Source organism: Schistocerca nitens, chromosome 3 (genome assembly GCF_023898315.1).
Source record: "Schistocerca nitens isolate TAMUIC-IGC-003100 chromosome 3, iqSchNite1.1, whole genome shotgun sequence".
Lineage (NCBI taxonomy): Eukaryota > Metazoa > Arthropoda > Insecta > Orthoptera > Acrididae > Schistocerca > Schistocerca nitens.
The window spans coordinates 703,535,520-703,607,608 of record NC_064616.1 but is presented as its reverse complement, the minus strand read 5'-3'; positions in this window follow the sequence as shown (position 1 = coordinate 703,607,608).

Below are 72,089 nucleotides of genomic sequence, written 5' to 3'. Positions count from 1 at the left end.
CAACTCCGTAAGTCCTCGCAACAACATGCCGCAGGGCTGCGTATGGTCACGTGATGCCCCACCACGCACGAAATTCCACCCAGAAAAGCGGCGAAAAGCGTATGAGCAGAGCAAGCACCAAGCACTGCCTACGTCATCGTAGCTGCGCATGCGCAGTTGAGCCTGTTTTCTGGCACTGTCAGACAACTGCTCAAACGAACTTATTGAGGAGAGCTGAATTTGCTTGCTTGACTGTGTGCGGGGCTAGAATGTCAAACGGCCGTCCAAGGCGAGATCAGGTGCAGAGACAAGGAGTGTGTTGCCAAGTCGGGTAAATCCCAGAGCTAGGAATTTGGAAGGCTGATGTTCGCATTGCCTTTGTGCAGAATATGCTGCAGGAAATGGCGGACTTTCAAACGGTCCTAAAGATGGCCAAGTTGCTCTTTGAGGTGCGACTATAATTCACATAAAATATTAATACAAATCTGAATACATTTGCGATCTAAGATAAATGAGACACATCCAGTGACACAACAACATCCCAGTATCCTTAAAAGTACAGAAGTTAATATCTCACAGCGAATAAATGTTTTCACAATGGTCCACCGAATAAACAACTTTTAATCTCTTCATGCGATTTGAACAAACGATATCTCAGATGATAACGCTGCACCACGACTATCATCCCTGAAAAAGTACTTAAACGTTTCTATTTTGTTTATTGATTTACGACGTCTTTTATATATATTTTTCATTAGGCAAATGTTTTTCAGAACATAGTATACTGCTCAATTACAAAGCAAATTAATACAGCATACTTGTGTTTTTATTTAATGAACAGATTGCCTTTTTGCCAGTAACGTTATTTAAATGTTGACTGCAAGTGCTATTTTTTTAAAAAAAAACTGTGCTAATTCAAATGTGGTAAGCCGCATATGTTTGCACCACAACTGAAAAGAGAACCAAAAGACGCTTCTGTCAAGAAGGCAGAAGTAATTGTTGAAATTACATTTAATGACTATTCGTTGTCATTTAATGTGATAGCACTTTCGGATGAATAGTAGCTTATTTATTTAGGAACAATCCTCCATTGGTATTACTGTGCACATTCTGACTGTGAAAAAATATTTATTACCTTTCTTTTATTTAAATATTGTTGTAATATATAAGTTTAGTGTGGGAGAGGATGAAGACGAATCGAATTATGTCTGTAGCATGTAAGAACGATCTGTTTTTGGTGAGGATATCTTTGAGCCAATGGAAAATCAAACTGTAACGAACACTAGTGGAGTCAACTGGAGATTGGGACGTTAGTGAAGAGCTCAAGGGAGCGATACTGGACATTTTTACGTGAGTTCTGGAAGAAGGCGACCTGTATGGAGTAACTTTCGCGATTCCATCATCATTCTGGGTGGTGAACGGCCGCTACCATGTCTTATCTTCTGTAGGGACTTTATAATTCGAGAGGCCTGAGTGTGCTATGTAATACGACGCTAACAGTTTCCGCTTGATTTATGCAACTGAGAATATACAGAGTAAGCGTTGCTACTCATTGCATTGTGTGTGTTAATTTTTGAATCATCATGATGAACTTCTGAACTGTTTTGAGATGGTAAATATTTAGTGTACAGTGATTACGAAATCGACTTAGTTTTCGCGTATCTTTGGTGAGTATTTCGTTTGGGAATTTTATTACCATTCTCGTAACGCTCTGATCATAACTTCACTGCATTTGATGAGGGTGTTTGCTGTCTGTGTTTTAAGGGGCTCCGGAACGCCCTATACTTGCAATGTTAAAATAACGCTTATAAATTACATCTTTCCTCACAAAGTATTTGAGGTAGGAAGTTGAAATTTTTACAGATTATTTATTGGAATATGGGCTACAACCTAACACAGGGATTTTACAAAATTTTAGTTCAGTTATTAAAGATGATTTTTTTTCAATTGTAATGAAAATTCACAACATTTTTTTGCAATTTCTTAGTTATATATTCAAAAATATACAGTTTTTTGGAAAAAGGCTGTGTTAAATTATGCAGAAGGTACTGTGTAACATTTACTGCAAGTTTGAAACAAATATGTTTTGAAGATCCTTAGAAAACATGTAATTAGTATGAGAAAATAAAAGTTTTGGGAATCGAGCGACAAAGATTGGATTAACTCTTTAGTGCATTCCAGGTCCATAGGATGGATTATCTTCATCCTCTGCAAACTCCTCCTCCAGCTTCCTCTTGTTCCTCCTCCTGTTTACTCTTGCTTGTATTTCTAGACTCTTTACAGCCCTGTCTGCAGCCCGAAGGCGTTCCTTGTCTAAAGCAAGCATCGCTCGTACCATGTTAGAACCTATCTTCATTCCCATATTTCTAAATACCTTGCACCTTACAATGTTGCCATCATTGAAAGTCGCAACAGCATCATACACACCAAAGTGAAGTGTTTCTATTCCAACAAATACAGTCTTGGGGATTCTCGACCATATAACACTATTTACACTTTCATTGGGGTGTTGAGTTTTTCCGTGAATACACTTTTTCAACAGTTCAGGTGCTGCTAAGTCTCTGAAAATAGGTTTTATCACCTCCATTATTGCATGAGGCAGTCTATGCTTATGAGTGTACACTTCACCAGTTAGCAATCCTTTGTTATATTTACACCAACTGTCTTCTTCTTTGGGACACAAGCTATGTTGGTGATTTTCATCGTCTTTATTGTTTACAGTAATAACACATACCTTTGGCTTTCCAACATTTCTCCTTTTCTTAAAAGCCTTCAGAGGATTTCTAATAACTTTACTTTTACTCATTATTATACTTCAACAAAACAGAGACTCAAGAAACAGAATTAATTACGAATATTTTCGAGATAACGACAGAGTAAGTAAACATGAAACAATCGACAATCACACCAGCGATATATATTGAACCATCACAGGTTAGCCACAACACATACTTTATCTCACATCACTAAAATGTACCTGATGAACACGAACGTTAATAATAACACCATTTGACAGCAGTTTAACAGCGCCACAGTGTGTCACGCCCATGTAGAACACATTTAAAAAAAAATTTAAAAATAGTTGTAGTCTTCAGAATTGAATAAATTATACATCTATTAAAAGGTAATAGTTTGCAGATTCAGAAAACGCAAAAAAGTAAAAATTGAACTTTTCATGATTTTGAGCCTTTCCGGAGCCCCTTAACTGAGTATTGAAGGACCACTTCCTGTTTATTTGAGATGTCATTTCTTGAATAAATAATATTCAACATATTTCTGTGTCATCTGCATCAATTACAGACGTTAGAATAAAACTCTCGTTATTAAATTATTTCTTTAACTTTTATTTTTTATTTCTGTGTATTTTACTAACTCGCAATTGTAGCTAGTGCATAGACTATTTAACTGCAGGATTACAGCTACAGATTATTACTTGGAGTGAGTTAGCTGCAGGGCATGAACGCAGACGTGTGTGGCTCGACCCAGTGACTACATAGTCTATTCTTTTAAACAGAGCTTTGCATAGCCCAAGTACCTAAAGCACGAGTACTACAGGTAAAGACGCAGCTGGTTTGTTTGTATCGTCTGCTGTTTAGAGAACAAACTATTCAGCAGTAACAGGCTCAAATCCTTGTTCGGAAATTCATATTTAGGGTTTTCGGAGGTTTCCCGCTTTACATTAAGATGACTATCGAAACGATTTCGTTAAATCTTCCGCAGACTGTTTCTTTTCAAAATCTGTCTAGACCGCTCTTGTTCTCCATGTTGATGTTGAAGAAAAATTCTTCTTCCTTCCCAGAATATTCACGATTTTCGAGAAAATGTCGTCCATGGAATTCTCCCCTTCAGACGTTGTTGAATCAGGAATGGTCACAAAAATTTCCAGATCGATAATAAACTAAGGTGTATCAGAAGTGTACCCTACACTGATCGGCTTAACATTAGTAAGATGAAAAGATTCGGCTCCTGAGCGGACAAAGTTTCGTCCACTTACGATTTTAAATCATCGTATTGAATTTTTCGATTGTAATGTATTTATCAGCCACTATACGCCATATGTCGAATTAGAGAGTTGAAATGCGAGATGTTTACATAGCAACCTCTAGTTTTCGGTACACGATAACCTTTTTTATTTATTTTTTCGAGCTCTGGTGTGCATGAATATAGCACGCTGTCTCATTTGACATTGTGCTGGCAGTTTAAATTACGACCGTAAAGAAAAACGAAGATATATCGTCTCTTAGAAGATTTCAAACAATGATTATCTGAAAATCTGCTGTTAATCCGTAAGAAGGCCAACCCATATCTTCTGGACACAACAACATGCTCTAAAGAAGTGTGCACATTCCTTAACATAACCAGTTAAAATAAGCTGATGCAGTGGACAGAGCGGTTGCCAGCTTGATTTACACTCAAAAGCGAAAAAGTTGGCCCACTGCAAAAAAAAAAAAAAGGCAGAAAAATCAGACCATTTGCCAGTAACAGCAAAAAACCGGACCAGGGCGTGACGTCAGACAGACGGAGCGGAACATCAATTCAGGAAATGTGAGATATCCGACGCTGACTCTATATTCATCTATGCCCCACGTGATAAGGTTTGCTTACTTTACGAAACAGGCTATGGACTTCAGCGAACGTCCGACAAATCCTGGATACCGAAAAACATGAGGCACAGAGGCTATAGAACTTTTGCGAAAGCCTTTATAAATGTTCACTATCTACCATTCTGTCTTAGATAAGAATAGAAGGACGAATTTTAACAGCAAGTTTTTGTTTTCTAAAAAGGCTTATGCTCGTCTTTTGCAAGTTGAAAAGGTAACTTCTCACGTTTTAGAATGAAGATTAAAGCCATAAAGCTACCTTCCACGAGCGTATGGACTCATCTGTTCAAGGAGACTATTATTACGAATTATACTCGTAGCGTAATGGTTAGAAGAGTGGAGAGACAATCTGAAGAAATCGAAGCTAAGTGTTTCCGTTTCTTTTATCGATTATACGAATTCACTACCAAGAAAAAGACATCGAAATTTCTGATAATGTTCACCCAAAGTATGAAACTAAGCGTGAGAGTAATGACGCTAGCCTTACTGCGTACCGGCCTCGCTGTGATTCATATATTTTTCTAAAGTCACGAAAGACATGGTCGCTTATGTCAGATGAAATATTCAACCAAAAACGTATTTTTGGAGAGCTATTCTTAAGAGATAGAACCGAAAGTGAAAACATTGCCAGTTCAGGGTAAGAAACGTTACAAATTCGTACAACTACACCTAATAGTTATAGTGTTGAGAAACAGTGACTTCTAGGAGTAAATTATCCCCACAACTGGAAGCCTTACAGCGGACTCTGAGCTCAGAAGTTCACATTTAGAGTAATGAGGTAAGTGAAATTAATTGGTTTTTAATTCGGTGTAGTTCGTTACATACAAAACAAACATAACAGTAAAAGGATGAAAACAGTAAAATCTTGATTCGCTGTCTGTTATGTAGCAGATAAAGTTAAGCAAAATTTTGCATCACAATACTTTATTATAAGCCGGAAATCTCGTCCATCAAATGTGCTAACTATTAATCCACTTTTCATTCTCATAACCAATGTGCGTGCTTTGTCGGGTGCAATGCTGACGGTGTAAAATGCAGTTTCACAAATCCACCTATGGTAAAAATGTTTCGAATATTTTCATGGGTTTTGTAATATTATTCAGGTTTCGTCACATCGTTTATGTCTTGTACACGAATTCTGAACATAGTAAATGTAATGTGGCTCCACCTGTGATTATTTACAAACAAACTGACGATAGACTAAGCGTCCCTAAAAGGAAAACGAGAAGGGGAAACGAGGAAGAAGACGGAGAGGTGAGCTGTAATCACGTGGGGAACCATCATGGCAACAGTCATGTGGGACACGGAGCAGTTGAATAAATCGTGAGAAGCCGTTGAACAGTAGTGGGACACTAACTACTAGTAACCAACATAACAAATAAACATAGTCAAACAAACGAACACACCACTTGGTTAAACGTGAGTTGTTGACCTCCAGTTAACTGTAATTTTCTCACGTAGATGGCTCTGAGCACTATGGGACTTAATATCTGTGGTCATCAGTCCCCTAGAACTTAGAACTACTTAAACCTAAATAACCTAAGGACATCACAAACATCCATGCCCGAGGCAGGATTCGAACCTGCGACCGTAGCAGTCGCGCGGTTCCGGACTGAGCGCCTAGAACCGCTAGACCACCGCGGCCGGCCCACGTAGATGGATGACTGCAACTGAGACAGTGTCACAAAGGTTTATGATTTGTGTCAGACATAGCATATTGGTATGATTTTGATTTATCTTAGTTGCCATGCTGATGATTCGAACGTATTCAAAGTAATTTTCTTCTACCACACGCCCTGTCCTCCAATGCAAACCTTGCAGCAACTGCATAGGAGTCTTCAGACACATGGATTAAGCAGATAAAATGACTTGCTATACACACATGTCACATATGTGGCACGTTTATGAGTTTATCCCGCATCCTTACGACCGCGATTAGGTGGCTGTAATATTTATTGTAAAAGATTATAAACGTTCATTGAAGGATGACTACACTAGTGGAAGTTGTCTGTGTATTGGGATCTGTGGATTAAATACCACGTCTTGTGATGATTGAAACATCGGAATGTTCAAGTGTCAGGACAGACCAACAATAGCCTGACAGAGCTCACACATATGTTTGGTATAGTTATTTCCAGTTCAGATGATCCTTTATCCTTGAATTTAAGAATTCCACGCTAGACACTTATCTCTTACAGCTATTTACATCCACGAAATTAGCATTCGACGATCAGGGCGAACATCCACTCGCTGTGTTTTATCGCTATCTTTATTACTCAATAATCACACAAAGAGACAACATGAAGGTGTCTTTGACCACAGTCGAATCCACTACCTTTGTCTTACAGCCTTAATTCCATCTGCAGCAAGAGGTTTGCCAAACAGACATTTTCTCTTTATTTACATATACAAGTTTCAAAGATACTGGCCTGCTTTTGATGCCAACCACTGAAATTTAGTGTCTTTAGAGTACAGCTATCAGTTATTTTTTCAAATTCAGATATGTATCTTAGGAATTAGGGCACAAATGTTTATTCAGGGACGCATATAGACACGCATAGATGACCAACAACTCAAGACAATATCGTTCATTCCATACCGACGTCCTCGAGAAAAGCCTCTTAGTGACTTGGCTCACGGTGGCTCCCCATTCCAGAGTCACATAGGCTCACGGGCAGAATTACAGCGGCAAGAAGTTATGAATACATCTTCCTTTAGGCCATAATCATTGTCACACCCTTCAATAGATATACTTTTACTTCTTCCCCAGGCATCAGTATAAAAACAGGAAGCAGAAATCAAATCGCGAGAAGTCAGTTGCAATGGCTCACTGGGAGCATTCAGTTCGAGACAAAATCGTCAGTATGACTGAAGAAGACATGTTTTCAATTAGATATACTGGCAAGAGATATGGCGTGCCACCTATTACTGCAAAGAGGTGGTGGAGGGATGATGGTGAAAGAGGCACTACCAACAGAGTTCCTGGCTCAGACAAGAAGAGACAGAGCTCACACCAGTAGTGAAAAGAGCTTTTGCGTAAGCCCGTGTGGGCTTTCCCACAATGTGAAATGAATGAAATGAAATGAGGTGATGTGGTGGCCCTCAACTACGTACCCTCCGACTCAGATGCAATATTAAAAGTTTTGGCTGGTTTCGTTGCCTAGGGTCTGGGATACGTAGTTGCCGCATTACAGGCCAAATACTGCTGAGTCTACAGTATACGATAAGAATACATACATGAATCGAATGGTCGAAGGTTTCTATCTCTCAACAATTGCGAATTATGAAAGTAACATATAAATTTATAGATGAAAGATTGCAATTAAATAAAATCTGCAGGTACTATCTTAACGACTTTAAATGATGAGTGCGGTAGTAGAAGTACTTTTGAGAATACGGTATATTTCTGCAAAACACTTATTGGTGTCGATGGTCCAGTAATTAAATAAAATATAAGTTGAATAACAGGGAAACAATAGATTCCTACAGCACGTAATTAATTATGAACAACAACACAGTTCGCGAGATATTCACTTCTAAACCCACACCACGTCTTCACTGTAGAAGCCACGGAAATCTCACAAGTGCGTAAGTCAGCAATCCAAAGTATTTCTATCTGCCGCGACCACGCGTAAGCCGCTCCACACTCTCCAAGTCTCTCCGCCGACTCGCGTCGCGCCTTCACGCCCAGCACTTTCCGTGTCCGGTCTCGTACATGTTCCTAACTACCTCGTGACCACTCCGAAGTCGATCACTGTGATTGGCTAGAGAGCTCCCGCCCAGTCTTCAAGCCAACGCCCACTCACAGACATAATGAAACACACAAAATACTGGAGTTACATTTAAATAACTTGAAATTAAATAAATATTCCTACGGCCGGGCCATAAACACGCTCTAACACACATTATTAGATACATAAACAAATTAAATAAACATATATCAAAGGAATAGAACAGAAGGTAGGCCAGTAGCCTGATGTCTCTGTGCTTTGTAAAACACAGTAAATATTTGACCAATTGCTTCATGAATAGTATATAGCGGACAGAACCAAAGACATACATGATTAAGTGTATTTATAAGCATGCTGCTACCGTTTTGTCGTGTAACTGTGGAGTACTTATGGCCTGACGTGATCGATAGTAATCGGCCACTTTGACCTCGAATAACTTATCTACTATTCAAGTTACATGCCTGTAATTTATACCAATTTAGGCTTACAGTAATAGCTTTCTAAAGATACGTCGACCGACGAAATCGAATGAAGCGTTTACATTTTGGAAATTCGTAGCTGGGTGTTACAGACAGATACTAAACTTTAATAAAGATACTGAAAATCTGATTACACCATCAGAATGGTCGTGCAAATGATGGGAATGTACACTTTTTTTTTGTTTTGTTTTTTTGAGGTATCATGATTCCTCTGGCTACTATTAATTTCCATATGAACTGTGAAATGTCTGCCATTAAGGTTTCACAATGTCCGCCATCTTTGGAACTCCCGGCATAGGAATCTACTTCATGGACACAAAGCACCGTCCTCGTTACAGTGTCAACATGGAATTCCCAGCCACGCGGCCGCTGGACCCCCGTTGCCAACGTCCGGCACCACGTGTTCGGCCTGCCGATCGGCCCGCGCTCGCTGTGCGTCCTGTGCGGCCGCTCCAACTCCAAACATATAATATTTCCAGGGTGCCACAACTTGCCCGTTACCTCACACCCGACAGCTTCCATTCCTAAAAGCGAGCCGGCCGGCGTGGCCAAGCGGTTCTAGGCGCTGCAGTCTGGAACCACGCGACCACTACGGTCGCAGGTTCAAATCCTGCCCCGGGCATGGATGTGTGTGATGTCCTTACGTTAGTTAGGTTTAAGTAGTTCTAAGTCTATGGGACCTCAGATGTTAAGTCCCACAGTGCTCAGAGCCATTTTTTGAACCGAAAAGCAAAGCAGTTTCGACGCGAGACCTACTTCCTCAGTAACAGAGACACACTTCATTGAAAGCCGATGGAAGCTGGACTGCACGCAAAAGGATTCATTGTAAACCAACAACTCAGTGAGAAAAATGTTTTATACCGCCTGGCAATCGCGGAGCTCCATCTGAACACTGCAAGGGAAACCGTAATTTTCGCCTATATGAAGTGATTTCCATGTGTAGAGAGTGCCCAAAGCGCTCACAGACTGCGAGGGACAAGACATCGTCAAGAGTATGTAGTGACGGCAAGAAGAAGTGGAGGACAATCTGTTTCCTGCTGGCGCTGGACTACTGCGAGAGAAGCAGGAGTACTTCACAGAACTGAGCGATCATTTGATAGCTGGCAGTATGCCTACACGGTGAAGAACATGACGCTGCCTTCGTTGCGAGTGCTGTACTGTGAAGGAGAATTCACGTTACAGAAAGATCTTTATCTTGTGTCTTAGTCCACATTCGTTCAGCAGAATCTTTCCAACATCGTCATTAACGTCACGGACTGACCTCCGGAGGCTACTGGTATGAATCCAATGGAGAACAGGGGGGGGGGGGGGGGTGAGATAGCAAAAAATCGCTTTAGATATCTGGCCACGATACCAAACGGCTGCAGCTGATGCTTTTTGGAGGTGTCCTGAAATTCGTACCCAGTGACATTCGCACCCAGTGAAATTCGCACCCAGAAAAGGTCGAGGAAAATACCTCTAACATCTCCGTCCGATCTTCGCCCGGCAGGTAGAATTACCGCTCGGCAGGTAGGAGAGCCGAAGGCCTTATTTCCTTATTTTACGGCAATGTGTGGTCACAATAATGTTACCAGCAACATTCTGCAACGCGTCACTGCCCAGCCCATATCCGTCTCAGTTCTTATCTGTATGTGTTTGCCTTTCACTCTCAGCTTCAATTCTTCTTCCTCAGCTGACAGTGCTGATGTGTCACGTCACGTGAAACAGCATTATTTATTTCTTGAAGATTAGGTTCGTCTAATAAATTACACGAACCACTGCTCCAAGAATACAGATGCAGCTACAAGTATGTATAATTGGGCAAACGAGACAACCAACGAGAAATCCATGAATTTGAGAAATACATCTACAACTAGAGCGAAAGAAACAGAAAGTAACGTATACAAAGAGCGAATTCTGAAAAAGGACGTTCTCACTGCTATCATTTTAGAAGACCTGCAGTACTGAACAGAAATTTTATTCTACGTCGGTTATTAAGACGCCTGAACAGCAAACATAAACATAGCCAAAGCCTTGCAGACAAACAAAAATTACACGAAGCGAAATGTAGTGTTAGGAGGGCTATGCGAGAGGCGTTCAATGAATTCGAAAGTAAAGTTCTGTGTACTGATTTGGCAGAAAATCCTAAGAAATTTTGGTCTTATGTCAAACCGGTAGGTGGATCAAAACAAAATGTCCAGACACTCTGTGACCAAAATGGTACTGAAACAGAGGATGACAAACTAAAGGCCGAAATACTAAATGTCTTTTTCCAAAGCTGTTTCACAGAGGAAGACTGCACTGTAGTTCCTTCTCTAGATTGTACTGAAACAGAGGATGACAAACTAAAGGCCGAAATACTAAATGTCTTTTTCAAAGCTGATTCACATAGGAAGACTGCACTGTAGTTCTTTCTCTAGATTGTCGTACAGATGACAAAATGGTAGATATCGAAATAGACGACAGAGGGATAGAGAAACAATTAAAATCGCTCAAAAGAGGAAAGGCCGCTGGACCTGATGGGATACCAGTTCGATTTTACACAGAGCACGCGAAGGAACTTGCCCCCCTTCTTGCAGCGGCGTACCGTAGGTCTCTAGAAGAGCGTAGCGTTCCAAAGGATTGGAAAAGGGCACAGGTCATCCCCGTTTTCAAGAAGGGACGTCGAACAGATGTGCAGACCTATAGACCTATATCTCTAACGTCGATCAGTTGTAGAATTTTGGAACACGTATTATGTTCGAGTATAATGACTTTTCTGGAGACTAGAAATCTACTCCGTAGGAATCAGCATGGGTTTCGAAAAAGACGGTCGTGTGAAACCCAGCTCGCGCTATTCGTCCACGAGACTCAGAGGGCCATAGACACGGGTTCCCAGGTAGATGCCGTGTTTCTTGACTTCCGCAAGGCGTACGATACAGTTCCCCGCAGTCGTTTAATGAACAAAGTAAGAGCATATGGACTATCAGACCAATTGTGTGATTGGATTGAAGAGTTCCTAGATAACAGAACGCAGCATGCTATTCTCAATGGAGAGAAGTCTTCCGAAGTAAGAGTGATTTCAGGTGTGTCGCAGGGGAGTGTCATAGGACCGTTGCTATTCACAATGGATGACATCGGAAGTTCACTGAGGCTTTTTGCAGATGATGCTGTGGTGTATCGAGAGGTTGTAACAATGGAAAATTGTACTGAAATGCAGGAGGATCTGCAGCGAATTGACGCATGGTGCAGGGAATGGCAATTGAATCTCAATGAAGACAAGTGTAATGTGCTGCGAATACATAGAAAGGTAGATCCCTTATCATTTAGCTACAAAATAGCAGGTCAGCACCTGGAAGCAGTTAATTCCATAAATTATCTGGGAGTACGCATTAGGAGTGATTTAAAATGGAATGATCATATAAAGTTGATCGTCGGTAAAGCAGATGCCACACTGACATTCATTGGAAGAATCCTAAGGAAATGCAATCCGAAAACAAAGGAAGTAGGTTACAGTACGCTTGTTCGCCCTCTGCTTGAATACTGCTCAGCAGTGTGGGATCCGTACCAGATAGGGTTGATGGAAGAGATAGAGAAGATCCAACGGAGAGCAGCGCGCTTCGTTATTTGATCACTTAGTAATCGCGAAAGCGTTACGGTGATGATAGATAAACCCAAGTGGAAGACTCTGCAGGAGAGACGCTCAGTAGCTCGGTATGGGCTTTTGTTAAAGTTTCGAGAACATACCTTCACCGAAGAGTCAAGCAGTATATTGCTCCCTCCTACGTATATCTCGCGAAGAGACCGTGAGGATAAAATCAGAGAGATTAGAGCCCACACAGAAGCATACCGACAATCCTTCTTTCCACGAACAATACTAGACTGGAATAGAAGGGAGAACCGATAGAGGTACTCAGGGTACCGTCCGCCACACACCGTCAGGTGGCTTGCGGAGTATGGATGTAGATGTAGATGTAGAACGTTTTTGAAGCTTCATCAGGCGTTTTAAATGGGTATCAATTTGCCAGCTGTTATTATCTTATTGCGATGGTTGTATACATTACTTTGCACGCTCTATAACTCTTAGCAACTGTCGTCTACTACTTTAATAAATTCTTTGAGACCTTCCACCAAAGCATTGCAAATGCCTTGTACCAAGAAGACTTTGGATGAGAAATGAACTGTAAAGATACAAAATTTTTCAGTGCGTCGCGTCTGGTAGCTCAAACTTAAGGAAGAAAAGACTTATGAAATATTTACAACAAAGCTGCTAATTAATTATTTAGTGTTGGTTGACTAGTTTCGGACTTCACCCATTTTCACAAGCCACTTTTTTCACTGAATAAAATGTGTTACGAGTGGACGCCTTGATTGTAGATAATAAAGGTATCATAAATAATATGGTTCATACGGTAACTATTTACATATTTTGTATTTAGGATGTTTTTGGTATGGACAGTTCTATTTATGTCACCACGAACGTATCTCACTTCTGCATTCTAAGAAGTCACAATTGTGTTTAAACCTTACTGTACCGTATTATGTTAATATATATATATATATATATATATATATATATATATATATATATATATAATTGTCCTACCTTCATTACCCAGCATGATGTGACGCACGTGACAACGATATTTTATATATAATAGAGAATTTGTTCTAATTGGATTACACTGGCTTATTTCTTGCAGGCACTATCGCAATTTTGACAGAAACACACTTGACATCAACAAAATTTATAAAGTAGCCAAAACATGACGATATAACTATTCTGGCAGTTAAAAAAACGAATGCAACGGATGTAATAAAACCTACGTTGGACAGACGGACGTTTAAGGGGACGTGAAATGACAAATTTTCGAAAACATATTTTTGTCATCATCTGAAAGACAAATTTCTCTCGTTTCAAAAAATGTATTTTGTATCTACTTTTCATTTGTTGTTTTGATCTTAAATAAGCCAGCGTGTTGCACAGTGTAGTTCATCATGTAACTTCTCCATTGTACATAAAATATCATTGTGCCGTGAATTACAAGATTCTGGCTAATGAAAGCATAACAATCAAGCAAAATATACGTATGTTATGCAGATATGTTAACATAATACAGTAAGGTGTAACTACAATTGTGACATATTTTAACAAAGATCTGAGATACATGTGTTATGAAATAAATAGAACTGTCCACACGAAACACATCCTAAATACAAAATATGTAAGTAGTTACCATATGAACCATACTATTACTGATAGGCTACATTTATTATCCACATTCGACGCATCGACTCGTTAAAAATTTTACTCTCTACCACACGTGGCATCTGAAAATAGGCAAAGCGCGAAACTTGTGAGCCAACACTAAGTAACTAGCAGCTCTGCTGTAAACTTTTGAAAATGTTATTTTTTCAGCTCTTGAAAGAGGAATATCAGACCTCTGTATCAACCCCCACTAGCTGAAAACTGAACGGTTGTAGCTCATATACACACACATCAAAAAAAGGTATGCACTACCCTGGTTACCAGAACTCCTGAATATAGACGTTGACTGTCGATGTTGTATCACAGACACAGCCCCTTTGACTGTTCAGAGATGTAAACAACCACGCATGAACAGCGCCTATTAGACGGAGGGAGTCTGACAGCCCATTAGTTCCAGTCATTCCACCAGGAAGGAGGTACACGGCTCGTGTTGTCTATAGTTCAACCATACCTAGACGGTCAATACTGCAGTTCGATCGCGTCCGCATTGTTTCTTTGTGCCAGAAAGGGCTATCAGCAAGAGAAGTGCCCAGGCGGCTCGGAGTGAACCAAAGCGATGTTGTTCGGACATGGAGGAGGTACAGAGAGACGGGAACTGTCGACATGCCTTGCTCAGGCCGCCCAAGGGCTACTACTGCAGTGGATGACCGCTACCTACGGATTATGGCTCGGAGGAACCCTGATAGCAACGCCACCATGTTGAATAATGCTTTACGTGCAGCCACACGTCGTCGTGTTACGATTCAAACTGTGCGCAGTAGACTGCATGATCCGCAGTTTCACTCCCGACGTCCATGGCGAGGTCCTTCTTTGCAACCACGACACCATGCAGCGCGGTACAGATGGGCCCAACAACATGCCTAATAGACCGCTCAGGATTGGTATCATGTACTCTTCACTGATGAGTGTCACATATGCCTTCAACCAGACATTCATCGGAGACGTGTTCGGAGGCCACCCGGTCAGGCTGAACGCCTTAGACACACTGTCCAGCGAGTGCATCAAGATGTAGGTTCCCTACTATTTTGGGGCGGCATTATGTGGGGCCGAGGTACGCCGCTGGTGGTAATGGAAGGCGCCATAACGCCTGTACGATACGTGAATGCCGTCCTCTGACCGATAGTGCAAACATATCTGCAGTATATTGGCGAGGCATTCGTCTTCATGGACGACAATTCGCGCCCCCATCGTGCACATCTTGTGAATGACTTCCTTCAGGACAACGACATCGCTCGACTAGTGTTGCTAGCAAGTTTTTCAGACATGAACCCTATCGAACATACCTGGGATAGATTGAAAAGGGCTGTATATGGACCACGTGACCTACCAACCACTCTGAGGGATCTACGCCGAATAGCCGTTGAGGAGTGGGACAATCTGGACCAACAGTGCCTTGATGAACTTGTGGATGGCATGTCACAACGAATACAGGCATGCATCAGTGCAAGAGGACGTGCTACTGGGTATTAGAGGTACCAGTGTGTACTGCAATCTGGACTGCCACCTCTGAAGGTCTCACTGTATGGTGGTACAACATGTAATGTGTGGTTTTCATGAGCAACAAAAAGGGCGGAAATGATGTTTATGTTGATTTCTATTCCAATTTTCTGTATAGGTTCCGGAACTCTCGGAATCGAGGTGATGCAAAATTTTTTTGATGTGTGTAGTAGATAATAGTAGTATTGGGTTTTTACAATTCTGGAAAAGGTGTGTTACCAGTATCAGTTAACAAGCTAAAATTTCGGAAGCAGTCTACCTGCTTTAAAGAAGAACGCATCCATGATGCCCTATTTCTTTTGTTCTTGGTAAGTTGTTTCATTGTAGAATGCAAATGTAGGAGAGCTCCACTCACGTCCACTATCTTGTTTTTGTTCATTACGCGGCCATAGCGTGGATCATGTCAATACATTTGGCCCGGAAATGTTTTGCCGCAAACATTGCCGGGCAGCAGTGGCCGGCAATGTTGCCGTACATTTAGCTGTAATTCGTGTGGCTGTGATATGGCCAGACAACACTGCCGGCCTATATTGTCAGCAACAGTCAATTTTTAAAGTCCGTGTAAACGTACTTTTACGTGATGTATAGGTGAAGGGGACTAGAGATGATCGAATAAGATTCGTAACGCCAAATTACTTAATATGAGACGTGATCATTTTTTGTTATATAATTTTTAGTTAGTATTATATCTTCAGAGACTACAATAGAAAACAGAAAAACCAATTTAAAAACACAGAATTTAAAGATATAGCCACTTCTACTTCACAAAGAATAGTTTAAAATAAATACAAAGTAAAATATTGTCCACAGCCGTGGATCAGCATATGGTACATGTAATGTATCTAAGACGCATTTTCGTACTAACTAAAAGTCCAGGGTTAGGCAAGAATATAGGTGAAATTTGCTGTACACGACTTCTCACGTCACACCTAGCGCTACATACGCGCAGCCCTTCATATTCGCACATTACGCGAGAACGCATATTATGTACTTTACATAACATATACATGATATACCATCCGTAGTTATGAGTCATACTTTATTTTATGTTTATTTTAAAGTGTGTTTTTGACAAACAGAAAAGATACGATTTTAAAATTATATGTTTGTAATTTTATATATGTGTTTTACATTGTTTCTGGAGATGAACGACGTTGGCCGATACAGGCCATATGTGAAAATTTTGTGATTGCGTCAGAGAGAAAATAAAAAAAAAATATTTATCAAACAGTCAATCATGGTACTCAATATATGAAACGTCGTTTCTTACAGGAAGTGATAACGTTGTGTCTATTGGATTTTTCGTAATAAACAGGCTCCCATCATATTTATCCGCGCTTTGGACTGGCTAAATGGCAAACTGCCGTTTAGGCGTGTTTAAAGTCAGTTATTTTGTATTTTTTATATTTTTTGTATTTAATTTTTAAATTCTATATTTTGTTTTTAAATTTATAAGTTATTGTATTTACATTTTGTTCATTCTTTTCATATATATCGTCCAACATTAACAAATGGCTTCATTCAGATTTTTGAACATAAGAAACTGCTTTCCAACAAGCCCTGATGTCATCTTGCTCTTCATACTTTTCTATTTTTTCCAGCCTTTCATCAAGTTTCGTGTAAGTTGTTTTCTTTCGTTTACCTTCCATACATAATTCGGACTTGGTGCTTGTGTATGTATCACGAGCCAGCCATCGCAGACATCTTCTGGTCGAAGGAACGCCAGAGCAGCACACATGCGAATTTGCAGTCTTACTTCTTCATTTTCTCTGTATTCGCAAGTAAGTCCTAAGTCTTGCACTTTCCTCCAGAGAGATTTCTCCTTATGAAAATGGAAGCCATGCACTTGAACCGACGGGATCACAAGTTTTAGTACAGAAATTGAAGCTGATTCGAAATCAACGGTGACATTATTGGGTTTCAATTCTGGTACATTATCCACAACATTGCGGAAAACGCGGATATATTTTTCTTTTCTTTTGTTTGGTAAGAATGCAAAAGTCACCAGATGTATGTTTGTTTCGTACTTTGAACTTCCGAACTCTGCATGAATAGCATGTGCTGCTCAAAACTGCGGACAACTTTCGCAGACAATTGACTTTATGCATTGAAGCAAATGGTGATAATTTTGAACAATTTCTTCGTGGCTAATTTAATTAATTAAGCACCCCAAATTGTGAGAGGCTAGGGGACTCACACTAATGAAGCACCCGAACATGTGAGAGGCAAGGGGACTCACAGTAATGAAGCACCCCACGGGAACATCTACATCTACATCTACGTCTACATCTACATCTACATCTACATTTATACTCCGCAAGCCACCCAACGGTGTGTGGCGGGGGCACTTTTCGTGCCACTGTCATTACCTCCCTTTCCTGTGCCAGTCGCGTATGGTTTGCGGGAAGAACGACTGCCGGAAAGCCTCCGTGTGCGCTCGAATCTCTCTACATCTACATTTATACCCCGCAAATAGGTGGGTCCTTTCAAATCAAATCTTTATTATCACAGAACACACATAACAATCAAAGAATGTGACATAAGTGACTTTTTAATTCTAAAACTACATGCAGTAGGTCAGGACTGGGTACCACATGAAACATGATAAGCAATATCAGTTTGGGCTGACCACTCTATAGAGTGGAGGAAAAAACCTGCCTAAATGTCAGAAAATTCACTTGACAACTCTTAGGAGAAATACCAAATAGTCATTCCATGATGGTACTTCAACACATTCAATCTACTATCTATTCTGAATAGTTGTCTGTTCTAAAACAAATTTAATATGAAGCTTACATTCTTTTTGTGGAAATAAAGGAAGTGAAATGATAAAATATTTTGGTGAAAAGCTATCCTGCTCGCAATTAATTCTTTGTCTGAATATTAACTGAATTCTGTCTACAGATTCCACATCCTAAGAAGTAAAAACAAATATCCATTGCAAATCCACACACAATAAATAATTCAAGGCTGTGATAAAGATATTCATCATAAAGAGTACTAACTACTCCCCTCTACACAATGATGGGGAAATTTGCTTATGGCTTCCAGGTCTGTGTGGGTCATCTTCTGCCCCCAGTTACTAGTACTGGAAATATCCCATCATAGGCAAACTGTGATTTTTCTGTAAATATCATTCTAATAAAACGTGCTGCTGATCATTCTACAATGTCCATTTCGTTGTTCCTGGGTAACGCTAAAAGTAGGATACAGTACATTTTGTACAAAAAAATCTTCATTTGGTGTAACGAAAGAATTGGTGCACATTTTTTATCGATTTGATGCGTCTTTTTCGGATAATTCTAAATAAATCAGAGTTCTCTCCCAATTTTACTTTTCTCTCGATTTCAGCGCCACCTGTCAATGGTTTAAAAATGTTTCAGACAAAACTTGACTACTTTTTTTATGGAGAATCCGAATCTGGAATAAAAAATGTGGGTTTCCATTTAAGATGTAAAAGTTGACCCCCGCCCCACCCAAGGGGGCGGGGGCTGGGGGTCACGTGTTGTATCATTTGATGTCCCCCTTTGAGCTTACGAACTTGTCTTACCCACTATTTTTACCCGATGTATAGTTTTCGAGATAATCTCATCCGAAACTTCAGATGGACTACCCTGTATTTGTGAAAATTGCATGCTACATCATTTGAAGGTCCCTTCCAGAGAAAAGTCTTGTTTAGTCTTTAGAGCCTACCTTCCTGCTTTTCCGCTAAAAACTATGATCCTATCTCCAAAGCTGTCGTCACTTACGAGAAAACTGCTGCCGTCATTCATGGTTAGTAACTCTGCTTGAAGATAAACTTCTTGTCGTGTTTCTAGCTCTTTCTGGTTGCTGTGTGATTTGGCCTGGTGCATGTATAATATCCTCTTCCTTGCTTGCTGTCCTGTCATTTCGGTAACAAAATAATACCCCCGATTGTGTAAGTCACCTAACTCTTCGGTATATATTTTAGAAATCGAAGTCTCTTCCTCTCGTGATCCCTTCTTCGCCTGATTCAACGTCTTTTTTACTTCTAAGCGAGCGTCATCCGGTGCCCCACATTGATGCTCGTTTGAACTAAGCACGATACAGTGTTTGGTCTTAAGCATTCCTCGGCAATATGTTGTTCTATGTTTCTAACAGCGTCATATCACAATCCCATTTGCTTTGGTTCTCTTTACGATGGACGAGTAACCATCATAGTGGGTACATGGTTTATCATGGGTGGTTGTTGACAGTTCCATATCGAACGTATAAGCACACAGAGACACAAGGATAACGAGCTGAGCCGGCCGAGGTGGCCGAGCGGTTCTAGGCGCTTCAGTCTGGAACCGTGCGACGGCTACGGTCGCAGGTTCGAATCCTGCCTAGAGCATGGATGTGTGTGATGTCCTTAGAACTACTTAAACCTAATTAACCTAAGTTCTAGGGGACTGATGACCTCAGATATTAACATGGCAACTCCCGGGGGCGCAGGTAGGCTGTGTCCTTGAGCAGGGAGCTTCCAGCAAAACTGGGTGCAAATTTCGCAGATTTCTTGCTGGGTGCGATTTTCACTGGGTGTGATTTTGAGATATTCCTTTTAGGGACTGAGTCCTTGATGCCTGGAACAAAGTTGGCTTTTCTGGCTACTACGTCCGACGCCCCATTCCATGGCGAATTGTATATAATGGTTGAATCTGGACAAGATGTCTGTCAGTAAGAACCAGTCTAAGATCACATGGCCACAGAAAAGTATCAAAACCGAGATAATAGAATCTGAGTTAGTTTTCCTTTCAGTTTCTTTTAAACGTGTTTTTTAAACATTACATTTCTCTTTTATTTGCTCTCTGCCTACATACTCCAAAAGTAATGCATCAAGAGCGAATTTTTTAAAGCTACATTTTTTATTTCCACTTCATCTCTGTGCTCTCCTGTGTTGCTACATCTGGCATCCTCCCAAAATTATGTAACAGATCATTTCTAATATTTTTTCACCTTCTATTTCCCCTCTCACTTCTCTGTCTCTCTCTTTCTATTACACTATCACTTGCCTATCACTCTATCCTCCCAAAGTTAATAGACAAATCAAGCAATTAGCACTGAAATTATACTTTTTCTTGTAATGTCTCCTTCTGTCTCAACACTTTTTTACTTTCCTCCACGATCATTCCTTCCAAAATCCCTGTTTCATTACCTGTTCGTCCTGATAACATCCTTGTCTTACTCCTTTTCCCTCTCCCATGAGATGCAAGGAGCTGTTACATACTTTTATATAACGTGTACTTTACTTGCTTTTCAATCTTTAGTTTTGGACTCCTACCCTCCTTCCGGCTCCATGTTCCCTCTGTCCTCCCTCCCTCCCGCCCTCCCGCGTTCACTTCACTTCACTTCTCCGTCTTCCTCTCTCTTTTCTCTTTCTTTTGTACACACACAGAGTTCGACTACGGAAAAACTGAAAGAACTTAAAGTTATGTTCCTGTGACTGGGTGTGGACGTTCATCAGCAGTTTTCGAATTCTGAAGTCGTGTTGCGATTAAGTGCAGAGGCGCGAGAGCTTATTTCGGTGGCTCCCATTAGTAATGGCTGCCGAACCAAATGTGGCTACAGCACTGATTAGCTAATTTTAAAATACCTGGTGGTCAAAAAGTCAGTATAAATTTGAAAACTTAATAAACCACGGAATAATGTAGATAGAGAGGTAAAAATTGACACACATGCTTGGAATGACATGGGGTTTTATTAGAACCAAAGAAAAAACAAAGTCCACAAATTGTCCGACAGATGCGCGTCGTTTGGTGATGATCGTGTGCTCAGCCTCCACTTTCGTCATGCTTGGCCTCCCAGGTCCACAGACCTCAGTCCGTGCGATTATTGCCTTTGGGGTTACCTGAAGTCGCAAGTGTATCGTGATCGACCGACATCTCTAGGGATGCTGAAAGACAACATCCGACGCCAATGCCTCACCATAACTCCGGACATGCTTTACAGTGCTGTTCACAACATTATTCCCCGACTACAGCTATTGTCGAGGAATGATGGTGGACATATTGAGCATTTCCTGTAAAGAACATCATCTTTGCTTTGTCTTACTTTTTTATGCTAATTATTGCTATTCTTATCAGGTGAAGCGCCATCTGTCGAACATTTTGAGAACTTTTGTATTTTTTTGGTTATAATAAAACCCCATGTCATTCCAAGCATGTGTGTCAATTTGTACCTCTCTATCTACATTATTCCGTGATTTATTCAGTTTTCAAATTTATAATGACTTTTTGATCACCCGGTATTTTAGGGCTCACTGGGAAATCGTGGAATCGATGAGTCGGTACCGTACTTACTTTTGGCAATTAATACCGGAAGGAGAAAGCAGGTTTTCGATTAAAGATAATTCACATTAGTATAAATTTATTTCCAGTAGTACGATAAATACATCGTAAGAGAGTTTGGAAGTATTTTTTGGTACTATTATCGAGTGTTACGTTTACGAAGTTTTCTCCATAGCAACGGCTTTATTGGTACTCTTATTGCTTTACGTTCACCAGTAAGAGTAAGATAATTATAAAAGAGTGGATATCGATTTAATCCGAAGGTCTGCAATAGTGCTGGGAGGAATCTTGCCACTTCAGATAACATCTCTATTACGTGTTGTGGTTATCTGTATTAATTCAGTGTTTATCCTTACCTGTGTACTTCTGCTAAATTAGAGACGTCTCTGTTGCGTTTCAGCCCGCATCTCGTGGTCGTGCGGTAGCGTTCTCGCTTCCCACGCCCGGGTTCCCGGGTTCGATTCCCGGCGGGGTCAGGGATTTTCTCTGCCTCGTGATGGCTAGGTGTTGTGTGCTGTCCTTAGGTTAGTTAGGTTTAAGTAGTTCTAAGTTCTAGGGGACTTATGACCACAGCAGTTGAGTCCCATAGTGCTCAGAGCCATTTGAAGCCATTTTGTTGCGTTTCTCCACTAGGATTTAACAACATTAGTTTTGTATTTTTTATTTAATTTTTTTCTCTATTACCTCTTGTGGTGGGGCGTGGCTGTGTCTAAGTGTCTTAAACAGGGCAAATTACGTGGACATTAGCAGGTAGCAATTTCGCAATTTCGACACAGAGCAGGGCGGAAAGAGTGGAGGCCCTGAATTCTAGGATAAGTTGAAATGCAAGGATATCCTGAACGATAACTTCTGATTCACTGACGGAGACAAGTTAGAGATTCAACCGAAGTGGTGAACTTCTTTCCAGCTCATTTGCAAGTAAGATTATATGCAGTGAATACTGAAAAAGTGTAAAATCTTATTCATTAGGAAATCAACTGTGAAGGTGACCTGATTAATAGTTTATTTGTGTAACCTCATAGGCTGAGAACGGGTTTAAGGTTTGTCCAGGTTCTGCCTGGCCTTAAATCCTGAGACTTTTACCGGACGAGCAAAGCAACGAGAGGCAGGCTGTAAGCAGCATCAGGAGCAGCAGCATCGGCATCGACATCAGCAGCGGCTTTAGTGCCAGCTTCAACGTCTGACAGAGCAGGACGAGAATTAGGAGGAGGCGTCACGAGAAAACTATTAAGTTATTATGCCTGACTGATGTGTTGTTGCTCATCTATGGGTGTGTTATAGGTAATCTGAGTATTTCGTGTAACCGATTGAAATTGTCGAGACAGAGTTTGAATGTTGTTTGAAATGGTTCAAATGGCTCTGAACACTATGGGACTCAACATCTTAGGTCATAAGTCCCCTAGAACTTAGTTTGAAATGGTTCAAATGGCTCTGAGCACTATGGGACTCCACATCTTAGGTCATAAGTCCCCTAGAACTTAGAACTACTTAAACCTAACTAACCTAAGGACATCACACACACCCATGCCCGAGGCAGGATTCGAACCTGCGACCGCAGCAGTCCCGCGGTTCCGGACTGCAGCGCCAGAACCGCTAGACCACCGCGGCCGGCGAATGTTGTTTGAAGGACAATTTGTGTTGTTGGGGTGAGTTTGATCGGGTGGCTAGAAAGAGAAGCTGCATCTATAGAGAAAAAGGTAGTCGTTGTAATAATTATTGATATAGAGAGCGAGTTTACAAAATGTACGGAGAGCTTAAAGATGTAATGCTGGCCAGCCAGAATGAGATGAAAGCCGGGCAGGAGGATCTAAATAAGGAAATAAAAATTTTCGGAAGGAATTTAAAGATGAATTAAGAAAGGAGGTAACAGTGTTAAATCAAATATATGATGAGGTCAATAATGAGACATAATCCGTAGAAGGCGTGTTGAGTAAATGAATAACACTTCCTAATGAGGTTGGCTCTGAGCATTATGGGACTTAACTTCTGTCGTCATCAGTCCCCTAGAACTTAGAACTACTTAAACCTAACTAACCTAAGGACATCACACACACGCATGCCCGAGGCAGGATTCGAACCTGCGACCGTAGCGCTCGCGCGGTTCCAGACCGTAGCGTCTATAACTGCTCGGCCACCACGGTCAGCCCTAATGAGGTAGAAAAGAGTAAGGAGGAGCAGGAAAAGTCAATAAGTTTGTTTTTGTAAGGTGTAAGTGATCAGATTAGTGGGAATACTAACAACATAACAAGTCAAAGAAGAGGTGTTGGCAAAGTAATGGGTTACAAGAAAGAGTGCAAAAGAAGCAGATATAAAATTATCAGAAGTTAACTTTTCCTAAAATAACGGTAAGGCAGAAAGTGGATCGAAAGTACGAAATGAAGTTCAATCTATTTCGACTCCACGTAGCGAGAGTATATTAAGTTCAAGAGATAACAATGAGAGTGAGCTATCAGTACACATATCATTAAATAATTCCAAATACGAACCTAGATGTAAGTTTAAAGATGATGATGACAGAGGAAATCTAATGGAAGAGTTGAGGCTAGGTGTTTAAAGCGATGGGAATCATTTTCCACGTTTTAAACCAAGGGGATTAGTGCATCCTGCAGTATTCTTAAAAGCATTAAAAGAAGCTTTACTTTCTTCGTGTGACGATAATAGATTATAAGATTTATGATTAGTCATATAGATGAAGACGCTGCCCAGTGCGCGATGGTAAATAAATTCACTACAGTTGAAGATTTTACTAGTGCATTTAAAGCTAAAAACTGGTCACCTAATTCTCAAAGAACATTAGTATTGGAGTTGTTTAGTCCTAAGAGGTATACTGACAGTTGTGGCAGACTTAGGAATTTTATGGAACATCACCTCAACCGAGCACTTTATTCAGATGAACCTGTAAACGAGATACATCTAACCGAAGTATTAATTACAAGGCAACCAGACAGAGTCAGGGAAAGCTTAGTAGGAGAACGGCGGGTTAACGCTTAACGTCTTCTCGAATTATTAGACCAGCGGGATTATTTGAATAAGTCAAGGAACAAAATAGATACGAGAATATATAACTGTGCTTACTGTGTTGAAGTCAAGAATGATTATGGAGGCCAAAGAAATGATAATGGGATCTTTAGATGCGATAATAGGAACAGACATAATCATGAGCATGGAAATAATTATAAGAATAATAGAAATTTCAAACCTAATGGTAGGAGTAGGAGGAATAGGTGGGAAAGGAATTGATCTAATAATGATAATTATCATCACCAGAATAGAATTTTTAATAATAGTAGTGACAATGTAAATGATCATAATAGAAGTTGCAATGTTAGTGGTGGTAGGAGCCACTTAAGTAATACTTGTAATCATTATGTTGGAATTATTAGGGCAACCAGTCATTGTCATTCAAATAATGTGGCCACTATACAATCAGATAAGGGTGGATAATTGAGGATGTCATGGACTGTCACCAAGCGATTACAATAGGAGGACCATTAACCAATAGCGCAGATGTTAGAAGTGCTTTTCTTTGGTATAGAGACTGACAAGACTTAAATGAAGATTTAATTTCAGAAAGTGAAGGAGGTCAGGCACAGAAGGCATCTACACTTGTAGTACAAGGTTTGGTCAAGGATGAGACAGTGGACTTTATGATTAACACTGGAAGCCAAGTTAGTTTGTTATCGAAAGAGGTTTAGGAGAGGACAAAGCATTGTTGGCATTGTCCATAATTTCCAGTAACAAATGTCCAGGTCATGGGATTAACAGGAACGAAAGTTAGGAAGGCTGATCAAGAACTGTTATTGTCATTTAATATTTCAGGAATAATGCTACAACAATTAGTGTTTGTAACGGATGGTACCAGTTTACCAGTATTGCTAGGTATGGATTGGCTGAACGCATACGAGGTGATTACAGATTTGCAAACAGAGAAAATATGTACAAAAGCTAGCAATGAGCAAAAGTGGGTAAAACTAAAGAAAAGTAGAGAGGAGAACTGGCGTAGAGAAAATCTTAATAGTGGGAATGAAGAGATGGATAAAAGTTTAATTCTAAGGGAAGAAGATGGAGAAGAAGAAAATGAGATTAACTATGGGACAGAATAAGAAAATGAAGTTTATGAAAAATATTCAGAATCACCAGGCCTAGCCCATGACCAGAAATATGAATCAAAAACTATCTTAGTGAATAACGAGGCAGCATTTAGCGAAAGACCCAGAGCTATTAAAGGGTATCAATGTAAGCAAAAGATCAAAAATCATGAAATATTTCTCAAATTTCCCTATGCCATCACACTGAGTGTGCATGAAGATGTGAGAAATGAAATAAATAGGATGGTTAACTGGGGTATTACTGAATGGTCAGGAAGTTCCTATAACAGTCCTATAGTGGCAGTGAAAGAACCAAATCGAGAAATTCGGTTAGTATTAGACGCTAAAGCTGTAAATAAATAACTGAGGGCGACCGATACCAATCTATTCCTATAGAAGAAGTATTAGTATGCCTGCATGGTGCTAAATATTTAAGTTCCTTTGATTTGACCAAGGGTTTTTTGGCAAATCTCACTTGCAAAGAATTAAAGGGAATATGAAGTTTTCCTGTTCGATGAACGTTCTTATCAATTCAATGTTTTACCTTTCGGGTTAAATGTGTTGGTAGCGGAATTAATATGGGCTTTGAATTTGGCATTACGAGGAGAAATGCTTCAAAGGGTTTTTGTAAATGTAGATGATATATTAATGGTCTCCAAAACATAAGAGGAACATATCAAGGTAGGAGAAGAGAGAGTGCCGAGCTTAGCTTCTCGAGGACTACCAGTTAAATTTTTTTCAGATGCAGTGAAATGAAGTTGTTGTCAGCCCTGATGATATTCGGCCAGACAAAAAAACGTTAGACGGCATTCAGAACTGTCCAGCACCTAGAACAAAAAGCAGTGAAACTCTTTTCTCAGTTTAATCGGATTTTATAGGAGGTACGTTCCTAGTAATGTTATGAGTTGTGTCAGGCTTAATGCATTACTAAATTCATGGCTCAGTAGTTATAAGATACAAATTACCAGAGTGAGTGGGAAAATCTTAAGAAGAAAAAAAAAAACGAATTGTGCAACTCGAAATTGCTCGGACATTCTGATTTGTAACGTACTATTGTTCCAATACGATACTGCAGTGCCTGTGTTCTGGAGACGATGTACTGAGGCGGCCACAACCGTTACGAAACACATCAGACGAATTCACAACTGCGAATAAAAACTACCATCAGCTGTAGAAAAATAAAAAATAAAAATGGTAAGGCGACCGCTCGCGGTAAGCGGGAAATCCGGGTTCGAGTCCCGATCCCGCACAAATATTCACTGTCGCCATTCCATTCTACAGCTGATGGTAGTCATTATTCGCAATTGCGAACTCATCTGATGTGTATTGCCGTTTCCTCTTCTCGTTTTTCCTTTTAGAGCCGCTCCGTCTACTGTCTGTTTGCTTGTAAATAATAGCAGGCGTAGCCTCAGAATATTTACTATGTTCACCATTCGCGCCGGCCGGTGTAGCCGAGCGGTTCTAGGCGCTTCAGTCCGGAACCGCGCGACCGCTACGGCCGCAGGTTCGAATCCTTCCTCGGTCATGGTTGTGTGCGATGTCTTTATGTTGGTTAGGTTTAAGTAGTTCTAAGTTCTAGGGGACTGATGACCTCAGATTTTAAGTCCCATAGTGCTCAGAGGCATTTTTTTTCACCATTCGCGTGTATGACGAAAAGCTGCATAATATCATAGATATCATGGAGAAATGGACACTTCTGTGCGTATCGTGGTTTATAGCGTTTTAATCCTTTTGTTATGATGTCTGGTTTGTATTTAACGAAGTACGCCGGACTAACACAAATCCTTTATAGCAGGATGGAAAAACTGGTAGTAGGCGACCTAGGGGAAGATTAGTTTGGATTCCGGAGGAATGTAGGAACATGCGAGGAAATTGTGATGCTACGACTTCTCATACAAGATAGGATGAGGAAAGGCAAACCTACATTTATAGCATACGTAGACTTAGAAATAGCTTTTGGCAATGTTGACTGGAATACTCTCTTTCAAATTCTACACGTGGCAGGGGTGCAATACAGGGAGCGAAAGGCTATTTACAACTTGTACAGTAACCAGATGACAGTTATAAGAGTGGAGGGGCACGAAAGGGAAGCAGTGGTTGACAAGGGAGTGAAACAGGGTTGTAGCCTATCCCGGATGTTAAAAAATGTCTCTGATCACCATGGGACTTAACATCTGAGGTCATCAGTCCCCTAGAACTCAGAACTACTTAAACCTAACTAACCTAAGGATATCACACACACCCATGCCCAAGGCAGGATTCGAACCTGCGACCGTAGCAGTCGCGCGGTTCCGGACTGAAGCGCCTAGAAACCGATGTTATTGAATTTGTATATTGAGCAAGCAGTAAAGGAAACAAAAGAAAAATTTGTTGTGTGAATCAAAGTCCAGGGAGGAGAAACCATAATTTTGAGGTTTGCGGATGACACTGTAATTCTGTCAGAAACAGCAAAGGACGTGGAAGAGCAGCGGAACGGAATGGACAATGGCTTGAAAGGGGGATAGAAGATAAATATCAAGAAAGCAAAACAAGGATACTGGAAGGTAGTCCAATTAAATATGGTGATGCTGAGGGAATTATCTTAGGAAGTGAGACACTTAAAGTAGTAGATGAGTTTTGTTATTTGGGAAGCAAAATAACTGTCGATGGTCGAAAAAGGAAGGGTATAAAATGTAGACTGGCAATGGCAAGAAAAGCATTTCTGAAGAAGAGAAATTTGTTAAGATCGAGTACAGATTTAACTGTCAGGAAGTCCTCTCTGAAAGTATTTGTATGGAGTGTAGCCAATAATGGAAGTGAAAGATGGACGATATACAATTTAGAAAAGAAGAGAATAGAAGCTTTTGAAATGTGCTACAAAAGAATGCTGAAGATTGGACAGGTAGATCACGTGACTAATGAGGAGGTGCTGAATAGAATTGGGGAGAAGAGAAAGTTGTGGCACAACCTGACTAAAAGAAGGGGCCGGTTGGTAGGACACATTCTGAGGGATCAAAATCATAGAGGGAGACCAAAAGATGAACACAGTAAGCAGATTCAGAGGGATGTAGGTTGCAGTAGTTGCTCGCAACTGAAGAGGATTGCAAAGGATAGAGTAATACGGAGATCTGCATCAGACCAGTCTTTTGACTGAAGACCACAACACCAACAACAACCCAACAAAAAACGAGTAATTTCACGTACCTCATTACTCGAAATGAGGGCGTCTGAGCTCAGATTCCTACGTGTAGCTTTCAATTATGGGAATAATTTACTCCTTGAAGTTCGTAATAGACTTGGTATATTACAGTTAATATTTAGTGACACGTGGGTGATCCTGTAACGTTGTATTATGAGTTTTACAATGCTGTCCATTCATAAGAGCTTTAATGGCTGTTTGTAGGAGCAGAAGTACGCGTTGCATCTTTATTAGTTCAGTGTTCCTCGAAGTATTCTGTCGTTAATTTATTACTGCTTCTCAACACGTAGGGACTATAAGTATTAGGTATAGTTGTACGAGCTTTTAACATTTCTTACCCTGAACTGGTAATGTCTTTATGTCCGGTTCTGTCTTTTAAGAATAGCTTCCCAAAAATTGCTATTGTGGTTGGACATTTTGTCTGACATACGAGACTACATCTTTCGCGGTTTTAGGAAAATATTTGAATCACAGCGAAGCCAATATGCTCTAAGGCCAACTATGTCATTACTCTCACACTTAGTTTCATAATTTGGGACCGCGCTGCTGCTAAGGTCGCAGGTTCGAATCCTGCCTCGGGCATGGGTGAGTGTGATGTCCTTAGGTTAGTTAGGTTTAAGTAGTTCTACGTCTAGGGGACTAATGACCTCATATGTTAAGTCCCATAGTGATTAGAGCCATTTGGACCATAATTTGGGTAAATATTACAAGAAATTTCGACGTCTTTTTCTTGATACTGAATTCGTACAAACGATAAAAAGAACGGGAACATTTAGCTTTGGTCTCTACTCCTCCAGATTATCCTTCCACTCTTCTAACCATTACGCTACAGTGAAATTTTCGTAATAATAGTCTCGTTGAACACATGAGTCAATACGCTCATGGAAAGTAATTTTTTGGCTTTAATCTTCATTTCCAGTTATGCGTAATTATCTTTTCAGCCAGCAAAAGACGAACGTAAGCGATTTGAGAAAACAAAAACTTGTTGGTAAAATTGATCTTTTATTCTTATTTAAATCTGAATGGTAGATAGTGAGCCAATATGAACGCATTCTTAAAAGTTTTATAGCCTCTGTGCCTCATACTTTTTGGTAACCAGTTGTTGTCGCTGCGATTCAAACATTCAATCAGCTCCATAATCTGAGTCGTAAAGTAGCTAATCGTTAGCATACGAGACATAAGGGAGTACACAGCGAGCGTGGAATATCTCTCATTTCCTAATTTCCATGACACGTTCTCTGAAGTCACGTCCTGATCCGATTCTTCTGCTGCAGTTGCCAAATGGTGTGATTCTTCTGGTTTTTTTCCTACAGTGGTCCGGTTTATTTTGCTGTTGAATGTACACTCCAAAGCGGCTATCGAGATCTACACACACAAAAAAGAGAAAAAGTCCTAATGAAGAGAGCGGGGAATCATTCCTCTTTGTGATGGCAGAAGCGCAATAATAATATTTAGTTTAAAGGATTGATTTGAGCGCCAATAAGTGTGTGAGGGCGTGAGTAATTGCGCTACAGCGTGGAGCCTGGGGCCACGGCTCGCCACGTCGGGAGGAGCTCATTAGGGACAATGGCGCTGCTGCTTGCGAATTATTCATCCTCTCCGGCGCTACCGAAGCTGTCAGATTTGCACGTCCTAACACAACCAACAATCTAATGGATACCTATCTACCATTCAGAAAAACTGTTCTAAGACTGCGACCATGTTTCCTCCTATTGTTCAAATTTGATTGAAATGGTTCAAATGACTCTGAGCACTATGGGACTTAATATCTGAGGTCATCAGTCCGCTAGAACTTAGAATTGCTTAAACCTAATTAACCTAAGGACATCACACACATCCATGCCCGAGGCAGCATTCGAACCTGCGACCGGTGCGATCGCGCGGCTCCAGACTGAAGCGCCTAGAACCGCTCGGCCACACTTGCCGGCTGTTCCAATTTGAGTTCCCTCTGAGGGTTCAATTGTGTGAACGGTTAAAGCAGTTAGACAGTAACAGCTTGAAACCGATGTCAGTGGATATGTCTAAATTACTAAATTGCCGAAAAATGTCAAAATGTTGGCCGATGGTGTTAGAGATAGCGCAGCAGTTTCTGCAGGACAGGTGTAAGGGAAGAATTCGAAACTGGCTTTACTGAAGTAATCACCCCACATTCGCCAGAGGTGGCGTTGGAAATCCACATAAACAGAAAATGAGAGTGGCCTAATGGGGAAACAATCCTGATCCTCTAGATCTACACGTATATTTCGCAAACTATTCCGTAGTGCATGGCAAAGTGTAGTTGTTATTGAGGCATATAATATTAATAAAGCTTTCCATTTTATACACTGATGAATCGTGGGTGGAAATATTGATTCTGTATTCCTGTAAGTGTTCTTGGCCTGATAATATTTTCAGTGTCAGCGCGTCAGATTGCTACCCTAAGGAGCCCGCGTTCCATTCCCGCCCGGCTCGGAAATTTTTCTTCGCTTCAGGAGTTGGTGCTGTGTTGTCCTTATATTGGCATTATCACACCTGACACGAAAGTCGCTTCACAAACGCTGTCGTATCGTTTTTCCACAGCTGATTTGGCTGTATGGGCACAACCCGAAAGCCAATAAACTGAAACAAAAATAAGAAAATCAAAACTACAGAACTATACATCGGAACTGATGAATAGTCATATATTCTGAACTGAAAACTGGTAATTTAATATTTATATGTTGGGATTCGCTACGTAACAGACGTCTTTGTTCCACTGTCACACTAGTGTTTGTACGTCTGGAGTCCTTATCAAGTAGACATGACAGAAAATACCTAAAAAAATTAAAGACGAGATTCTAGGATCGTAAAAATTCGGTATGTTCACACGAAAGTACAACAGAGATGGGAATCTCTAGAAGAAGGGCGACGTTGTCTTCGCCAGACTCTGCTGTGAAAATTTAGAGATCTCTCAGTCGAGGAAGACTGTGTAATAATTACGCTGCTTCCATTTTTCTTATCACGCCCATAGTTCATGAAAACAAGATAGAGCACGTAAAGAGACATATAGACAATCTTTTCTTCCCTCGCGTAGGGCATGATTGTCGTAAAACCGTAAATCGCTAATATTTTGAAGAAGCACACACGTCATGTACTGTTCAGTGGCTTGCTGACTATATACTTCAATATTCAGATTTTTCTGCGTGTGTATTGTACTCTCGCTTGTCAAACTGATCTGTGACATTCAAAATACCTTCTTTGAGTACGCACGACATCGGTTTGAAACATCGCTGTTTTTCAGCAAGCTTTCATCACAACAACCAGCTTTAATAGTAACTCATATCAAAAACAGTTTTGCATCACATCGGGTCCGAGAATTCCGGAACCTGTACAAAAAATTGGAATACAGATCAACATAAACATCATTTCCGTCGTTTTTATTGCTCATGAAAACCACACATTGCATGTTGTATCACGGTACAGCGAGACCTTCAGAGGTGGTGGTCCAGACTGCTGTACTCACCGGTACATCTAATACCCAGTAGCATTTCCACTTCCATTCATGCATGCCTGTATTCGTCGTGGCATACTATCCACGAGTTCATTAAGGCACTGTTGGTCCAGATTGTCCCACTCCTCAACGGTGATTCATAGTAAATCCCTCAGAGTGGTTGATAGATCACGTCGTCCATACACAGCCCTTTTCAATCTATCCCAGGCATGTTCGATAGGGTTCATGTCTGGGGAATACGCTGGCCACTCTGGTCCAGCGATGTCGTTATCCTGAAGGAAGTCATCCACAAGATGTGCACGATGGGGGCGCGAATTATCGTCCATGAAGATGAATGCCTCGCCAATATGCCGCCGATATGGTTGCACTGTCGGTCGGAGGATGGCATTCACGTATCGTACAGCAGTTACGGCGCCTTCCATTACCACCAGCGGCGTACGTCGGCCCCACATAATGCCACCCCAAAACAGCAGGGAACCTCCGCCTTGCTGCACTCGCTGGATAGTGTGTCTAAGGTGGTCAACCTTACCGGGTTGCCTCCAAACACGTCTCCGTCGATTGTCTGGTTGAAGGCATATGCGACACTCATGGGTGAGGAGAATGTGATGCCAAACCTGAGTGGTTCATTCAGCCTGTTGTTGGGCCCACCTGTACAGCACTGCATGGTGTTGTGGTTGCAAAGATGGATCTCGCCATGGACGTCGGGAGTGATGTTGCGCATCGTGCAGCCTACTGCGCACAGTTTGAGTCGTGACACGACGTGGTGTGGCTGCACGAAAAGCGTTATTCAACACAGTGGCGTTGCTGTCAGGGTTCCTCCGAGCCATAATCCGTAGGCAGCGGTCATCCATGTAAACGTTATTAAGTTATTTATGTATGTAGCATAAAATATGATCTGTAAGTTTAAAAAATTTATTTCAAATTAAGAAGAACAACACATGATGGTGGCGCAAATCATCTAATAAATACAGCAACAGATGCATTAGAAATGAAGCATTTTGGAATTGTTTGAACTGTAACATAAATCACACACTTTGCTCTTCATAGCAGAGGGTTAGGATATAGCCTGGCCTTTTTTAACACTGATAACAATGAAGGAAGTATATTTTACGAATTAAAGTCTATTGAATGGCAATATTTCGGTTTTTAGATCCATTCCCAATGAAGCTAAGAATATAGGCTAAAAAAAGTACCTAAATTTCTCCAGAGACTCTGTCTTTAAAGTTTCGTGCACCGCACACGCTGTCATGTATATTACAATATGGTTTAATCCTGCGCGCAGTGAGAAAAGACGATCATTTGTGGGTTTGTGGCACAGCAACGCTACACACTGCACAGTTTGTTTGGTGGTGGGTTGGTCGAGGGGGGGGGGGGGGGAGGAGAGTCGGCTGTCTGGTGGTCCTACCCGCCCGACATCCCGTGAAGGAAAGCCTTTCGATCGGTCGGTTATAATGCCTACGCATGTCCAATTTATCGGTCTGTCGGTCAGTCAGTTGGTGCGTGTTTAGGGCCCTTTAGGTTTTGCGAGTAACATACCGTGACGTCACACACACTTCACTAGTTTTGCTATCAGTTTTCGGTACATCTGGGGGAAGGACACACTGATGTAAGCAGTCAGCCTGGGCTGGCAGCACGCAGCAGAAGCTTTCCGTCGAATTCAGCTAAGTACTTCGCGAAATATGAAAGCAAGCGATGTTTACGAGACATTTCCTTCTCGTTGTTGCCATTTAATTTTTGCCATTAGTTCGTGGAGCCGCGCGGGGTAGCCGCGTGGTCTTAGGCGCCTTGCCACGGTCCGCGCCGCTCTCCCCGTACGAGGTTCGAGTCCTCCCTCGGGCATGGGTGTGTGTGTTGTCCTTAGCCTAAGTTAGTTTAAGTTAGGTTAAGTAGTGCTTAAGTTTAGGGACTGATGACCGCAGCAGTTTGGTCCCATAAGGCCTTACCACAAATTTCCAATTTTTTAGTTCGAGGAATTTATAACATTTTGCAGTTAAATCTCACAACACACGTGGAACATGACCGAATTGTCTGTTGACACAGACTCTATGTGACGATTAAGTGCAACTCCACATTCACGTAGTTGCTGCAGTTAGTTTAGATTGCAACTTCAGACAAGAAATTAGTGAAAATTCACCTTTATTACTATTCAGTCCACGTGTGGCAGGACATGGTTATTTCAACTGTCTTGATTCGTGCCGATCTTTTTTTCGACGTCAACGTTTTTCGGAATATCATTGCAGAGTACTTGGTGTGCTGAATCTTTACACTTACATTATGTTACTTGTGTTTCCGTAGTTACTGTGGGCTATAGAGTGACTTTGAAATGCATTTGTGAATGTTATAAACGTAGCAGCAAATACAGGATTTGATTGTTCAGTTGAAGAAGCAAGAGAGTATGTTAAATGGTCAGTCCACAAAACTTTAAGGAATTAGAAATAACACTAACATCCTTCACTGAAATTAATACGATTGTAAAGATTCTAAAAAAGAAATGTTCATGTGGAATTTCAGACAGAATTCTGAAAACTTGTTCCAACTCAATAAGTGATGTCCTTAGTGATGTATGAAATGCATCACTGGCACAAAGAATTTCTCAAAACAGGTTAAAATACGCAATTATGAAACCACTTCATAAGAAAGATAACAAGACAGACTGAAGCAATTACAGTCCAATTTCCCTGCTGAGATAATTTTGCAAATTTTTCTAATCATTAATGTACTCAAGAGTAGTCGCACACTTAAGCGGAAACAAGTTACTTAGCATATCAGCATCTGAATCCCAGAAAGGTTGATCGACCGAGAAAGCTGTGTACACATTCACTCGTCAAATAGTACACGCCTTAAACAGCAAATATCGTCAAGTGGTATTTATTTGTGATTTCTCTGTGTGACGATTAAGTGCAATTCCACATTCATGTAGTCGCTGGAGGTACTTCAGATTGAAACTCCAGACAAGACATTAGTAAAAATTCACCCTTATCACTATTCAATCCACGTGTGGCAGGACTGTGCAGGTCATGATACTCCCTTAGAAAAACTCAGGTTTTATGGAACTGATTGCTTTATACACAGGTGATTAGAATCATAATTGATTAACAGTATGCAAACGGCTGCGCTGAATAATTCAGACAATGCCGGAAAGGGTAGAAACCTGTAGTGACTGAGGTAAAATCACAAACGGCGTCCCACAGGTTTCAGTTTTGGGTCCATTTCTATTCCTCATTTTGAGAATGATCTTCCATTCAACATTCAACAAGCAAAACTAATACTTTTTGCAGACGATACTAGTTTTGTAATAATTTTCATTAGAGAAAAAGCAATAGAAGATTCAGTAAATGATATTTTATGAAGAATTATTTAGTCGTTTTCTGAAAATGGGCTGTCCTAAATTTAAAGAAAAGAAAATACACTCCATTCAGTTCTGTACAATAAATAGTCATACCAACAATTGATGTTGCACATGAGCAGGAATCAGCAAGTAGAATTAAATGCTCCAAATTTTTGGGTGTACATATTGATGTAAACTTGAACTGGAAGATGGATATTACTGAGCTTCTCAAAAAACTAAGCTCAACTACTTTTGCTCGTTGTATAACTGCTGATCTTGGAAACAAACGTATCAGTCTCTTGACATATTTTACATATTTCCACTTAATAATTTCGTACAGAACAATTTTGTGGGATAGCTCTTCACTTAGACAGAAAGTACTGATTGCATAAAAGTGAGCAACAAGAATATGCAATTTCCACCCACGGACGTCATGTAGGTACCTCTTCAACTAGCTAGGCATTTTAACTGCACCATCAAAATATATCTTTTTGCTAGTGAAATTCGTCATGAATAATCCATCACAATTTGAGAAGAACATTGGTGAACATAACTACAACGTTAGAGGGAAAAATTACCTTTATTACTCATTGTTAAAGCTGACAGTGCCTCAGAGAGGAGTTCAATATGCAGCAATAAAATTTTTGATCATTTGCCCGATAACGTAAGGTACGCTACTGGCCATTAAAATTGCTACACCAAGAAGAAATGCAGATGATAAACGGGTATTCATTGGACAAATATATTATACTAGAACTACCATGTCATTACATTTTCACGCAATTTGGGTACATAGATCCTGAGAAATTAGTACCCAGAACAACCACCTCAGGCCGTAATAACGGCCTCGATACGCCTGGTCATTGAGTCAAACAGAGCTTGGATGGAGTGTACAGGTACAGCTGCCCATGCAGCTTCAACACGATACCACAGTTCATCAACAGTAGTGACTGGCGTATTGTGACGAACCAGTCGCTCGGCCACCATTGGCCAGACGTTTTCAATTGGTGAGAGATCTGGAGAATGTGCTGGCCAGGGCAGCAGTCGAACATTTTCTGTATCCAGAAAGGCCCGTGCATGACCTCCAACATGCGGTCGTGCATTATCTTGCTGAAATGTAGGGTTTCGTAGGGATCGAATGAAGGATAGAGCCACGGGTAGTAACACATCTGAAATGTAACGTCCACTGTTCAGAGTGCCGTCAATGCGAACAAGACGTGTAACCAATGGCACCCCATACCATCACGCCGGGTGATACGCCAGTATGGCGATGAAGAATACTCGCTTCCAATGAGCATTCACCGCGATGTCGCCAAACACGGATGCGACCATCATGATGCTGTGTAAACAGAACCTGGATCCATCCGAAGGTATGACGTTTTGCCATTCGTACACCCAGGTTCGTCGTTGAGTACACCATCGCACGCGCTCCTGTCTGTGATACAGCGTCAAGGGTAACCGCAGCCATGGTCTCCGAGCTGATAGTCCATGCTGGTCCAAACGTCGTCGAACTGTTCGTGCAGATGGTTGTTGTCTTGCAAACGTCCCCATCAGTTGACTCAGGGATCGAGACGTGGCTGCACGATCCGTTACAGCCATGCGGATAAGATGCCTGTCATCTCGATTGCTAGTGATACGAGGCCGTTAGGATTCAGCGCGGCATTCCTTATTACCCTCCTGAACCCACCGATTCCATATTCTGGTAACAGTAATTGGATCTCGACCAACGCGAGCAGCAATGTCGCGATACGATAAACCGCAGTCGCCATAGGCTACAATCCGACCTTTATCAAAGTCGGAAACGTGATGGTACGCATTTCTCCTCCTTACACGAGGCATCACAACAACGTTTCACCAGGCAACGCCGGTCAACTGCTGTTTGTATATCAGAAATCGGTTTGAAACTTTCCCCATGTCAGCACGTTGTAAGTGTCTCCACCGGCGCCAACCTTGTGTGAATGCTGTGAAAAGCTAATCATTTGCATATCACAGCATCTTCTTCCTGTCGGTTAAATTTCGCGTCTGTAGCACGTCATCTTCGTGGTGTAGCAATTTTAATGGCCGGTAGTGTAGAAAAGCAAGTTTTAAATATGATTCAAAATCATTTCTCCTGGACAACTCCTTCTATTCCATTGAAGAATTTCTACCTATTAGTCACTAAAAATGGAAGTTGCGTGTAAGAGAAGTTGCATGACTAGGAATAAATGATAATTTGTTCATTAATGTTGGCACTAATAATGTATACATTCTAGTAAAGTTACTCGTTCCTCATCATTTTGATAGAAGAATAGGTTCATATGATCTATGGACATGTAACTCACTAACTAACTAACTAACTGACTTACTAACTAAGTAAGCTAACTGGTCTATGTGTTTCCTAGTAGAATTTATACCGTAACATTAGTATTTAATGTTTTGTCTCACTTATTTGTTTGATAAACGTCTATGAGCCTTCAGCTCAGGTGATCTGTGTATCATTGTACGTTCTGTAGTGGGCATTTAATTGTTGACTGAAGTTACAAGACTTCTTATAAATCATATTTTCTCTGAACTGTATGAACATAAGTGAATGTTCAAATACATATTGAAAATTCAGGGATTTTGACTAATTTTCACGATAGTTTGTCCATTGCAACTTTCCCAGTCCCTATGAATTGTTGTTCCCTTTATGTAAAGCATCCAATTTTTTATTGTTTATGAATTATACTCATGCATCTCTCGTTTTAGGTAAATAAGTTGCACTGTAGGCGAAGTCGCTTCTGAAGAATAAATGTAGTAAAGTAAAAATAACCTCTCGTTCACTATTGCTTGCGTATCGATTGCGCATATGAATACTGTTACAAGGTCATACGATTAAAAACTCCCATCGAAGAGTAATAGAAAGGAAAACTACTTTTGAGACAGATCTGGGCAAGAGCTTAATGTTGGAGTTTTGAAAAATTACGTGGATTAATATTGGCAGTTATATTCTTTAATGACCAAGAAGTCAGTTTATTATTAAAGTTAATAAATGAGCACAATTAATCGCTTCCTTTCACCTTGTGAGAACAACTTTATAGTGTTGATGCACACTTTAAGAATATTTCCACACGGGCCATGCAATAACTTTTTCTATCGGCAATTTCATTTCTTGACAAACTGCTTTTTACCAGTGAAATGAAGCCTGCGGTTCGTTTTGCCGTATGAGCCTATATGTTTGTTCCACTTATCTCGTCACATTTTATTCCCTTAGTTTCTGTACGACATCATTGACTCCAGATGTGCCAGTTAGACATGCAGCTAAAGACCACCCCACATTTATAATTCATGCAGTTCACAAGCTTAGATTTTTCTACATGAAGATAGTATGAGTCCAAATTCTTAAAAGGGAGTCATCTTGCAGGGAAACCGTCTGTGATCGATTAATATGAGTAATTAGGTGAGTGCAAGCGGAGTGTTGAAAAAAAATCCTGAAACTATTCTGGTTCTTCTTGATAGCTCCGATACAAGGGAGTCATTGTTCTCACTACTTTGTTTCAGACAAAACAGGTCAGAAATCTGTTGCAGAACCCAGGAAAAGGACGTGACTACTTTAAAATAACGCGAAATACCCAGGATTGTCAAATTTCATAAAAGTTAAAAATTTATAGTGAACTTCTGTGTAAATGCTTTTAATAGTTTCCACAAGCAAAATCTTTCTCGAAATCTGGCGCAAAAACCGAAGAAATTCTGGCCGTTTGTAAAGTACACCAGAGGCAAGACACCGTCAATTTCTTCACTACACGATGGCGATGGTAATGTTAACGATGACAGAGTCACTAAAGCCGAGCTACTAAAACGGTTTTCCGAAATTCCTTCATCAAAGAAGACGAAGTAAAATTCAAATAAAAACCTGCTGCCAACATGAGTAACATAGAGGTTGATATCCTCGGCATAGAGAAGCAACTTTAATCACTTAATACAGGCAAGTACTCTGGATTCAGGTTGTATACCAGTTAGGTTCCTTTCAAGTATGCTGATATAACAGCTGCGTAATTAACAATAATATACAACTGCTCGCTAGACGAAAGATCCGTACCTAAGGGCTGGAAAGTTGCGCCGGTCACACAAAGATGCAAGAAAGGAAGCAGGAGTATTCCAAGAAATCGAGGATCCATGTCATTGACATCGACTTGTTGTAAGATTTTGGAACATATACCGTGTTCGAACATTATGAATTACCTCGATGATAATGATCTGTTGACACCCCGTCAGAATGGATTCAGAACGTCTCGTTCTTGTGAAACGCAATTAGTTCTTTATTCTCATGAAGTAGTGAGTGTTATTGGCAGGAGATCTGAAATTGATTCCACAGTTCTAGATTTCCAAATGGCTTTTGATACCAACCCACACAGGAGGCTTTTAATCAAATTGCGTGCCTACACAGTATCGTCTTAATGGTGTGACTGGACTTGTGATTTCCTGTCAAAAAGGTCATACTTCCTAGTTATTGACGAAAAGTCACCGAGTGAAACAGAAGTGATATCTATTGTTTCCTAAGGAAGTGTTATACACCCTTTGAACTTCCAAATAAAGATAACTGATTTGGAAGACTATCTGAGCGGCCATCAGTTAGTTTGCAAATGATGCTGTCATTTACCATCGAACAAAATTCATCGGAAGATCAAAACCAATTGCACAATGATTTAGACTAGATACCCCTATGATGCGAAAAGTGGTATTTGGTCCTAAATATTAAAAGGTCGTCAACATGAGTACTAAGAGAATCCGTTACATTTCGGTTACACGATAAATCTACATCTACATCTACATCCATACTCCGCAAGCCACCTGACGGCGTGTGGCGGAGGGTACCTTGAGTACCTCTATCGGTTCTCCCTTCTATTCCAGTCTCGTATTGTTCGTGGAAAGAAGGATTGTCGGTATGCCTCTGTGTGGGCTCTAATTTCTCTGATTTTATCCTCATGGTCTCTTCGCGAGATATACGTAGGAGGGAGCAATATACTGCTTGACTCCTCGGTGAAGGTATGTTCTCGAAACTTCAACAAAAGCCCGTACCGAGCTACTGAGCGTCTCTCCTGCAGAGTCTTCCACATATCTAAAGGCACTTAATTCAACTAAAGGCCTAGGAATTACAACCACGAACAATTTAAAACGGAAAGGTCACATAGATAATATTGTCGGGACAGCAAACCAAAGATTGCGTTTCATTGAAAGAACAGTTAGTGGGTGCAACAGGTCATTTTACCATGCCCGGTATACTTTAGCAAAGGTTGCACGAGTACAATTTACAATCTTAGCAATTTCGGAAATGCTTCCAACGTTGGTGCGAAAGGCAATGATCATGCCGTTTTGGACGTCAGATAAATTGCTCCGTTTTCGCATTACGGCAACGACTGCATTGTTTGTCCGTGTTCCACTGTCACGTTTTATACACACTATACTGCTGGTGCTGTCACCTGCCGTCTGTGAATGGTTATTGCACGCTGACGTCGAGCATGGGCGGTGGTCACATTAATGTGACGGTACCGTCTATCTCTGTTGTGATTAAAGGTTGTGGAACTATCAGGCAACTTGCAAGTTCATCCCTGCGACTTAAACAGTCACAGAGTTTTGTCAGCATTAAGTGTTGCTCCAGTGCGGATTCACAAGTGGATGAAAACCAATTTTGGTAATGAGTGTATTTAGGTTTCCGACCCGCTGGTATACATAAAGCGCAGTGCGCTAAGTTGCAAGACAGTGAAGTGAGCCAGACACAGATTGAATCTACATAATGGGTTACTGACCGTTGATTTGCCCAACAGCTAGTGTCAGTTTCTTTTATGCGGTTATTCGCGCTCATTTGGGCAAATACTCGATTGTTCCAGATTTTCGCCTCATAAAATGCGGTGCACAAAGAGTCAAAATACGATAACGCACTGAACAATGTTTATACGATTCAAAGGCAATTGGCACTCAAGACTTCCCTCCAGTAGCTTAAAAGACCATCAGGCCACAAAGCTGAAATCAAATAAATTTTTCAGACCAAGAAAACAACGAAACTCGCAGGAGGGTATGAAAGCCAGGAAACAAATAGTGTAGTTACGTTCTCATTTTAAGCAGTATGCGATCTTCGTTCAAGAGGTGCAAACTCCAATTTTGTGATAAAGAATTGAGCGACCTTCATCAACACCCGACTGCTTTTACAGGAAATGAGTGGTGATCTAATTCAAGAGAACCGCGTGTGGAATACGTCATCCATTTGTGTGTGTATTGTGTATTGAACCGGTGACCTGAAACGTCCTCTTTGAACAATTATACACGACTGTCCTTAAACAGACACATAATATTTTGTTAGCGCAACGCAATCTGACTTTCAATAATCCCTACAAAAGAATGGGCCCTGACGAACATTAAACTATACCTTTCACAAATCACTTACCTCACAAAAATCTTCGTTACTCAAGCTACTGCAATACAGGGAGCGCCACTACTGCCAGCTAAATAAAAGATTCAAACTAAGGAAGGCACTAACTACTAATAGGCATAGTTAGCAAAAGAAAGATTTTGATAGAGAACAAACAATGTCTCAATAGTCATAATATATATAGCAGTTCATGACAAATTTCAAAACTCCGCCATCTCTCTCCCCACATCCACCACTGCTGGCGGCTCACCTCCAACTGCGCAACGCTACGCGCTGTTCACAGCCAGCTGCCTAACACTACAATGGCGAGTATTACAACAATGCAAAGCAGCCACAGACTGCACACAGCACAGCCAGTGATTTTCATACAGAGGTGACGTTACCAATAAAAAAACCTAAACAGCCTACTTACAGACCTAGAAACGACGGAGAGGCTACGTCACGACGTAGCCCTCAGTGGTTCAGAACCCCACAACAGGCCACAGCAGTCCACCCACCTCACCGCCGCCCCACACCGAACCCAGGGTTATTGTCCGGTTCGGCCCCCAATTGACAACCCCCCCCCCCCATACCACTTCCCCTCCCCGTCCTCCCCTCCCCCGCCCCCGGGAAGTCTGATACCAGACGAGTGTAGCCCCAAATGTTTGCGTGATAGAGTAATTATGGTGTACGCGTACGTGGAGACAGTGTTTGCGCACAATCGCCGACATAGTGTAACTGAAGCGGAATAAGGGGAACCAGCCTGCCTTCGCCGAGGCAGATGGAAAACCGCCTTAAAAACCATCTACAGGCTAGCCTGCACACCGGACTTCGACACTAATCCACCGGGCGCATTCGTGCCGGGGACCGGTACGCCTTCCCGCTCGGGAAGCAGCGCGTTAGACCGCACGGCTAGCCGGGCGGGCCGTCATCCAGTTGCTTAATTATGAAAATGTTTGTAATCTGTGATCTCCAAACATACCCTCGCTACAAATAAAAATTCACACGTTTGAAATATTTGAGGAGATGCGAAAAAACGGGGAGAGCCCAGAAGTTCATGTGAGGTGTAATGTGGGTTAATGATGTCACATTGGCACAAATTTCACCACAGTTTTGCCCAATACCACCGTGGGAAGGTTAGTTGTTACACCACCACTTAACCGCTTCTCACCCCTTCTCTTGACGCATCTGCGAAGGAAGTCAGAACAGCGATGCCCAGCGTTTAAGTTACGCAGTTTTCCTATTGATGGCCGATGAAAACATTTTAGCCATACCACCGCTCAGAATCGTAATGAAAAGATTTCCTGAGGTGGCGTGAAGGGCGTTAATGAAACCATCCCTTACCTTAGGACGTATATTTACACACATTTCACTGTCCTAAACGAAGGTTTGCAGTGCAGTGTGCAACACAACGACGTTCTTGACAACCTTTGATTCCACTGACGTTTCCAGGACGACTTAGTCCTTCTCTATGGACATTGCAGAGCTGCATTTCTGTTGAATGCGACCCGACCTCTGTGGAGTGCAGTGCGATCGCAGTCTTCACTCTCGTACACAGGTTGGGAGCAATAGGGACCGTTCAGAACCATTTCACGAAATTTGAACGTGATCTAAAGCAGCAAAGAATTTTTAAGCTTTCTTCCCTCCTGTTTCGCGCCCTCTTGTGGCGTGATCACGGAGAGGGGGGAAGAAGGGGGGAGGACGGCGGACAAACGTGCATGAATAAAATGGCAAAACGTCCCTCTAAGACCCACTAGTTCGGGAACACTCTTCGTGGCATCCACACACCTACGTTGAGCTCTTTAAAAATGTACCTGTAGAGACAACCCTTGACCGATTCCTAACTGTGCGTGTTGGTGACCAGTTCAACACCTTGCAGATTCGGCATGTACACAAGTAGGCGCCACAGAAGCGGCGTAACGTCACTTAGCTGCAGGGTGTCGAAAGGTTTGCCTGCCTGCAGACGACTAGCAATTGGTTATGGCTCTGAACGGTCTCTAATGGTTCCACGCTGTATATCAAAGCAAAAGTAGCGGTCGTACCACACTCTAAAAAAGTCAGATCACGTTCAATGATGTTGTTGCTCAACTATGTACTCAGAGAAGGCTTGAATCGTCCGGGGGGGGGGGGGGGGGGGTCAGCAGTGTCAAAGGTTGTCGAGAAAGTCGTTCTGTTGCACACTGCATTGCAAACGCTCGTTTCGATCTCGAAATGTGTGCAAATGAACGCCCGAAGGGAGGTGGTGATTTCATTGACGCCATTCGTTTCGATTCTGTGTCTGAAACGTTTTCTTCAGCCATATATTAGAAAACCGCCTGGTTTCAACTCTGGGTGTTACGGATTTTACCTCCATCAGAGCGATGTCAAGAAAACGGGTGAATTGTGAATAAGAAGGGCTGTGATGACCATAATATCGTCACACACATTGACAATGGCGATGGGCAGATTTGTGGTGACGTCACTAACCCACCTTACACCTCACTTGAACTTCTGAGTTATGTCCTTTTATCGCATGTGCCAACACCTTGTTGTTTGTAGCGTTGGCGAGCCCAAGGGTGACGCCGCATGTTACACTTTTGCATCATTGGAGAGGAAAGTTGTAGGCACCTTTGAGTTAGATTTAAAACTTCTGTGTCACAATGACGGGGTTTCCAAAAATCGACCCTTTACTTCTTTTGCCCGGGGTAGATTATTGTTACTATATACTGATCAGCGCGAACATTATGACTACATCTACATCTACATACATACTCCCCAATCCACCATACGGTGCGTGGCGGAGGGTACCTCGTACCACAACTGGCGTCTTCTCTCCCTGTTCCACTCCCAAACAGAACGAGGGAAAAATGACTGCCTATACGCCTCTGTACGAGCCCTAATCTCTCTTATCTTTGTGGTCTTTCCACGAAATATAAGTTGGCGGCAGTAAAATTGTACTGCAGTCAGCCTCAAATGCTGGTTCTCTAAATTTCCTCAGTAGCGATTCACGAAAAGAACGCCTCATTTCCTCTAGAGACTCCCACCCGAGTTCCTTAAGCATTTCCGTAACACTCGCTTGGTGATCAAACCTACCAGTAACAAATATAGCAGCCCGCCTCTGAATTGCTTCTATGTCCTCCCTCAATCCGACCTGATAGGGATCCCAAACGCTCGAGCAGTCCTCAAGAATAGGTCGTATTAGTGTTTTATAAGCGGTCTCCTTTACAGATGAACCACATCTTCCCAAAATCTTCCAATGAACCGAAGACGACTATCCGCCTTCCCCACAACTGCCATTACATGCTTGTCCCACTTTATATCGCTCTGCAGTGTTACGCCCAAGTATTTAATCGACGTGACTGTGTCAAGCGCTACACTACTAATGGAGTGTTCAAACATTACAGGATTATTTTTCCTATTCATCTGCATTAATTTACATTTATATATATTTAGAGTTTGCTGCCCTTCTTTAAACCAATCACAAATCCTGTGCAAGTCATCTTGCATCCTCCTACAGTCGCTCAACGACGACACCTTCCCGTACACCAAAGCATCATCAGCAAACAGCCGCACATTGCTATCCACCCTATCCAAAAGATCATTTATGTAGATAGAAAATAACAGCGGACCTACCACACTTCCCTGGGGCACTCCAGATGATACCCTCACCTCCGATGAACGCTCACCATCGAGGACAACGAACTGGGTCCTATTACTCACGTATTTGGGGACCAATCCCATATGCTCGCACCTTAGTTAGGAGTCTGCGCTGGGGCACCGAGTCAAACGCTTTCCGGAAGTCAAGGAATATGGCATCTGTCTGATACCCTTCATCCATGGTTCGCAAGATATCATGTGAAAAAAGGGCGAGTTGCGTTTCGCAGGAGCGATGCTTTCTAAAGCCGTGCTGATACATGGACAGCAACTTCTCTGTCTCAAGGAAATTCATTATATTGGAACTGCGAATATGTTCGAGAATCCTGCAACAAACCGATGTTAAGGATATTGGTCTGTAATTTTGAGGATCCGTCCTTCTACCCTTCTTATATACAGGCGTCACCTGCGCTTTTTTCCAGTCGCTCGGGACTTCCCGTTGGGCAAGAGATTCGCAATAAATGCAAGCTAAGTAAGGAGCCAATGCAGTAGAGCACTGTCTGTAAGACCGAATTGGACTACTTACCTATTAGCCGAGAGGTCCACCTCTGGAACGGATAACAGCGGCGACGAGTCGTGGTATGGAAGCGGTGAGGCCTTGGTAGGTCGTTGGAGGGAGCTGGCACTAAGTCTGCACACACAAGTCACCTAATTCACGTACGTCACGGAGAGGAGTTGTGACGGGCGGGGGGGGGGGGGGTGGGGGGGGGGGAAGGCTATGGGGGCTATGAACTCTGACGCCACGGTCAATCACATCCCAGATGTGTTCGATCCAGGTCAGATCTGCCGAGGTGGGGGGGGGGGGGGCAGCACATCAATCGGAACTCGCCACTGTGTTCTTCGAACCACTCCATCACAATACTGATCTTGTGCCGTTGTGCATTATCTTGTTGAAAAATGCCACTGCCGTCGGGAAACATAATCGACTTCAAGGAGATACGTGTTCTACAACCAGAATACGATACACCTTGGCCGTCATGGTGCCTAACACGAGCCCCACTGGAGCCATGGATGCCCAAGTGAATGATCCCCAGAGCATAATGGAGACGCCGCCAGCTTCTCTCCGTCCCGCAGTACAGGTGGCAAGGAGCTGTTCCCCTGGAAGACGACGAATTCGCGCCCTCTCATCGACATGATGAACAAAGTATCGGGGTTCATCAGACTATGCAGCGCTCTGCCAGCGCGCCAACGTCCAGTGCCAATGGTCACACGCCCATGTCAGAGGTTGTTGCTGATGTCGTGGTGTTAACATGGCCACATGCATGCATATATCTATATATATATATTCCGAGCGCGCTCCTACTCCATTCTATACACAGACAGCATGCCCACTGACCCTAATGCACCGTGCGTGTGTTTGACATGGAGTCATTCCTCCCCTGGTGACGCTGGTATCGCCTGGACGGGCTTATATCGATAATAGGTCAGTGGTCATAATGTTATGGCTGATCAGTGTAAGTGCAATCACTTATCTGATGAATATATTGCAGAGTAAAGTTACGCAATGAAACTCAATATTATAAGTAAAATTTTTGTGTTCATATTACACACATCAAAGAAAGTTTTGCATCATCCCGGTTCCCAGAACTTCTGGTGATAGACATTGACTGTGGATATTGTATCACAGACACAGTCCCTTTGACTGCTCAGAGATGTCACTAAAACCGTCCAGAGACGTAAACAACCATCAATGAGCAGCGCCTGTTAGGCGGAGGGGGTCCGACATCCGATCAGTTCCAGTCATTCCACCAGGAAGGAGATACACGGCTCGTGTTGTCTGTAGTTCCACCACGCTTAGACGGTCAATACTGCAGTTCGATCGCGTCCGCATTGTTACTCTGTGCCAGGAAGGGCTCTCAACAAGGGAAGTGTCCAGGCGTCTCGGTGTGAACCAAAGCGATGTTGTTCGGACACGAAGGAGATACAGAGGGACAGGAACTGTCGATTACATGCCTCATTCAGGCCGCCCAAGGACTACTACTGCAGTGGATGACCGCTACTTACGGATTGTGGCTCGGAGGAACCCTGACAGCAACGCCTTCATGTTCTATAATGCTTTTCGTGCAGCCACACGCCGTCGTGTTACGACTTAAACTATGCGCAATAGGCTGCATGATGCGCAACATCACTCCCGACGCCCATGGCGAGATCCATCTTTGCAACCACAACACCATGCAGTGCTGTGCGGATGGGCCCAACAACAGGCTGAATGAACCACTCAGGCTTGGCATCACATTCTCTTCACCCATGAGTGTCGCATATGCCTTCAACCAGACAATCGACGGAGACGTGTTTGGAGGCAACCCGGTAAGGTTGACCACCTTAGACACTGTCCAGCGAGTGCAGCAAGGCGGAGGTTCCCTGCTGTTTTGGGGTGGCATTATGTGGGGCCGACGTACGCCGCTGGTGGTAATGGAAGGCGCCGTAACTGCTGTATGATACGTGAATGCCATCCTCCGACCGACAGTACAACCATATCGGCAGCATATTGGCGAGGCATTCGTCTTCATGGATGACAATTCGTGCCCCCATCGTGCACATCTTGTGAATGACTTCCTTCAGGACAACGTTATCGTTCGACTAGAGTGGCCAGCATGTTCTCCAGACATGAACAGTATCGGACATGCCTAGGATAGATTGAAAAGGGCTGTTTATGGACGACGTAATCAACTAACCACTCTGAGGGATCTACACCGAATCTCCGTTGAGGAGTGGGACAGTCTGAACCAACAGTGCCTTGATGAACTCGTGGATAGTATGCCACGACGAATACAGGCATGCATGAATGGAAGAGTAAGTGCTACTGCGCATTAGAGGTACCGCTGTGTACAGCAATCTGGACCACCACCTCTGAAGGTCTCGCTGTATGGTGGTACAACATGCAATGTGTGGTTTTCATGAGCAATAAGAATGGTAGAAATGATGTTTGTGTTGATCTCTATTTCAATTTTCTGTACAGATTCCGGAACTCTCGGAACTGAGGTGATGCAAAACTTTTTTTAATGTGTGTGTAATTGTTCCCATCGAGTCAAAAGTAAAATCCGCAGAGGCTGTCAGCGTTCGTAAAGGAATAACGAAATAATTACAGCACACTGTTCAGTTCTGTGATTCACTTGCAATCAATCTCGCGGACGAAAACACAGGTTGTGGTGTCATAATAGTCGCAGTGTGAGAGGGTAAAGCCCTGTAATTGTGACTAGGAAGTAGAGAAAACAGACGCGGCCGCGCGCGAATATTCTGTTGTGTCAAGATATAGGCGCGCGAGTGTTTTGACAGCTGAAGTGGCGTGGAGACCGAACCAGGAAGAGCTTAGTAGCCGCACGAGTATCGCTGTGTTGTCGATAGATGGCGGCAGCCTCTGAGTCTCGGTGATTGGTGGGCATTCTGCGCATGAGCATTATTAAGACCGCAGTACACGTACTCTGGCCATGTCGACGGGAACACCCGTGCGTCCGGCCGTTGACGTGAAACATGGAGCGGTAACCCCCATGGCTATGTTGTGTGTCCGAAATAAAAATCAACTTAGATTAAATCCAGCAAAAACTGAACGTAGCTGGTAATCGATAAACTAGTAAAATGGCTGCAAAGGTAAAATTAAGGTGAGTTGGTGGGTGGAATCGAACTCTCGATCCGAAGAGTAGTTTTCAGTTATTTCATGTTAAATGTTTTACGTATAAAATGAACTTTGAAAATTAATATCTCGACAACACCTTAAGCAAACAAAGTGTGTACCGATAGTTCTCACTGAACGCTATTAGTCTGTCATAGTAGACTTTTCTTTATAAATATTACCTGTTTTGAATTATGGACCGGAATGTGCATTCCACTCGTGAATAGACTAGTTTTCACATGAACAATAAATGAAACATTAAAAGTAGAGGCAGCATTACTAAGTAGACATTGATGGGGACGTATAAAAGTACTTCATTTTAATTGTTTATATACACTAGTAACGAAACAATGTATAATAATGTTTACATGGACAAAATTATTATTTGTGACCGAAGTATCCAAGAATAGCAGTAGAAGGCTGAGGAAATGTACTATTAAGTGATGACTGGTATATGTATGTAACATTAAATTTTTAGTTTTTAAGTATGTTGCAGAAGTCGAAGTGTGTCAGCTTGTCTCACGTCAAAGCGGTGTCATAAAGAAGGCGAGCCATTTTGAGTGGGACTTTGCTAACTTTCGTTTAGCAGCAGGGTCTGAGACCTGGGACAAACAGTTCGTATGTGTGGCAGTGTGATGTCCTTAGGTTAGTTAGGTTTAAGTAGTTCTAAGTTCTAGGGGACTGATGACCATAGATGTTAAGTCCCATAGTGTTCAGAGCCACCTGAACCATTTTTGTGTGGCAGTAGGTCGCGTTTCTAATGTGTTGAGACCTTTTCTAACTGTCGAACCGCGAACATGTAAAATTCTCGTGTGTCGCAAGCCAATATCCGGAAATATTTTCAGCTAGTGAACTTAGAATATTTCGTGTTAGGCGATGTACTCTGAACTCTAAAGCTTTACCATGATTATTTTTGCGAGTGATCTGCACTCGGAATTTAGTCAGTTAGCAGTTGTGGAACGTGAACCTTACAGTTGCAAATGAACTTCGCTTATTTTCCGAGATTTTTCCGGGAGTTTGAATAAACTCAGTATTGTTAAGAATTTAAACACTATGAGTAGTGAACAATAACTTTTACCGCAAACGCTTGCCTGAATTTATTTGAATCTGTGACTGGATTTTTTAGGATTACTGCGACAAATACGTTGGTTGACCTCTAGACTGTAACGTAGCCAACACTTAAAAATCCAACCACGCATTCGGAGGCTCTATAAATAATTATTTTCAAAAAAATAGTTCAAATGGCTCTGAGCACTATGGGACTTAACTTCTGAGGTCATCAGTCCCCTAGAACTTAGAGCTACTTAAACCTAACTAACCTAAGGACATCACACACATCCATACCCGAGGCAGGATTCGAACCTGCGACCGTAGCGGTCGCGCGGTTCCAGACTGTAGCGCGTAGAACCGCTCGGCCACCCCGGCCGGCAATTATTTTCAAACTCACAATTTATTATTTATGCAGATGCACGTGGGGGTTAACAAGCTAGATGGTTACTGAACAATTATTTTGGGGAATTAACAAGATAGCCACACGTGTTAGCTTCTCCATCATTTAATCAGTATCGCGTGCTAGTGACAGCAACTTACACTGATGAACCAAAACATAACAAACAACTGCTTAATAGCTTGTTGTCTGTCTGTGGAACGAAATACATAATTGATTCTGCTTATCTGGGATCCGGAAGTTCGTTGGTAGGTTTCTGGAGGTATGTGACATTAGATTTCTACGCTCAGGTCACATAACTAGCGTAAATATTGGGCCGCTGAATTGCATACGCGTAGGTGGCGCCAAATAGCGACCCAAATGGATTCTATTGGGTTCACATCAGGCCAATTTGGCCGCCGAAATATCAACCTGACTTCATTATAATACTCCTCAAACCACCGGCTCCGAGACAAGGAAAATAGTACTGTTGAAAGATGACATCGCCGCCGGGGAAGACTTCAAGCATGAACGGATGGCGGTGGTTCGCAGCTCTCAGCGCGTTTTCGATTACTACCACAGTTCCTATGCAAGCGCAGGAGAATGTTTCCTGTAGCATAATACTGCTCCCACCAGCCTGCGTCGTTGGACATCTGCACGTTTCGATCCGCCGTTCACCTCGATGACGGCGTTTGTGGAGACGACCATCGACATAGTGTGCAAACAATGTGATTGACCCTAAGAGCCTCAAGTTCCCACTGATCGATGGTCGAATCTCGACGGTCCCGTGCCCACTGCAATCGTAATTGACTCTGTCACCGGTTCAGCGTGTGAACACGTAGGTGTGGTCTGCTGCGGAGCTCCATGTTTAACAATGTACTATGCACTGCGTGCTCCGAAACACTTGTGCGTGCACCAGCATTGTGCTCTTTCAGCAGAGACGCCACAGATCAGCATCTATCCTACTTCACAGAGCACACAAGCCTCCGAATCCCAAGCTGTGTGGAGAATAGTGGACGTCCAACCATTTAGCGCCGAGTGGTAGTTTCATTATCCTACCTCTTTACGAAGATGCTCACGACACGTGAAGAGTCGACCAGCTTCACCGTTTTCGAGATACTCGTTCACACATTCTGCGTAATAATAATCTGTCCTTTGTCAGAGTCGCTTATTCTAGTGAATTTCCTCATTTTCAGTCCATATCTTTGCTAGGGTGATCCGCCGTCCGTGTCTGCTCCATTTACATACTTTTGTTTTACCGCGTCACGTGCCCGCAACGCCACCGTGCGTCACCCAACGTCGCAGTGGGAAGTGATCATAATGTTTTGGCTCATCAGTGTATGTCCTCGTACGAAACAGACGCAGGAATGCGTTACAATGAACATTCTAGCATTATGGTTCGACGCCGATGATGTCATCTCAGACAAAAAAATGGTTCAAATGGCTCTGAGCAACTGCTGAGGTCATTAGTCCCCTAGAACTTAGAACTAGTTAAACCTAACTAACCTAAGGACATCACAAACATCCATGCCCGAGGCAGGATTCGAACCTGCGACCGTAGCGGTCTCGCGGTTCCAGACTGCAGCGCCTTTAACCACACGGCCACTTCGGCCGGCCCGCTTTCCATGATCCAGGACGTTACAGACCAACATAATATGCTGAGACACCACGGGGAATATAAAATGTTGACCGGCAATGGCAAGAAAAGCGTTTCTGAAGAAGAGAAATTTGTTAACATCGAGTATAGATTTAAGTGTCAGGAAGTCGTTTCTGAAAGTATTTGTATGGAGTGTAGCCATGTATGGAAGTGAAACATGGACGATAACTAGTTTGGACAAGAAGAGAATAGAAGCTTTCGAAATGTGGTGCTACAGAAGAATGCTGAAGATTAGATGGGTAGATCACATAACTAATGAGGAGGTACTGAATAGAATTGGGGAGAAGAGGAGTTTGTGGCACAACTTGACAAGAAGAAGGGATCGGTTGATAGGACATGTTCTGAGGCATCAATGGATCACCAATTTAGTATTGGAGGGCAGCGTGGAGGGTAAAAATCGTAGAGGGAGACCAAGAGATGAAAACAATAAACAGATTCAGAAGGATGTAGGTTGCAGTAGGTACTGGGAGAAGAAGAAGCTTGCACAGGATAGAGTAGCATGGAGAGCTGCATCAAACCAGTCTCAGGACTGAAGACCACAACAACAACCACGGGGAAAGGAATCTGCCGGCGTACACATGTGATTGAGGGAAACTATGCAGAAATTGAATGGCTGGAGGGATACGAGCCGTGTTACTTCACAACACGAATCCAGTGTCGCGACGACTGCACCACCTAAAACGCTAACTTGCTAAGCACAGAAGCAATTACGCATTACTGAATCTGAAACCTCAAAATTCGTAATATCGAAACAGCCTGGTAACTTCACAAGATTTGACGTAATGCCTATTGGCTTTTGTCTAGGGATCTAGACGGATCGTCGACCGAAAACTCCGAGACAAAAGCCAACAGGCAAAAGGTCAACAAGTGACGACGAGAGCCTCAACAATTCTTCAAGAGGTTCACCGGTACATTTCTCATACACCAAGTAGATCAGTTGGTGATAATATCTGTGAGGACTATGTTGATGAACAATTGACTAGAGGTGCTGATAAAGACGTCCATTCGAAATACTAGTACTTATAGTTTATCAACCCATTGGTATAATTTTTAGCCTTTTAGGTAACAACGGAGACTGGTAGTGAGGACGAAAATGCAGAAGAATACTAAGAAGTTAAGCTTGATACAACTTGATTGCCATAGTTTTTGTAATCAACGTGTATCACTAGACTATTGTGAAAAGAATCTGCTGCTACCTTTTTTCTTTGGGAAAAGGAAACAGGACCACTCTTGTTATCCGTTGGCTCTTCTGTTATGCAATACACCTGATCGGAATTATTTGTGAAACACGCTTCCCAGATTAGGTCGCCACGTATGTGTGTATGTACGTTCGATTTGGAGGGCAATCGGTTCGAATCCTGGTGGTGGAAGAACTTTCACAGCCAGTGTTTGGCGAGCAAGGGGAGACGAGGTGGCGGCGTTAAGTTGCTGATCACTAAAACTTTCACTAATGTCCTGGATTAACTTGCAAACCTCTCTTCCCCAGTCTCTTGGAAGGAAAAATATGGTTTAATGTCCCGTCCACAACGGAGCCATTAGAGACGAGGACAATTTCCGATTGTTTCAAGGATGGAGAAGGAAATCGGCTGCGCCCTTTCTAAGGAACCGTCCCGGCATTTGCCTGGAGCGATTTAGGGAAAATTTGGAAAACTTACACCTGGATGGCAGGACGTGGATTTGAACAGTCATCCTCCAGAACGCGGGTGCAGTGTGCTAACCACCGTGCCACCTCGCTCCTGATGGAAATCCACCCGTCAGACTGGGACATCTACTCGAGAAGAATAGACTACGTGCCAGCACCAGGCTACACCATATCTCTTCTCTCATCATATGACACAAACATGACACCACACCATACGTAATCCGTTACAGTCACACATAAGACAACTCTCACAGAGTGCAAAGAAAGGGGCCGTTTTGCTTGGAAATAGACACCCTTTCCGATTAGGCGACTAGTGCGGACGTCAATGCGAGATGCTTTTAATAGTTTCCACAATGAAATATTGTCTCAAAATATGGTAGAAAACCCAAAGAGATTCTGGTCGTATATAAAGTACACCAGTGGCAAAAAAACAGTCAATACCGTCACTGCGCGGTAGCGATGGAAATGTTACCGATGATGGTGCTACTAAAGCGGAGTTACTAAATACAGTTTTCCGTAATTCTTTCACGGAAGAAGACGAAGTAAATTTTCCAGAATTAGAAACCAGTACAGATGTTAGCATGAGTGACATAAAAGTAGATATCTTAGGCCTTGCGAAACAACTCAAATCACTTAAGAAAGGCAAGTCTTCCGGTGCAGATGGTATACTAATCAGGTTCCTTTCAGAGTATGCAGACACAATAGCGCCTTTCTTAGCAATCATATACAACCGCTCACTTGACAAATGGTCTGTTCCTAAAGACTGGAAAGTAGCACAGGTCACACCGATATTCAAGAAAGGAAATAGGAGTAACCCATTGAATTACAGACCCATATCACTGACCTCAATTTGCAGTAGGATTTTGGAGCATATACTGTACTCGAACATTATGAATCGCTTTGAAGAAAATGACTTATTGATACATAACCAACACGGATTCAGAAAATATCGTTCTTGTGCAACGCAGCTAGCTCTTTATCCCCATGAAATAATGAGTGCTGTCGACAAAGGATCTCAGATCGATTCCATATTCCTATATTTCCAGAAGGCTTTTGATACCGTTCCTCACAAGCGACTACTAATCAAATATCGTGCATATGGAGTATCGTCTCAGTTGTGTGACTGGATTCGTGATTTCCTCTCTGAGAGGTCACAGTTCGCAGCGACAGACGGTAAATCATCGTGTAGAACAGAAGTGATGTCTGGCGTTCTGCAAGGTAGTGTCATAGGCCCTCTGCTGTTCCAGATTTATATAAATCATCTAGGTGATAATCTGAGCAGCCTCCTTAGATTGTTTGCAGATGACGCTGTAATTTACCGCCTAGTAAAATCATCAGACGATCAATTCCAATTACAAAATGATCTAGAGAGAATTTCTGTATGTTGCGAAAAGTGGCAATTGGCACTAAACAAAGAAAAGTGCGAGGTTATCCACAAAGGTACTAAAGAAATCCGATAAATTTTGGGTATACGATAAATCGCACAAATCTAAGGGCTGTCAATTGGACTAAATACTTCGGAATTACAATTACGAGCAACTTAAATTGGAAAGACCACATAGATAATATTGTGGGGAAGGCGAAACAAAGACTGCGCTTTGTTGGGAGAACTCTTACAAGATGCGACAAACCCACTAAAGAGACAGCCTACATTACACTTGTCCGTCCTCTGCTGGAATATTGCTGCGCAATATGGGATCCTTACCAGATAGGATTCTACATCTACATCTACATCTACATTCATACTCCGCAAGCCACCCAACGGTGTGTGGCGGAGGGCACTTTACGTGCCACTGTCATTACCTCCCTTTCCTGTTCCAGTCGCGTATGGTTCGCGGGAAGAACGACTGTCTGAAAGCCTCCGTGCGCGCTCTAATCTCTCTAATTTTACATTCGTGATTGACGGAGGACATCGAAAAAGTGCAAAGAAGGGCAGCTTGTTTCGTGTTTTCGCGCAATAGGGGTCGGAGTGTCACTGATATGATACGCGAGTTGGGGTGGCAGTCACTGAAACAAAGACGGTTTTCTTTGCGGCGAGATCTATTTTCGAAATTTCAATCACCAACTTTCTCTTCCGAATGCGTAAATATTTTGTTGACACCCACCTACGTAGGGAGAAATGATCATCATAATAAAATAAGAGAAATCAGAGCTCGAAAGGAAAGATTTAGGTATTCCTTTTTCCCTCGCGCCATTCGAGAGTGGAATGGTAGAGAAGTAGTATGAAAATGGTTAATTGAACCTTTGCCAGGCACTTGAGTGTGAATTGTGGAGTAACCATGTAGATGTAGATGTAGGCCTGTTCCACTGGTCTCCCAGTCAACACTGCAATACGATATTCCTTTTTTACTTGTAAACATTTTGTGGTGTATCCCATGTGCCCGAAAATTAGTATTCTTCCCGGTACGTCCGAAGCCTATGTATGAGGGGCAGTCAAATGAAAACAGAACACCCGACACAATGGGTCCATGCAGTGGTTCCATTCAAAAACAGTCACCACACGTGTCAAGATATTATTCCACTGGGAGACGAGACGATCAATTCCTATTTCGAAGAACATGATGGGCCACTGTTGGATCCACAACGTCACCCAGTCTTGCACTTCCTCGTCAGGCTGAAACAATCGTCCAAGCATGTCTTTCTTCAGGCTGCAAAGATATGAAAATCACACGGTGAAAGATTCAAAGATCCTGGCTGTACGGAGGATGCTTCAGCGTGCGGGCTTAAAAAAAAGTGTGACCCTCAACTACGTACTCTCAGACTCAGAGTTGGAATATTAAAAGTTTTGGCTGGTTTCGTTGTCTAGGGAGTCGGATACGTAGTTGCCGCATTACACGCGAAATACTGCTGAGTCTACAGTATACAATGTGAATACACACATGAATCGAATGGTCGAAGGTTCCTATCACTCGGCAATTGTGAATTTTGAATGTAACATAGAAATTTATAAATGAAAGATTGCAATTAAATAAAATATACAGGCCCTATTTTAACGAATTTAAATGACGAGTACGATAGTAGAGGTACTTTTAAGAATGCCGTTTATTTCTGCGATGGTCCAGCAATTAAATAAAATATAAGTTGAACAACAGGGAAACAATAGATTCCTACTTCATGTAATTAGTTACGAACAACAACATAGCTCGCGAGATATTCACTTCTAAACGCATACTACGTCTTCACTGCAGAAGCCACGGAAAGCTCACAAGTGCACAAGTTGGCACTACGAAATATTTCTATTTCCCGCGACGACGCACAAACTTCTCAACACTCTCCCAGTGTTTCATGCGACCCTCCGTCAGTCTCCCGTCCGGAACTCCTTCGTGTCCCGTGCGACCCGATGCTCCTTTCCCACTTTCGTACAGTCTCTCCATTGACTTCGGTAGTCACCTACCGTAGTAACGAGCGCTGTGATTGGCTAGAGTGCTCCTACCATGTTTCCAAGCCAACGCACAATCACAAACATATTGAAACACATACTAAACACTGGATTTACATTTAAATAACTTGAAATTAAATAAATATTCCTATTGCTGGACCATAAACACGCTCTAACATACGTTATTAAATACATAAGCAAATTAAATAAACATATATCAAAGGAATAGAAGCAGAAGTAGACCAGTAGCCTAATGTCTCCGTGCTTTCTAAAACACAGTTAATATTTGACCAATTTCTTCATGAATAGTGTATATCAGATATAAACAAAGACATAGACGAATAAATATATATTTATAAGCATGCTGCTGCAGTTTCTTCGTGTAACTGTGGAGTACTTATGGGCTGACGCGATCAATAGTAATTGGCCAATTTGACCTCCAATAACTCATGTACTATTCAAGTTACATGCCTGTAACTCATAGCAATTTAGGTTTGCACTAATAGCATTCTAAAGACACCTCGATCGACAAAATAGGATGAAATGTTTAGATTTTGGAAATTAGTTGCTAGGTGTTACTTGTATAATTTACAGTCAGATACTAAACTTTAAACTAATATAGATATGGAAAATCTGATTACACCATCAGAATCGTCGTGCAAATACTGGTAACGTACATGTTTCTTTTTTAGGCATCATGATTACTCTGGCTACTATTAATTTCTACATGAACTGTGAAATGTCTGCCACTATGGTTTCACATAGTCTGCCAACTATGGCACTCCCGGCATACAAATCTCGTTCATCGGCACAAAGCACCTTCCTCGGCACAACGTCAGCATGGAATTCCCAGCCGCGTGGTCGGCCTGGACCATGAGCTGGGGCTACTCCACTTGTTCCAGGTACTGTTCGACACCACGCGGTTGCTGACGAGCCCCGGCTTGCCGAGTGGTCCGTGCGGCCACGCCAACTCCGAACTTAGAATATTTTCAGGGCGCTACAACTCGCCCCTTACCTCACAATTGTTTCCCTATCAAATCGCTGAAGCCTAGCCTTCGTCCGATAGGCTGTGTGGGGGTGGGGGTTACCATGCAACAGAATGAATCTATCCGATAGTATTCCGACAGCACGAGGGCAAACGGCAAAGTCAGCAGTTGAAACATCCCACATATCACCCGCCAAAGAAATCCAAAGCTGTTCACACAAGTTCTAGTAAGGTCGTGATGACCTTCTTCTTAGACTGCAGGAGCCCTCCCCTCGTGGAGTTCCTCGAGCGTGGAACCACAGCCAATGCGCGACGCTGTGAAGACAATTTGCAGAAACTGGAATGCGGCATAAAGTAAAAACGACCAGGAATGTTGTCAGAAGGAATCATTCAGTGCCCGTCCCTACACTGCCAATCGCACGAAATCAACGCTTCAGCGATTTAGTTGGGAGATACTGCAACATCCTCTGTACAGCATTGCTATTTCACCGTGTGATTTTCACACCTTTGTCGATCTGAAGATAGACATGTGTGGACGTTGCTCTCAGTCGAACTTGGCAGTGCAAGAATGGGTGCAGTTGTGGATCCATCAGCGGCCGACTTTGTTCTATGAAACACGAATTGATCATCTTGTCTCCCACTGGGATAAATATCTTAACATGTATGGTGATTACTCTCGATCAATTAAAGACTTAAAGTCTGAAAATGAATATGTGATCATATTTTGGCACTTTTGAATGGAACAATTTCAAGGTGCTGTTGTGCCGGGTGTTAGGTTTTCATTTGACTGCCCCTTGTAGCTTGAATGAACCGGTAAGAATCATCCCACCATAGGATATGATGCAATTTATTAATGGTCGCATTTTGCCGGAATTCTAGGGTACGACGAACTTTGTAGCTACTATGGGGCTGACGTATAGTTTCAGTCTTCATAAATGAATGGAACTGCTGAGTACGTCTGTGGTGGTGCCATACTTTTGTTCATTGGCATGATTCTGGGACAATGCAGTCGGTGTGCAAAGGAGGCTGCCTAGAAGACTCTTGTGCGTCTCATCACAGGGTTGCTCAAGTGTGTATTACCCATACCAGATAGGTATGGCAGGAGATATTCAATGAATTCAAAGAAAGACAGCAGGAATTGTCACAGGTTCGTTTGACTCAGGGGAGAGCATCACAGAAATGCTTAAAAACGTGACTGCCCGACACTTGTAGATAGACACATATTTTATGGTGAAACTATATTTAGCAATCTTTCGTAATGAATAATTCCAGGTAAGCTGCAGACAGATTAATTAGTATTGTTTCTTCTTTACTAGTAGCTTTTATCGGCTATAGCGCCGTTCTCAAGTAAATCTGTAGATGTTACAGTTGGTGAGTAGTCTAGTTAGGTATACAAAAGTTGTATACAATGGTCAGTTTACATGTTTACTTACGTCTAGTTGGTTCAAATGGTGCAAATGGCTCTGAGCACTATGGGACTTAACTGTTGAGGTCATCAGTCCCCTAGAACTAAAAACTACTTAAACCTAACTAACCTAAGGACATCACACACATCCATGCCCGAGGCAGGATTCGAACCTGCGACCGTAGCGGTCGCGTGGTTCCAGACTGTATCGCCTAGGACCGCTCGGTCACTCCGACCTACTACGTCTAGTTGGAATAGAGGCCCATATTGCATCAGTGAGTAAACAGTGGATTGTCTGTATGTTGGTAGATAGTTACAAATCACGTAAGTTCTCAGAGTGAGATTTTCACTCTGCAGCGGAGTGTGCTCTGATGTGAAATTTTCCTGGCAGATTAAAATTGTGTGCCGGACCGAGACTCGAGACCTTTACATTTCGATGGCAAGCGCTCTACTAACTGAGCTACCCAATCAAGACTCACGCCCCGTCCTCACAGCTTTACTTCCGTCAGTACCTCGTCTCTTACCTTCCAAACTTTACAGAAGCTCTCCTGCGAACCATGCAGGACTAGCACTCCTGAAAGAAAGGCAAAGGTTCCGAGTTCGAGTCTCTGTCCGGCACACAGTTTTAATCTGCCAGGAAAGTTTCACATCAGCGCACACTCCGCTGCAGAGTGAAAATCTCATTCTGGAAACATCCCCTAGGCTGTGGCTAAGCCACGTCTCCGCAGTATCCTTTCTTTCAGGAGTGCTAGTCCTGCATGGTTTGCAGGGCAAGAGACGAGGTACTGCCGGAAGTCAAGCTGTGGAGATGGGGCGTGAGTCGGGCTTGGGTAGCTCAGTTGGAAGAGCGCTTGCCCGCAAAAAGCAAAGGTCCCGAGTTCGAATCTCGGTCCGGCTCACAGTTTTCATCTGCCAGGAAAGTTTCACGTAAATTCTGTTTGTATAGACTTTTTTTCGTGAAATACTTTTGACAACTGGAATGACAATTATTCTCGTTGACGCTTTATGTTTACAGTTTAGGCTTAGCTCGTTAGTGGTGTCAATTGTTTTTCACTGATGTTATAATTTTATTATGATTTTTGTTAATGATTATTTTTTGTTTTCGTTTACTGTATGTTTTTATCCGCACCAGTGAGAATAGACTCATTCTAGCTGTAAAAAATATTTCAAGAAAAGTATTGAACTTACGTGACTCCTAACAGTCTAGCAACACAGTCGATAACGTACTCACTGACGCAACATGGGCATGTATTACAACTAGACGTAAATATGCAAGTTGCCTGCCGGCCGCGCTGTGGTGCGCGCGCCTTTTTGTTTACGCCGGAGCAGCTTCGCGTGTGCGGTGTGGTGAGTCTAGAACGAGATGGCGCACTAGTACAGAAAAACGACTTTGAAGTTCAGTTTTGCGCACGACTATACACGACCAAAGGCACACGAGATTGAACGTTTCTTAAGAGAAGAGGTCAAAACCGATCCACAGGAAATCGTGGGAATCAATTTATCGATCGTTTCAAGCGTCGTCTGTGTCAAGCTTGTTGACGAGGCTGCTTGCGAAAGACTTCTACAACGATCGCCGAACGGGTATCGTTTCTGTCATTCCGACGGGAATGTTGGTGCGTTATGGTCGATCACGCGGGAATGGGGATCCGCACTATACGAGTCTACGAACTTCCGTTTGAGATCCCGTCTGAACTTGTTACCGACGCCTTTCGACCATACGGTACAGTTCTATCCCATGTGGCCGAAAAATGGACGAGTTTTACCACGTACCCCGTTTTAAATGGGGTGAGACAAATACGGATAGAACTGCGAAAGCACGTCCCCTCTTATTTGTACATAGGAGGTTGCCGAGCGATTGTAATCTATGATGGGCAACCTCGCACTTGCTCGGGGTGCGGGAAAGGAGGTTACGTCCGCTCGGAATGCCTCCAGCGACGTTTAGTGCAAACCCCACGGGATGACGTTCAGGCGCCACAACAGATGACTGTCTTACCGTTGACCTTTGTGGAAGCCCTGAGAGGCGACGTGAGGGAGATTTCCGATGGGCACCAGCAGCTGCCCCCTACAGAGAACATGGACACCAACGGACTGGAACTCCGACCACCGGTTCCACCACAGCAGACACAGGACACCACACAAGAGACGCAGCTGACAGCCGCTCCAGGCTCATCCGTGGTGGCTGCCAGTGCTTCCACCGAGAGCGTGATAGGCCAGGCCCAAGACGGAGGATACGCAACCCAAACAGCCGATGTGGAAGCAAGGCAACGGAAACAGCGTTCCCGAAGAGAAGAAAGAAGCGTCGACTGACTTCTGCTGACGATAGTCATAGTCCCGAGGGGACAGTGGACGACAACGACAGTATCGACCTGCGACCAGTGGATTCAACAGATACCGAGATGACGATGCAGGAATTGCACAGCGACGATAACTTGAACTCTCCTTCTGGTGACAGGAAGGCAGAAGTGGAGATGACAATTGTCCAACATCAGAGCGGTGACAACGTAGCCTCCCATCCTTCGACCAGTTCCGGAAATATGCTCGGGGACTGGGCACAAGAAATGGACCAACAGGAACAGAATGAAAATACGAACGCGACGATTGAGGATAGTCCTGGCCAGAGGCCGGGAGGGGTCGGGAAATGTTGAACAACTTAGTGTGGTGAGGAGCGCCGGGGGTGCAGATAGACGCTTAATGACACCGCCCTACAACTGATGAACACACGCCAGTCGTACCGTATTGCAACGATAAACATGAATGGCATTCGGACACCGCTTAAAATTCAAATGCTGAAAGATATGTTACGCGCTGCGGACGTGGATATTGTACTCCTACAAGAAGTGCGTTTCACATCGCCGCCAGAGTTCTACGGCTACGAGGCACATTATTCAGTGCACGATGCAAGTGGATGCGGTGTGGCGATTCTCACCAGGGCAGGAATAGGACTGGAGGACGTCATTTCTCTCCCTTCGGCACGTGGCATAGCGATCACTGTCGACGGCGTTCGTTTTATCAAAATGGTTCAAATGGCTCTGAGCACTATGGAACTCAACTGCTGAGGTCATAAGTCCCCTAGAACTTAGAACTACTTAAACCTAACTAACCTAAGGACAACACACACATCCATGCCCGAGGCAGGATTCGAACCTGCGACCGTAGCGGTCGCGCGGTTCCAGACTGTAGCGCCAGAACCGCTCGGCCACCAGCGGCCGGCTCGTTTCATCAATTTATACGCGCCATCTGGCTCCACAAATCGAAGAGAAAGGGCGACCTTTTACACCGTGGAAATAGCACCGTTGTTCGCTGGACGCTATGATAACTATATAGTGGGTTGCGACTTTAATTGTGTCGTCGACAAAAAGGACTAAGTACCTCATTATGTGCCATGCATGCAACTGCGTGCATTGATTACCGAAATGGCGCTTCTGGATACCTGGGAACTGCAGCATGGTGACAGACCGGGTTATACGTTTGTAACGGGACACTCGGCGAGTAGACTTGATAGAGTGTATGTGACACGAGCTCTACGGACGGCGATACTGGATGCCGAAATCTGGCCAGCGGCTTTTACGGATCATATGGCGTACGTCTGTACGATTTCACTAACGCGTCAGAAGATATGGCGGAGCAAGGGTCACTGGAAAATGAATTGTGCACTTTTACGTGACACTGCATGTCGCCGGTCGATAGAGGCGGCCTGGGAGACCTGCGTTCGCCGCTAACGAGCATACACCTCGGTTCTCCAGTAGTGGATCAAATGCGCAAAACCAACGTTACGGAGAACGTTGATACGATACGGGCAGGACATTCGCAGTGGAACCGCACGACGGCTGATTTTTTATTTCATAGCCCTGAGGGAGCTGATGACCCAACAACCATCGCCGGAAAGGCACACGGCCATGCGCAGGATAAAAGCCAAGTTATTACAGCTGACGAGACTAAGAATGGAAGGTATAATGGTCCGGGCGAGATTGGCGGACACAGTTGCTGCCGAAACCCCCTCCATGCACCACGGAGTACGTGGACGCCAACGACGACGCAGGACTTTGATCAGGGAGCTAATCTCTGAAACTGGCCAGCAAGTTGTGAACCAGTGTGATATTGCGCATGTGTTTACTGACTATTTCCGCCAGTTATATGGGCCTGTACAAGTGAACGACGAGACACTACATGATGTCATCTCGGGAATGCCAGATAGAGGACCACCACTGGATGCAGAGACTTTCATCACAGCGATTACAGAGGACGAGCTGACAGATGCAATTGCCAGGGAGGCTCCGAACAAGTCCCCAGGACAGGACGGCTTCCCAATTGAATTTTACTGCGCCTTTGCATACCTCATGGGACGGACCTGGATTCAGATGTACAACGAACTCCTGTTACCACAGACTGAGATACCTGCCGAATTCACGGCGGGTATCGTCATCCCAATACCTAAACCACGCGGTGGCAGAAGGCCAGGAGATCATAGACCACTCACTCTCTTGAACCGCGACTATAAGATTTTCGCGCGCATCCTTGGGGCTCGCCTACGGTCTTCAATTTCTGATAGACTCCTCATAGATCAAACTTGTCTCGGCGGTAAGAGTAACGTACATACGGAGCTCGGTGACTACCGAGATATCGTCGCATTAGCAGCGGCATGCCGAGTGCGTGGGGCACTCGTCGCTATTGACTTCGATCATGCGTTCGACAGAGTGGATCATACCTTTTTGCATGCGGTGATGGGCAGATTGGGAATCCCACAGGCCTTCATTCTAGTGATCATGCGACTGTTACACAGCGTGCGATCAAAGGTCTCGGTGAATGGGCGGGGCGCTGACTACATTGTTATTTCAAGGTCAGTTCGTCAAGGTCGCCCCCTTTCGATATGTTTGTATGCAATGGCTTTGGAACCCTGTCTATATGGTCTCCGAAGACGGTTGGAGGGAGTGCCCTTGCCACAACTGACCTTTCATTGCCGCGCTTATACTGACGATGTGATGCTGGTGGCAAGAACAGGCGCCGAAGTTCGTACGGCGTTGGCATGGATAAAGCGATACGGGATGGCGGCAGGAAGCGTGCTTAATCTACAGAAATCACGCTGCATGAATGTCGGTCGAGGATTACAACCGGGGGAGGAAGGCCCGCTCATGTTAGTTACGACCATAAAATGCCTAGGTGTTACGTTCCACACGGATGTGCAGCGGACAGCAGCGGATAACTACCGACGCATATTGAAGCTGATGCGGACAATGGTGCTGTTACAGAAATTACGAGCGTTGGATATGATTCAGAGGGTGACCTATGTTAACATATACCTAGCACCGAGACTCACTCACGTAGCGCATGTCCTGCCTTTAACGCGCACAATGGCATCACGGATATAAGCAACTTTCGGAACCTACGTGAGTGTGGGACACCTGTTTAAGATCCAATACACAACGCTTACGCTACCACCTGGAGAGGGCGGACTTGATCTAGTGAACGTATATGAAAAGGCACGGGCGTTATTCGTCAGTACGATTTTCCGACAGTGGCGCGGTCAATTTCGCAATATTTCGGGTGCGTTGGCCGATGTACTAGCGCCCACTTCAATGCAGCCCCCAGTCAATGTGGGCCATATTTCACCGAAGCTGCCACATTTCCAGTCTTTTTTTTTTTTTTTTTTTTTTTTTTTTTTTTGAGCTTAGCTATGTCAGAGATTCCTTCCCAACAACACGACTACCGGCGACGCGAGATGTATACCAATCTTACTGTGCCGGTGCCCCAGGAATACCCTGGTAAAGAAGTACCCAGACAAGAACTGGCGACAGATATGGCGCGTTATACGGGACGTTTACCTCCCAACGTCGGTACGCTCAACATGGTATGTGGTGGTAAATAGGAAGTTCGCAACGAATCAACGGCGGCACGCGATTCATTTGGCAGACACTCCACTATGTTTAGGCTGCGCAACAGTGGACACTGATGAACATCGTTTAGTATGTAGTTGGACGGCTCCAGTGTGGCACTTGGCACAACAGATATTGGCGTTCCTGTTGCGCTCCGCCCCTCACACAATTTCATCAGACACACTTTTTTTCCCCCAAGAGTCTTATTTTCCGGTCCAAAAAACCAATGCAGTGACATGGGTACGGGGAATGGTGGTGGGCTACGTGTATAACGAATCGGAAAAGGACAAAATTGATTTTTGGCATTTTCTCCTGGATGGACACACGAAGCTGCAACAGCATAAGAAATAGGGGCAAGACTTCGCTAATTACTTGCGACTTACATTTACCGATCCGCCGGCCAGATGGGGTGTGACGGGTGAGAGATGAGATAGACGAAGAAGCCGAGATAGACATCGATCACACTTACGGACCCTTAGTTAATTTCGAGAAGACGACCCAGTCTTACACCGACGGCTGGAGAACGAGTCGATAGATGGCTCTTGCTCTATCGAACGTCGGGTCGTGAGCAGGTGTCGCCCCCCGACACGAATTTCATTTCATTGCTACAGGAGCATGTTTCTTTTGTATTTGTACTATCCGCAATGTCTTCATGTCTTTCATTTGGGCATTATCAGTTTTATTCATTTCCTTAATTAATTAATTTTCTAATTAGCCACTATTTGTCAACATATGAAAAAAAAGCCAACCGCTCGCGTTAAGTGAAAGTGGGAGATCTGGTTTCGAGCACCGGTCCGGCACAATTTTTCAACTTTCACCATCTAATTATTTCGATGCCTGATTGCGCCTAGCATCGGTCTTTCCTTCGAAATTTGACATTTATGGCTGCTGTATCAGCCAACACTGTGGTGTCTGTCTTGTCGGACATGTCCGACAGAACAGGCATAACACGTATATACATTGTATGATTCCTGTAAAATTTAACTTTGCTGCTGACTCACCAGTAACTGAATTAGAGACAACCACCAGTTAGCAGGAATCTTTCATTCTACAGCGGAGTGTGTGACGGTACATTTCCAAAGAGGGCACTTTATAAACTTTGGGAGCGGCGGGGTCGACAGCGCAGAGTTTGTTACAGTATGTGCGACAGACCTCACGTTTGACAGATAAGAGGAGGTGTTAGCAAGCCACGTGGTGGCAGAGTGTGGCCGTACACAGTAGCAACAGCTCTGTAATTTGTCCGCTGAACGTCGGCACTGTTTGAGCTCTGCTGTTGGCGCGGATACACGTATGAGAAATTCTGATGCCACCTGAAAGCACGTAGCCGGTATTTCCAGCGCTCTAAAGCCGTTAAGGAGAAAAATGGTGGAAAGGGCCGCCATGAGAAACTAGAGAGTGTTCTAATAAAATACGAACCCAGTAATACACTGGAAAGCCAGTACCACAGAAATTAAGGGGAAAATTATAGCGAGTGCGAGGGTATAGGTACGCCATCGATGCGATGAATAAAAAAAAAAGAAAAAAAAGTTGGAAGAGCGCTTGCCCGCAAAAAGCAAAGGTCCCGAGTTTGAATCTCGGTCCGGCTCACAGTTTTCATCTGCCAGGAAAGTTTCACGTAAATTCTGTTTGTATAGACTTTTTTTCGTGAAGTACTTTTGACAATTGGACTGACAATTATTCTCGTTGACGCTTTATTTATTTATTTATTTATTTAACGTGGCAAGATTAGGGCCATCAGGCCCTCTCTTACATCTAACCAGGCATTCTACTTATTTTACATTCATATGTTTTAGTAGGCATGTTAAACTACATATAGTACAAAAAGTGAAATAAACAATTAGAAAGGTACACCTGGAAAAATACATACATATAGAGTTTATATTCGTAGATCTGTTATAATTAGACATTATTGAAGAGACAGATTTTAGATAGGAGTGCTGGCAGCGGGGAATATGAGGGAGACTCATGGTGAAGGGAGGAGAAGAATAGAGAGACATGATGAAACATAATTAAGGAAATATAAAGGAAAAGAAAATTGCGTGGCTAATAGTGATAGATGAAGAGGAAGGCATCTCAGGAGCAAGATAGGAGACGCTAGCTTTGCTATTTGACAGATGAGAGGATTGGCCTTGTACATTAATTTTGTGGAGAACTTTATGAGGATGATAGTAGGAAATGCTTCAACTTCTTCTTAAAAGCAGCAGGAGATTGAATTTTGCGCAAGGTAAGGGGCAGTTTGTTCCAGAGGCGGACAGCGGCAACTGAGGAAGAGTTCGCAAAAGTTTTTGTTTTGTGAGTGGGCACAGTTAGGATACCAAATAAGAGTGACCTCGTGTTTCGATTATGATGGCATGGCAGGTTTTTAATCTCTGAAGCAAGGTACTGGGGTGCTTGCGCGACGAGGAGTCGGTGAAGTAGACATAGTGTTGTAGTCACGCAATTTGTCCGGCCGCAGCCACCCTAGCTCGGAGTATGAAGCACTAACATGAACATATCGGCGAATGTTGCAGGTGTAACGCACACAGGCATTCATGGTTAGCTCTAGCCGTCTTTTGTTTTCACTACTCATGCCTTGTTGAATCACATCACAATAGTGGAGGTTCGGTAGAACGAGTGCTTGCACGAGCTGGCGTTTCAAGTCCTGTGGAAATATGTTCCGAAACTTTTTGAGAGCATAGAGACAAGCAGACGTCTTTCGGCACACTGCGACTGTATTCTCCGTCCAGTTGAGATGCTCATCCAAAGTTACACCCAAGTTCTTCACTGTTTTCTGATATGGTATTGGAGTACCGTCGAGCAGAATAGGAGGTAGCCGTTCGCGGAAATCTGAACTTATTAATTTCTGATGGGCTATTAAGATTACTTGCGTCTTTTTTGCATTTAGTTTAAGCCCCAGGTTTTTCGCCCATGTCACTACTGAAGACAGATCATCATTAATCTGAGCGATTGCAGTGTTTACATCTTCAGGTCTGACGCTTAGGTAGAGCTGGAGGTCGTCGGCATAGAAATGATATTTACAGTTTAGGCTTAGCTCGTTAGTGGTGTCAATTGTGTTTCACTGATGTTATAATTTTATTATGATTTGTATTAATGATTATTTTTTGTTTTCGTTTACTGTATGTTTTTATCCGCACCAGTGAGAATAGACTGTCATTCTAGCTGTAAAAATGTTTCAAGAAAAGTATTGAACTTACGTGACTCCTAACAGTCTAGCAACACAGTCGATAACGTACTCACTGACGCAACATGGGCATGTATTCCAACTAGATGTAAATATGCATGTAAACTGATCTTTATATACAACTTTTATAAACGTAACTAGACTACTCATCAACTGTAACATCTACAGGCGTCGTTTAGAATGGCGCTATAGCCGAAACAAGTATGTAGCGATGAAGAAACAATATTAATCAAACTATCTGCAAATTAGCTGGAATTATTCGTTATAAAATGTAATATTATGACGTATTCTACCCTGCGGGACTAGTCGAAAAGAGAATATATTTACGAAGTTTCAAGAACCACTGCTAAGTGAGGAATCTAGAAGCAGACATCAGCCCCACCCTTAGAGACAGCGACGGCAAGATTCACAAATTCCAGCGTGCACAGAGGCATTTTAGCACTAATTCTTCCTGCGCTCTATACGTGATTTTAACGGGAAGCTATCCAAACATGTGATACAATGCTAAGTACCTTCTACCATGCATTTCACGGTGGTTTTCTAATATTGCAGGGTGTTCATTTTAGCTGAAGACATTGAAATATCTCGAAAACTGCACGTCGGATCAAACAAAGTTATAATTCCAATTTGTTTGTCTCGGAAGGGGACATCCAACGATACCAAACTCGACCCCCCACCCCACACTGTCACTGGGTGGCGGGTGACAACTTTGAAATCTTCCATGGGAACCCTCGTGTTTTATTTCAGATTGCGATTCTACGGCAAAATCTATGTAGTACATTTTGTCTGAAGCATTTTCTTCGTTTCGCCACAGGAGGCGCTGTAATCTGAGGAATAGAAATGGGCATACAATCATAATTTACTACATGCTACTCAATGGCCCTTGAATGTCCAATGGCACGTGGGACTCCACCTTCATGCTGCGAGGATAGGACAGGATAGTATTTCATAACCTCTAATTGGAAACCCTATTCGCAACGTTTTATTCCTCCGACATATCGAACAGGAGACTACTCGACGCGCCACAGCGGCCTGTAGCGAACTACGACGTATCATAACAGGCAGTTCACTGCACCCGGAGCTCACGTATTGTGCGGACGTAGAAAATATAAGGGATCTCAACATTACAACACTTGCTCAGTGTTTATCACCTGTACGCCTACCTGTCATTTGGAGAACAGACGTGCAAGTGAACGATGAATATTGCAACCACGGAAGAAAAAACTGATATGATCCTGATTTATGGAGAATGTTGGAGAAATGTTGAGGCTGCTGTTGCCTTGTATGCCGAGCGTTTCCCAGAGAAAGCTCGCTCTCGTTCGTTCTTTTACATGGTTGTGAATGCCTTCATGTCTGATGGAAGCGCACAGAGAGGCAAAAGGAAACGAAGCAAACGTGTTACAGGTGAAGCTAATGAAGTAGCTGTACTAGCGACAGTGTACCATAACCCACGGATAAGCGCCCGGAAATAACATTGCTATTACGCTATGCCCGTACGTATTATTGTCACAATAGAATCGTCGTAAGTATCATCCACATGACGTGTCACTACACCAAGAACTTCATGGCGCCGCTTTCCATAAAGTTTTGCGAATGGACACGTCAACAAATGCATACGACCACCACGTTTTTTGTCGAGGTACTATTTTCCGATGAATCTACATTCACAAACCATGGTAGTGCTATCCGGCATAACATGCATTACTCGAGTGTAGACAATCCCCACGGTTGCTGCAAGATGACCATCACCGTCCTTGGTCGGTTAACATATGGTGTGGCACCACTAAGAACAAACTCATTGATCCTTATTTTATCGACGGCCCGTTAAATGGACGCAAATATCGAGCGCTTTTGGAACAGGAACTACCGGAGCTACTGCAGGATGTTGCCTTGGACGTTCGACACGTATATGGTTTCAACAAGATGGTTGCCCAGCGCATTACGCAATTGAAGCACGGGAGGTGTTAGACCGTGTTAACAATGGTCGGTGGATCGGCAGAAGTGGCCCAATTTATTGACCCGTTAGGTCGCAGAATTTGACGTCGCCAGATTTCTTTCTGAGGGGATATTTAAAGATAAAGTGTACCAACAAGAGCCAACAGGCCTTGAAGACATGGTCGACCGCATCAGAAACACGTGTGCTGAGATACCCGCAGATATGCTTTCGTCCTGTGCACGGTCATTTGAAAAGTGGATCACTAAGTGTATTGAAGTAGGCGGTACTTCGTTTGAAGTAGAGTAGCCTTCGCCTCGAGCCACGGCCACAGTGCCGCGTCGAGTAGTTCTCTGTTCGATATGTCGGAGGAATACAGCGTTGCGAATGGGGTTTCCAGTGAGATGATATGAAAAACTGGCCTGTCCTAACTTCGAAGCATGGAGGTGGAGTCCCATGTACCACTGGACATTCAAGGGCCATTGAGCAGCATGTAGTAAATTACGATCGTATGCCCATCTCTGTTCCTCAGATTAAAGCGCCTTCTGTGGTGAAACGAAGAAAATGCTTCAGACAGAATGTACCACGTAGATTTTGCCGTAGAATCGCAATCTGAAATGAAATACGAGCGTTCCCATGGAACATTTCAAAGTTGTCACCCGCCACCCAGGCACAGTGTGGGGTGGGGGGTCGAGTTTGGTATCATTGGATGTCCCCTTCCGAGACAAACAAATTGGAATTATAACTTTTTTTGATCCGATGTGCAGTTTTTCGAGATATTTCAATGTTTTCAGTTAAAACGAACACCCTTTATATGTGGATGTAGGCATATTCGGGCTTAGGCTACATATGTATAGCCAGCCGCTGCGGCCGAGCGGTTGCAGGCGCTTCAGTTCGGAACCGCGCTGCTGCTACGGTCGGGATTTCGAATCCTGCCCCGGGCATGGATGTGTGTGATGTCCTTAGGTTAGTTAGGTTTAAGTAGCTCTACGTCTAGGGGACTGATGACCTCAGATGTTAAGTCCCATAGTGCTTTGAACCATTTTGAGCTAGATATATTCGGTTTAAGACATTCGACCATAGACGAGTTCGTTAACGCACACTGGGGTGGTAGCACTAGATCTAGGTGTAGTTCTTTTG